The 51,433-nt window shown below is 36.3% G+C and overlaps 4 protein-coding genes across 6 annotated transcripts in view; 2 read left to right on the plus strand and 2 right to left on the minus strand.

Moving 5' to 3' along the window:
• The window catches only part of LOC110797768 (beta-amylase 8), a 14,351-nt gene extending 14,044 nt beyond the window's left edge, over positions 1-307 (minus strand). The window contains exon 1 of the mRNA XM_022002884.2: positions 1-307. This exon is cut by the window's left edge and continues 228 nt beyond it. Within this exon, the coding sequence (XP_021858576.1) occupies positions 1-243 (243 nt within the window). The 5' untranslated portion in view covers positions 244-307.
• Positions 308-11,066: 10,759 nt separating this feature from the next.
• On the plus strand, positions 11,067-19,107 carry LOC110797767 (E3 ubiquitin-protein ligase MBR1). Of its 2 annotated transcripts, XM_056831692.1 has the most exons (7): positions 11,067-11,659; positions 13,283-13,330; positions 13,617-14,612; positions 15,004-15,195; positions 15,303-15,457; positions 16,170-16,280; positions 18,587-19,107. In XM_056831692.1, exons 1-7 carry the CDS (start codon positions 11,444-11,446, stop codon positions 18,657-18,659), a joined length of 1,791 nt encoding a protein of 596 aa, XP_056687670.1. In that variant the 5' UTR covers positions 11,067-11,443; the 3' UTR covers positions 18,660-19,107. The 2 variants fall into 2 exon arrangements, with proteins under 2 accessions (XP_056687670.1, XP_021858575.1); XM_022002883.2 differs by lacking the exon at positions 13,283-13,330 and having other exon boundaries at positions 11,069-11,659.
• Positions 19,108-19,499: 392 nt separating this feature from the next.
• On the plus strand, positions 19,500-23,874 carry LOC110797766 (7-deoxyloganetic acid glucosyl transferase). Of its 2 annotated transcripts, XM_056831693.1 has the most exons (3): positions 19,500-19,587; positions 20,153-20,739; positions 22,772-23,874. In XM_056831693.1, exons 2-3 carry the CDS (start codon positions 20,217-20,219, stop codon positions 23,719-23,721), a joined length of 1,473 nt encoding a protein of 490 aa, XP_056687671.1. In that variant the 5' UTR covers positions 19,500-19,587; positions 20,153-20,216; the 3' UTR covers positions 23,722-23,874. The 2 variants fall into 2 exon arrangements, with proteins under 2 accessions (XP_056687671.1, XP_021858574.1); XM_022002882.2 differs by lacking the exon at positions 19,500-19,587 and having other exon boundaries at positions 20,133-20,739.
• On the minus strand, positions 20,765-26,518 carry LOC130462781 (uncharacterized). Its single transcript, XM_056831694.1, has 2 exons — positions 24,213-26,518; positions 20,765-22,196 (listed from the first exon to the last, which is right to left on the minus strand). Exon 1 carries the CDS (start codon positions 25,711-25,713, stop codon positions 24,541-24,543), a length of 1,173 nt encoding a protein of 390 aa, XP_056687672.1. The 5' UTR covers positions 25,714-26,518; the 3' UTR covers positions 20,765-22,196; positions 24,213-24,540.
• Between the last annotated feature and the right edge of the window lie 24,915 nt (positions 26,519-51,433).

Genomic DNA, 51,433 nt, shown 5'->3' on the forward strand with positions numbered 1-51,433 from the left:
TACATCGCCGCTTCCGGAGGAATTTCCGGCGGTGACGGCGAAACCTCGAGGCCGGCGGTTGGTTTGCGGCTGCGGTTGTGGCGGAGAAATGAGATGGTACTGGTGGGAATTTGAGTGAGAGAAATTGTTAATGTTAGGGTTAGGGCCAGGGATTGGGATTTGGAGGTTGGAATTCAGTGGATTCTGATGGATCTCATGGTGGTCGAAGGTGGCCGGAGTAGTATCTTCACCGGCGCCGTTCATTTTCTTTTAAACGTATGTGAGTCACTGCGTTTGGAATATCATAGTCTCAGAAATATGGGAAGTAGTCGAAGTACAAACAACGTCTTTTTTTTTTTTGTATCGCTATTCGACGTCCTCGTTCGCTAAAAACGCCCGCGTATTTTACATGAAAAGACATTCGTGCCCTTATATAATCTACCACCATCTCTCCACCACCATCTCCACCACCGTCTCCACCACCAGCTCACCGCTACCGTCTCCACCACCATCATCTTCACCACCCGTTCTTTAGAATTAATTTTAAAAAATCATGATATAATCTGAAAAAAATATGTTAAAATCTGTTAAAATAATCTGAAAAAAAAGTTAGAAATATAATTAATGAAAAATTAATTTTTTATTTATTATTAACATGTTTAAATAAAATGTTTCAAATAATTTTTTATTTATTCATCAACATTTAATTAAATAACACTACAAAATAATTTCAATTATTTAAACAAAAAAACAATTTTAAATATATATATTCACAAAATTAGAAAAATCAACACATAATTACCTGTAATACGAAATATATTTTTTTGCTAATTTTTTTTTTTTAAATTAGGAATGGGATGTTAAATCTTTATTTATTTTTTTTAAATACAAACTGCCGCCCAGATTTGGTAGATGGTTCCATGGTCGTGCCGCCATGGAAAAGCAGTGCCGACCATGGTTCAACCACCAAAGATCCGCGGCTCAACCATGGCCGCCTCTGCTTTTCCAAGGCGGCACAACCATGGAACCATCTACCAAATCCGGGCGGCACTGCCATTTCAAAAAATAAAAAAATGCAGAATGCTTACCATTCGAAGCCGCGGCGCAGGCGGAGGTAGGGATGGCGGGAGAATTGCCGACCTCTTTGGCGGCATCTCCGGCTACCTCTTCGTCGTTCCTCTGCGTCGTGTCTTTGTCGTTATTCTTCTTCAACTTCCCTGTTCTTTCCGCGACAGAGGAACCGGTAGGCGGGTGGAGCGGCAGCGGAAGCGGCGCAGCGGTGGCAGAGGAGCAGCGACATGGAAGGTGAAGGTGTTTGGGTGCAGAGGCAGGGGGCGGCTGCGACGGTGAAGGAGTATGGGTTCAGAGGCGGGTGCGCAACGGCGGTTTCTCCTCATCCTCGACGCCTGCAAATTTTTACGGTGGTTTAGGTGTGGTGCAGTGGTGGTTGACGGCAGGTTAAGGGTGGTGGTTTTCTAATCTGAAGGTGTTGACGGCAGGTAAATGTTAGGTTATGATACATATGACAATTCATAAATCATGCGGAAACAACCATTAAGCCAGGAATACATATTATTTACATATAATCATATAGCATAATTTAGATGCATACTCTTTGTTGCGTGCCTTCCCTAGCTGCGCCCGAACCGAACAAGAACAAGTCTTTAGGACTCCAAGTGTTGTCCCTCCGTAGATAGTCCACAGCACGTCCGGATCCGCCTTAAGATTGACCAACTAGAATCGCCCCTAAGGTACTATAAATTTTCGGCACTTTTGAGCAAGATGTGTGACTGAATTTTTCTCTCAAAACTCATTTTGAATACTTGAATAACTCGTTATAAATTGTGAACCCAGGCCACATATTTATAGGGGTATGGAAAGAGAATTGGAATCCTATTAGGATACGAATTAATTAAATTAGAATTATAATAAAACTCTTATTTAATTAATTTATCAAATAGAATTAGGAATTTAATCATTAAACGAATTCTGCACGTTTTAGGTTTCGTATGCGAACACAAACACTTACGCGAGCATGACCCGCAAGCGTGCAGGCCATGCCCGCGCACAGCCCACACGGCCGCACGGCCCACGCGAGCTGCAGCAATGCTCGCAGCCCACTGCTCGCAGCTGCGCGCGCTGCCACGACCTGCTGGGCCTGGCCTTGCGCTGGGCCTGGCGTGGCTTTGGCTGTTCGTGTGGCGCGCTTGGCTTGCTGGGCGATGGCCTGGCTTCGTGCTGGGCCCTCGTCCGGCAGGCCTCGTCCGATGCTTATTCGTACGATACGCTTCCGATTAAATTCCTGATTCCGGAATTTATTTCCGATACGAACAATATTTAATATTTTCGATTCCGGAATTAATTTCCGTTTCGAACAAATATTTAATATTTCCGTTTCCGGAATTATTTTCCGATTCCGATAATATTTCCGATTCAGACAATATTTCCGTTTCCGGCAATATTTCCGATTCCGGCAATATTTCTATTTCCGATAATATTTTCCGATACGTACCATGTTTCCGTTTCCGGCAATATCTACGACTTGGATAATATTTATATTTCCGATACGATCCATATTTCCGTTTCCGGCAATATCATCGTTTCCGGAGTATTCATTTCTTGCCTGTGACGATCTCAGCTCCCACTGAAACCAAGATTCGTCGATTCCGAATATCCATAGTTGGAGTATTTAATGCCATTAAATACTTGATCCGTTTACGTACTATTTGTGTGACCCTACGGGTTCAGTCAAGAGTAAGCTGTGGATTAATATCATTAATTCCACTTGAACTGAAGCGGCCTCTAGCTAGGCATTCAGCTCACTTGATCTCACTGAATTATTAACTTGTTAATTAATACTGAACCGCATTTATTAGACTTATCATTGAATGCATACTTGAACCAAGGGCATTATTTCCTTCAGTAAAGGGTTGAGGTGAGACGGGAAGGGGGAAGGGAAAGGGGGGTTAAATTTTGTAAGGGCAGTGATGTACTTTCACGGTTAAAATGAGGGCGTTTTTAGCGAAATAGGACGTCGAATAAAAACCCCTTTTTTTGTGTGTAACCCTCCTTAAAAAGTTTGTCAACGAATTTTCCAACTAATTACTCCGTTATTAGCTAATACTTCGTAACATTTGGGATTGCTGCAAATTTTGGGGTTTGTAATGCATACAATGCTGAAATATGGGCTTTAGCAATTGGGTTGGATGTGTTTAAGGAACTAGGCTGTAACAAAATGGAAGTTTAAATGGATAAGGTGGCGTGTTGCGTGTATACAAGTTATCAAAAGCAGGGAATTCGCTGGAGGAGAGTGCCACCACTTGATTAATCACTGCCGCAACCTTATTGACTTGGATACCTTTGACGTCCGTATGAGACACTACTATTGGGAAGTTACTCCTTAATAGAGTAGCAGACAAGCTAGCAAACATTGGTGTAGTTCAAGTAGAAAATGTAATGTTTTTTTATAGACCCTTTGGAAAAGTAGCTAGTCTCCTTAGGGAACACTCTATAGGTGTCACGACACCTCGCTTTGTTTCTTAATTTTAATTTAATTGTCGAGGCCACCTGCCTATCTTTTGCACCCAAAAAAAAAAAATCGGCAATTTTCCACATTTATCAGCATGATGCATGTAGTAAAGCGGGTACTTTGTGAAATTCTGAAATTAGGGTTCTTCTTTATGTAAAATTTAGGGTTTTAAACTCAATTGATTGTTGCAGGTTGATGAACTACGTGATTATTGTTATTACTGAGCTCCTGGTAGCCACTAGGGGTGAAAGTTTGGTAGCGGAAAACCGAAAACCGAACCGAATCTAACCAAATAAGAAATTCGGTTTGTTTTTTTTCCCTATTCGGTTCGGTTTTTTTCCCTATTCGGTTCGGTTTGGACTGAGATTTTTAAAAAAAATTGGTTTTATGGTTTGGATTGGACTGAAACCGAATAACCGAACTTGGCTAAAAGGTATAATAAGGGGCGGAAATTTGGCTAAGAACATGTATAATATAGGCCCAAAAATAGACAAAAATGAAAGGCCCATGAAAATTCAGTTTTATGGTTTGGATTGGACTGAAAATTAAAAATTCGGTTTGGATTCGGTTTCAAAAAATTAAAACCGAATTAGTTCGGTTTGGATTCGGTTTTGCTCTTAATCCAAATCGAAAATCGAACTTTCACCCCTAGTAGCCACAATGTAACTTGTTGATGCTACACTGTCTTTCTTCTTGACCTGCATAAGAATGTGCATTCATTCTCCAGTTACTGATATTACACACAATTACGTTTTCATGTGATTCCAATCAATATACTACGAGACATGTAACGGGTTCATCACATTTTCGTACCTCTAGAGAATTCGTTTGAGTAGCTTCCATTAACTATGTTTCTCTTGATCAGGGGACTGGCATTAACATTTTCCAATTTGGAGCAATGAACTTAAGCACAATAAACTACAAGAGCTCGTCAATAACAATAATCACGTGGTCCATCACCCTACAACAATCAAATTCTAATATTCTTGAGAAAATAAGACCAACTTGCTCATATTCATTTTTCCTACTAAAACAAACAAATGAATTTAGAAGGATGCATATAGACACATTATAAAAATTGCTTATATGCTCATCTTCTTCAAAAATAAAACAACCAAGGACGATCCCGCATATCCATACTTTCTTCAAAGCATCAGAAATAAGACCTTTTTTAAAAATATATATAAAAAAAAAGTTCCCTCCCTCTATCACCTCTAGTGCTACAGAACCCCTCTTGGATTTTTTTTGAGTTAGCAAGAAGCACAATCATAAGTTCATCTTCCAACGTTATATTATCCCCTTCCCTGAGGAGCTTATTTAGCTCCTCCCTCAATGTAACACCCCAACAATTCCACCTTTTCTAGAATAACCTTTTTACTCCCTCCGTATTTATTTAAGAGATACACTTGTCTTTTCCGGTCGTATTTATTTAAGAGATACACTTGCTATTTTTAGTAACTTATCAACCCCACCATCTAATTAAATAATCTATCTACTCCCCATCCCCACCCCCTAAAATTACATGGTCTCACTTGTTTACTTATTAAAATATCTACCCAACCCCACTTGTTTTATTACTTTATTTCATTCAATTCTTCTTCTTAATACCCGTACCCGGCTAAGTGTATCCCTTAAATAAATACGGAGGGAGTAATAAATATAAATACTCCCTCTGTTCTTAAATATTAGTCCTGTTTTGACTTTTCAACTCAATATTTAAACGTCAATATCTCCAAATACATATGTTAGAAAAATATAAAAATTTGATATTGTTAAACTACACATTAAGACGAACAAAATAAGATTCACATTAATATGTTTTGAAGTACGTATTGGAAAGAAATTCGAAGATTCTCTTCAATTGTGAATAGTGTCAAGATTCCAAAAGGGACTAATATTCGAGAACGGGAGGAGTATAGAGAATTATCAAAGTATTATCGCTCGTGTGAAAACGTAACGGATTATTCAGAATTTTGCAGCGGAACACATAAAACTAACTCTAAATTTATAAATAGTCAACTACGGAATTAACTCCAAAACCAATCAACGGAAATAAAGTCAACATAGCTAATTCAACAAGTTTAAAGTCCAATTAAACAAACCAAAGTCAACTTAGCAAATCAAAAATAAACTACAAGCTCTCCAATCCCGAACCCAATGATGCATCATTTTCAAACATGTAGATGGACAATGCTTATTGATCCTTAGAGACTGCTCACCAAAATGGGTCATCACAGGATCAATAAGGCATAGCCATGATCAACACACACACAAACAAAACACGTAATCAGCAAGGTTGAGTACTATATACTAAATTAATTAATAGATATTCCTAACATGATACTAATAAAACAGAAGTAAGGACAACCAAAACAAAATAACTTGAAGACCATGTTTGACTAGACTGGACTAGACTTTTATAACATTAATATTATTTTAATTGGAATAGTCAACGGACCGAGTTGTCTAACTAAAATCCTTCACTAAGGAAGACGAGGTACGAGCGCGATTCCGTAACCCCAATGACCTGCGATATAGAGTAACCTTTTAAATAAAATAGAACGCGGTGATCAATCCGATCCCAGAAAAATCCATGGGCTACCACCATGAACCCCACTCCTGATTGTCGGTCACATCAGATGTGCACAGTCTAAACCTATTGCTATTCAGTTTCATTTTACATGATTTACCAATTAATACCTTGTTATGACTCGTCAATCACATAAATCATATATCAACAAGTATTCACAACTGTTTTTATCTTGGAATTAAATAAGTGATCACAAAGTTATCAATCAGGAATTCATTCCAATTAATTCAATATTTCTTTTAACAATGGTTAACCACTAATTACCATGTCTAAGCAGCCAAAATCGCAGGAACCACTTTTAATAATGAAAACCCAAAAAATTATGAACCCGTGTGGCCATTTTTGCTAACTCTCTCTCTTCCAGCACCGCCCATTGATTTTCGAACCGTGCCCAATTTATAAGTCAAAAATCTTGCATGCAAGGATCAAATTGCTGAAAAACCGAAGATAGACTATGGAGTTTAGTGCTTTATTGATCTAAATTAGTCATCAATTTACCACTTTGAGGCATCATTTTTTCCAATTGATTTGGGGAAGCTTTTTATTTCTAACAAGATAAAGAGGAGAAAGAAGTGAGGAAAGAATGTGCATTATGATCGATTGCTGCTCGTTTTAGTGTTAAAAATTGGTCGGAGATGATGGTTGAAGAAGAGAAGGCGGTGAAGGAGGAGGACGCGTTAAGGGAAGAGAGACATTGAAAGTTTTTGTTTTTCTTTCTTAAATTTTGATAAGTAATTTATTTTTTTTGTAAAAAATAAATAAATTATTTGAAGTGACCTCTAATTTTAGCTCCGGTGAGTAAAACATTGGTTAAGTGACCGGATTCATAACCTTAGATCCTAATTGATGACTAAAAAAATAAGTGAAGTTCTGATGGGTGATTTTTGGCAAAAGTGAGACCAATTATAGATTTATAGGGTTAACTCGATAATAGATAGATAATAGATGTCCCTCCACTTACTCCACTTGCCATTAATTTAATTTTCTTCTCTTGTTCTCTATCCCTCCCCATAACTCAGTTCAACAATTCACTCACTTGTACATTAAAATAAACACAATAATTTAAGTGTCCAAAACTCCCTAGGAAATAAGTTTTGCACTTATTCAAATACAAAGGTAGTAGTTAAATGTCAGACACCACACCTGTCACTATCTCCTACCCATTTAACATACTCTCTCCGTCTCTTTTTGTTCTTTACGTTTTTCTTGTTGGGTGTTTTAAAATGTTCTTTACATTTACTTTTATACTATCACATAAATGCCTTAATATTCTATAAAAAGATGTGTCCAATAATTATTTTAACTAATTAAATTCATTTAGTCATTTAATCTCTCATACTTTTCCATTGGGACATTAAATCTTTCTCATATTCCCAATATCAGAATTTTGATAAAAGTGAAAACATTATAAATAAACGTAATTTTTCTTGTTTAAATAAAAAATAGAGGAATCCCAACGCACATTAATTAATCGTTAAAACGCGTGGAAAATAACAAACGTAAAGAACAAAAAGAGACGGAGGGAGTACTATTGAGTATGGTATGAAAGTTAAATAAAATCAGTTATATTCGACTTGTTTTATTTGAATTTACCTTACCTTATCTTATCATATAATATCCTATCTACTTTTTTAATCTAAAAAACTTTACGCGTGTGAAATTGTCTGAAATAAACTTTTTTGTGTATGAAATTATTTGAAAAGAGTTATTTTTATCTTATTTGAATTTACGGTTTTTTCATGAAATGCCCCTGAAGTTTGCAATAATGCACCAAATACCCCCGCGCGTTTCAAAATACATAGTATACCCCTATTTATCCGTACTGTTCATTAAATACACCTGTACTTAACGGACGTTAGCCTGCCGTTAGTTGTGTTTTACCATTTTACCCTTAATTCGTATTTGGGACTATTAAGGATAAAAAACCCTAAAAAAATCAAAAAATAAAATAAAAAATACCCATCTTCTTCTCGTTCTCTCTCATCTCCCCTGTTCTTCTTCCTTGAATTCTACTCAAGCGCTACAAATTCTGGGTGTTCTTTGGGTGAATTCGCGACAAAAAGGGACATTTGACGCGATTTCGATCTCACCCCAATTCATCAATGGCAGATTCACCTCAAATTACTCAGAAACACAAGCAGAGGTATTTTTTCGTATTGTTTGGATATTTGACGCGATTTCGATCTCACCCACAAACTTTCTCTCTCCTCCACTCAACCAACATCACTTCTGATTTCATTCACTAATTTCTCCTTTAGAATCTTCAATCAAATAATTGTTGATTCTTGAATTCCCCAATTTCTAGGGTTCCAAAGCTTTTATTCGCAAAATTGAAGGATTTGCCCCAATTCAATTTTGTTGGGTTTTCGATTGCCTTGGTAATTTCTTTTGCAATTTTGGTGTTCCTCAAATATGGATTTCTTGAAGATTTTTGAGCATTTTCATGTTTGCAAGAATCCGAAAATTGGTGATAGATTCTTGATGTTTTTCTGCGTTCTTTGGTGTTTTTAATCGAAGGATTGGCCAAATTTTTATTGGTGGTTTCGTAGCAATTAGTGGGTTCATTGCTTGGAGCAAGGCAACCTCATTCCTAAGTCGGCAATGGATTTAATTGAAGTCTTGGTGAGGCCAAAATTCAGGGTGTATCAGTATCTGAAGTTTCACTTCAGAAGGCAAAAGCCCAAAAAGATGAGCGTGTGTACTGCAACAATTGCGTGCAAAGCCTCAATTGTTCTGCATTACTAGTATCTCTGCGCCTGGAGTCTCAACATCTTTCTGATATCAGGAACACTAGCTAGTAGCTAAGTAGAATTGCTTATCAGTTGAGGTCTGGTTTTATAACTCAAAGAGTTTCTTGTATGACTACCCCCGACGTTACTGGCTTACTGCTCACAATGACACACATTGTTCAAAGTTCAGTACCACAAAGGCTTATCCCTCTATTTAGCTTATGCCTCTCAATGGAACAGAAATTACACTACTATGAATATGAGTTACTATATGTTTTCAATTAAAAATATACAATTTCAATATTTTCTCAAAAAACGAACTGAATTTAACAAAAATGGAAATGGAGTATGTAATTAAATTTCTTAATAACAGTGGGAGAGTTATTTGGTTTGCATCACTCAACAGTCTCCCAAGTTACTTGGCGTTTTGTGGAGCCTATGGAGAAGAGATGACTACACCACCTTCATTGGCCTGCCTCTGATGAAGAAATGACATAAATGAAGTCAAAGTTTGAGAAAATCCGAGGATTCCCAAACTGTTGTGGGGCAATTGATACTACTCATGGTTTCTTCTACATTGCATTTTAGTTTCTCAAGAATCATATTATACCATTTTCATATTCTATGCCCGTTTGATCTTTGATACAGAGTACTTGTTTAAAAGTTGTTTGGGTATTTGGTGCAATTTTTTTTATAAATAGGTGTATACTATGCAAAAAGTTTATAAATAGGTATATATGGTGAATTATAAACATGACTTAACGGAGGACTAACGGAAAGTCATAATAGGGGTATTTGGTGAACAGTACGGAAAAAATAGGGGTATTCTATGAATTTTGAAACGCGCGGGGGTATTTGGTGCATTATTGCAAACCTCGGGGGCATTTCATGAAAAAACCGTTGAATTTATCTCAACTTATATTATAATTTGTATTTCGTATGAAATAAGTTAAAATAAGTCGAATATAACAGGGTCTAAATATCATGCGGTGAAAATATTATGAGTAAAACAGGGTAATTATGCTTTAATAACAAACTAATAAATAATAAAAATGAAAACAATATATTTTGGGATAGTGGATATTGGAGGCATTAGAGCATCAATATTAAGCCAACTCTTATTTGCACACTCTTAATCTCGCTCCTTATCCACCTCATTACCATCTCTTATTAAGAGTTCTCTACCAACAAACCCAAGAAATAGGATAACTCTTACATCGTGTATACTAACTCCTAAATACTTTTTTACATGTTTTATCTTTTGTTTTTTTAGAAAAATAGCCAAAAAATGTGCATAAATATACACCTCATTCCCCCTCCTATTTTTAAGAATTACCTCTTATTTAGAGGATGTCTTAATCAAATCTAACATATATAGGTGAAGGAGGCATATTTGCTGAAATATTAGAGCGCCACCTAGGATTACTATGGGTTTCGGCCAAAGAAAAATAAGATTTCTAATTTATTTTTGAATTAAAAAAATCGAGTGCCACGTAGATAAATAATTAGGTGCCATGTAGATATTTTTATTAATTAATTATTAATATACAATTTCATCCAAAATCAAACACTCTAATAATTAAAAAATAAATCTAAAATGAAATTCAATTTAAAATCAAAAAATAATCTAATCTACTGCATAAGAGCATCTTCAATGGTAAGCTAATTCATAAATTAGCTTGTCATGCCACATAATATTTTAAGCTACTTTCATTTCTAACTAGTTAGTACCCTAGTGGTTAGCAACTAGCTTAATATTTAATGTAGTCATATTTGTCAATCAATATTTTAATTTAATTTAATTTAATATTATTGGATTGACCAAGTTTTTTCAAGCAAATTAACTTATTAATTTGCTTGGCCAAGCTAATTTATCATTTGAACTCCAATGGTCAAACTAGTAGCTTGAAATTTCTAAAAATTACAAGCAAGTCCCTAGCTACAACAATTGGAGATGCTCTAATTTATAAAATATAGCAGTTGATATAATGGTATATATATAATTTTATTTTAACTTAACAATTTAATAGAAACCGTGCATCACACGAGCTAAAATCTAGTTCTAAATAAAAGCTTACTCCGTACTCCATAAGAGTTACCTCTTATATTTTTCTCACCCAGCTCTAAAAACTCCATACTATAATTGATGCTCTTAGGACAAGAGCGAAGCAAAGAGTCGAAGATACTATAATTGATGCTCTTAGGACAAGAGCGAAGCAAAGAGTCGAAGTTCCAGCAGTGCAAACAGACATGGACCCCATCATATCATGCATACTTCCCGACATAAACCAACCCATGAAAATTCAATCGAAATATCCGCCCTAAAAACAGGCCAAAAAACTCCATGTTCTTTTCTTAAAAGCTTCATTTCTCTCCTTTTCACGCTTTTACTCACACACACCATCACCACCTCCTCACTCTTTCTCTCTCCTCTCTGTTAACTACATTGCCATTTATTAATGCTGGAGTATTAATTAACGCCGTATTCAAGCAAGTACTGATTGAGTTAGTTCTTGATTATTGTTACTAGATCTGGTTTTGATTTCGGGAATTTGGGGTGATGTTTTCCGGCGATTTAGGGTTTCAGTGATGTTGAATTTGTGATTGGGGAGGAAAATGGGATCCGGAAGTAGTAAAACGCGTCGTAGTGGTGGTAGTGTCGCGTCGTCTGCTTCATCTACGTCGTCGTTTAATTCGTCGTTTTCTTCATCGGTGGTTGATAGGAGTAGGAGGAAGAGTAAGAGTCGAGGAGTGTTTAGCTCTCCTTGTCTTGGATCGTCATCGAAAGGGTACGGAAGTGATGAAGATGATGATGGTGATGGTGATGATCAGGTGACTAATTGATTGGTAGTTTTTAATCACTTTTACTGTTTTAGGGTTTTCAAATTTTGAATTTGAGAATTGAAATTTTGTGGATGCTATGATGTACATTTTGGTTCATTATTATAAATGTGGCATTTTTGGATTTTGAAGTGCATTTTGTTGTCATTGACCACTGTTGCTGAAAATGGAGTACATTATTGGATTTTTTTGGGTGTGATGGGTGATTTTCTTGTTCATATCGGTTCTGAGTGTTTGAGGTGAACCGAGGTCTGAGGAAAACCTTTTCGGGTTTGACAAGTAAGATTAATGCTGTATCGGTTCAAATGTTCAATGTCATTAGTTGCAACTCATTAATAATTTTGGGGGAAGGACTAGGAGAAGTGAGCGTGGCAATGTTGTGGATGTAATCATGAAGGGATAATGACTAATGTGACTTCTGAATTTTAAAATAGCTTAAAGGTAAATCCGAATCCGATTATGATTTTCGAGTACCACTTTAGGTCCCCCCCCTCCTTTGAAACATGTCCTAGGAGTTGCTTAAAAAATCATGTTCCAAATTGAAAAATTAATTCTACAGATAGTTAGAAGTAGCTGAACTGTAGAGTTTGCAAGCAATGTGGGTTTCTAACTTTCTATTATCCCTATGATGTTAATGTGTTACGGAGTATTTCCTCGATATCCGCCTTTACGTGGTGGCTATATTGATAACTGGTGTATTGCAGCTAAATGTCCAATAAAAAATTGGAATTTCGATATTAGTGTCTTGCTAATTGGCTGTATACGTGTTGTTACTCAATTATGACAGAAGACTATCTTTTTTCCTTGATCTATATTCATCAGAATTGGTGATGAAGTTTCACAGATTGACATAGTTCCTCCACATCTGTTAGCGTTAATGTGAAGTAAACTTTAACTTGTTATTTCTTTGCCAGCGGGACCCTACATGCCCTGTTAGGCAAAGTGTATCTACTGGGGATGCCGGAATGGTATGCTTCATGGCTACATAGTTATGTCAGTTGTGAATGTTTTAGAAATCAATGAAATTGAAATCGCACCTAGAAAGTGTAATTTCACGGTATGTCGTTAACAAAAGAATTAGGTCACACTAGAAATATTTGATTGAATTCAAGAGGCACCTTACAGTTCATAAGCTTTTTCGAGTATGTGGGAAGGACTGCAGTTAGATGTAAGCTAGGTGATTGTAGGGACTTTAATTTGAAGTGGCAGTGGAAGTGTTGTAAATGTATTATGGCTCTTGAGTATTCTTATGTCCCCATAGTAAGTTCTCAACATGCTAACATATAGGTTTTCACCGATGAAACCAAACATTAAGGTTTTCATCCATTGATTCAGATTTCACAGTGTGTAAGCTGAATTTATGATGACACAATGGTGCCTGATTGTATTATTGATGTAAACGGAGGGGTGGGGTTGGGGTTGTGTGTGGGGGAATATGAGGCTTAAACACCAGTTTTAACTTGTAACTGATAGATCTGCCGACATTTGTTGGGAGCATGCAATTGCTCCTTGTGGGACTTCACCTTTTAATCTTCAATTGTTTGATTTTCTGGTGAACCTGCCTGTCTCAGTTTATTTCCTGGATAGGAAACTGACTACAAATTCATCTTACAGGGGCCTTACTTTTGCCTTTGGAGTGTTGCAAGACGCTCAACAGTAATCGTATGTATTCTAGTTTGATGAAATAAAAGCATTATACATTGTTGTAATGTAACATCACAAACATGTGGTGCTAGAAAATGTGTCATTTTATTTGAGATGACAATATTTTCCATCCTAGTATGGAGGCACTGAGTCATTTGATACTTTTGTCTCTCCAAAATTTATAATAGGATTGACCATTTATTGTAATATTACTTCGTGGACTGTTTATGCTAAGTTTTTAACTATTATGTTCTTAAGGCACTTTTTTTTATGCATTCAACTTATGCAGTTATTGTGCCTATAGGTTTCAGATCATCATATTGAAGCTAGTAGGACAATATTACAGCAACCTGAATCAGAGTCTGACGAAGTTAAAGTTCAGTGTTACCAATCATCCAAAGTTGATGGGCCTGATAACATGCCCTGTATATCTTCTAATATCGATCTTAGTGAATGGGATCATGCAAATGGGACAGAAAGTGAGATTAGGGCAGATGGAAGTTCATCTCAAGCTTTCCCTGGTCAATCTTTGAACAATTCAAGCCGATTTTTATCTCGCTTCAGTTTTGTTCCTGGTAGTGTTAGCTTTAGGCTCAGCAGAGCGGCCAGTGTAGGATCATCAAGGGCTTATCCTTCTTCTCCCACAAGCTTCGCTATTCCAAATGGTGAAGAAGACCTTCATCTGCGGAGAGGGTTTCCCCGTCGCTTGATTAGCAGTAATGAGAGTCAACAAAATAACAATCTGAATTCTTCATTCACCAGTGCATCGGTCAGATCTCTTGGTGATTCTTCTATAAATTTGATTCGGCACTCTGCAAATTCTACTTTGTCCAGTTCTTTGCAAGATAATGAGGTTAGTGCTGCACAAGATCCGGTGGATAATGATAGTGGGGGAACTAGGCTAGATGTGCATTTACCTTCTCTTGGAAATCATATGGACGTGGAGGGTTTGAACAGGAGAATTGGGGATCATCGAAATGGTGCCCGAGAACCAGCAGAACGTAATGTTCGTTTTAGTAGAACTTTAAGCGTGGGAAGGCTCCGTGATAGAGTTCTACGTAGATCATCATTTTCAGACTTGACTCTTTCTCCTTTGCCCCAGGAGAGAGCAACTGCTTCTGATGGAAATCCTGTTAACTCTCTGGTGTCTTCTCCTTATCCGCTGCCCAGCATGCCTAGCTCCTATTATGTTAGTCAAAGTAATGATGTTGAGACATCACACCTCAGTGAAGGCAGGCATCATGATTCACTGGAGCATAGATCAAATTTCTTGGAGCGACGAAGAAGAATAAGGTCCCAGGTCTGTTTATATTCTATCACCCGATGGCAATCAATATTCATGAGGAATAAGTATTTAGCTTTCCACTTAATTCGTAAAATCTCATAGCAAAATGAGCTGTATGTTGTGTTGTTAGGTTCTGGACTTGTAGTTAGATTCCACACTATTGTTCAATTCTAGTTTTTTCGTATGATGTGCATGAACCGACTGGAACATGTGTCAGGGATAGATAGATTATCTTCAAGACTTGTTAAAAGTCAACCAGCATTGTCTTGTCAATGTTAGCTTTCATATGGCCTGTTCCAGATTTATTTGTGTGACGTCTAACAGTATCCAGCAGTCATTACTTTCTAGGTTTATTTTGAAAGTTTAAGATACTTGTTTTCTACCCTTATGATGTTCCTGTTTCCAGGTACGAGCTCTTCAGCGTTTGGGTAGTCGTTTTGAGAATCTATCAGGACATGAAAGGTATTGTATTCTGTCGGGGCATCATCGAACTGGGCGTTGCTCGTGTCGGATCAGTACCAGAGATTCTAATTCAAATAATGATGGTGCTCGAGCTAGTATATCGAGAATCGTTATGCTAGCCGAGGCTCTGTTTGAGGTATCATTAAGATCTTTCACTTCAATCATCTTATTATTCTTTCCCAATCATCACTTTACAGTCAGTCACTCAGTTGATTGTTTAATACATTGTACTTATTTAACTAGGTTCTGGATGAAATTCACCAGCAATCAGTGGTGTTATCCTCCCGACCTTCTGTATCTTCGATTGGATCTGTTCCAGCACCAAACGAAGTTGTAGAATCCTTACCTGTAAAAGCATACACTAAATCAACAAAAAATCAGAGCGAGGAGGTTGCTCAGTAAGTCACAGAGTCACCTTTATACTTGCTTTCGGCATCAAATTTGAAGGAATGTGATTAATTAAATTTTACATGCCTTGATTGGCAAAGGCAATGTTGTAACCCATTTTACCATGTTACTACTTTGGCTTGCAATCATAAAAAATTTCTTGGTAAATGAACACTTGTATAGATGAGTGGGTCATCTCAAATTGATTTTAAAAGTAGTTGTTGGCAATGAAGGGAAAAAGCTTTATACACACTTGCTATGCTCCTATGGGTTATTAATATTTGTTTTATTGTGACAGGTGAAAGCAAGTAGTTGCAACTTAGTTGTTCTGTCCTTATTCATCATGTGGTTATTGTTTTGCATAAATCTTATTTCAGTTTCAGTCCTTTAAGACTATTATGATATGCTGGAAGAACCGTAGGACTACTTACCTCTAGAAGTCTTAACCTTTTTTACTAGTTGGTTGTGGGTTTGATAATTTTGAGTATTGGTATGGGTCTTTTCTCTTATTGTGGTTCTTTCTTCAGCTGTAATGATTTGCAAATGATGGTCTTGAATAGTTCCCTTCAAATTGGTTTTACGAATGATCCTTCACTATGCTACTATGCTTCATCATTTTCTCTCATCAAGTTCAACATATTAGCCTTGTATTTTGAGGAAGTAATTAGATAGATGCTGTGGCAGTAGAACAATCCAATTGTTAACTTTTGATTGTCTCAACAGATGTTACATATGCCTTTTGGAGTACGAGGAAGGTGATGATGTGCGCATATTGCCTTGTCATCATGAGTTTCATAAGAAGTGCATTGACAAGTGGCTTAAGGAAATTCACAGGTATTTTTTTTTTAACCTGCAAATTAGCACCACATAAGACCCAACGTAGCTGCATGTGTAGCCAAAAGCATGAACATGTCATGCTTACAAGAAAATACCAAAGCTTATGAGTATGGTTTGAGATGTGATACTGGTCTTCTGGTCGGTGACTGGTCCTATCCAAGTAATTACATGTGTTACAAAATTTTAATGAGGAGACATATCCGAGGAGTTTAAAAGGAAGATCATGTATGTCTTTGGCCCTATTTTATAAACTGCGTTGGTGAAACTTGGAATTAGAGAAAAATAGCCTTATGTAGCTCCTGATAATCAGATATGCCATTTGCCACAGTGGTTATACCCAATTTCCAGTTATCTATTTTTTTTACTTCTTTTTTATCTAGCTAACTTAGAAGTGATAGAATTCCCTAGAAGTATTCTAAGAAAAAAAATTAGTATTGACAAAACAAATAAATATTTCGTTAACCACTGCCGACTTTTGGATTCTGCCATGATCGTGAATTTGAAATGCTCGGTAAACCTTGCTTAGTCTCCTTTGGTTGTAGTTGAGGCTGGAATGCTGGATTGTTGGTTTGTTAGTGGTGAGGAAAACGGGGCTTCATACTCACTGCTGGGCACTTGTTGTTGCTGATGAAACTTAGGGGCGATTAGCAAGAGTGCAGAAGGGAGAATTGTGTGGGTGATTCGAGAGGTGCAGGAAGAGAGTATTGTAAAGGTCTGCTTCTGTGAGAAGTGGCTATTAGGGTAGATTCTGGAGGAATTAGGATTGCCAAAAAGTGCTCTACCATCGTTTTTGATAGTGACAAATGATTTCTGATGGCCTTCTTGATTCTGATGTCTTTCGTGATGATGCAGTGTGTCGATAGGTGTGGGGGATTGACCCAGGTGCTGGTATGAACTGGCCAAAATCAGGCCTTAGACGGTCATAAACCCATGAAATCACATGGCTGTGCACCCCCCTCCCCCCACCAACCTGGCCCACCAGGTTCTTGAACTGAATGGTAATGCTTGGTTTGGACCCTTTTCTCTAAAGGTGTCTAGAATTAGAATGGGAGTTGATGCAAGTCCCGGGATACCTTAAAGCATATGTGTCATCTTTAGAAGCTGTGTCTTGATCCTGCGAATAAATTTGTATCCATTCATATCCCCCTAACAACCTCTGCCCTTTCTTTTTAACCCTTCTATTTGGCTTGATCTGGCGAATGTCTATGAGACTATGATTCCTGAAAATCTATTCAGTGAATCGTGAGTTAGCGGGGGAAGGCTTGTCCAAAGATTTTTCAAAAAAAATAAATTTAATAAAAGTAGAAAATCCAATTTATGATATTACATTGGTCCTTACGTAAAAGCAATTCTAAAAAAGAGAGAATGAGAGAAGTTTTAATCTTCAAATGCATTAGATCAGTCACACTTCTAACAAGAATTGAAAACGGGTTGGTTTTATAAATTGTTTCTTGTCACTGTCATATATGAGGATTGCTTGTCTTGCATGCTTACATCGTTCTACTAGCTCTCATAAAATATTCCATTATTTGGCACTGAAGTAATTAAGCGGGCCCATAAAGATTTGTAAAAGATTGATCTTGTGTTGTTTAGAGTGCCTTTCCATAAATTTGTGAAGACTGCTGACTTTCGCAGATATGTTCCTGTGCCTCTTTAAAATTGCATTGATATCCCTACTAAATTAAACTACTAATACTTAGCTACTAGACCACATCATTATGCCCATGAACAGAAGCAGCTATAACAGTGGAAAATCTTCAATTGTCATAGTGTGGTAAATTATGGTTCACAAACAAGGTCGAGAGAGACGAGGGGTGAAAATCAGATGATAACTGAAGAGAAACGGATATGTACCAGATAATTTTTTTGATTACAGTCTCAATTGTCCCTTGTCAAACCTTTTTGATATGGTTCATATACTAGTATACTACCTTTTACTTACACCACGCTGGTAAATATGCTTAAGTATTTCTAGAATCATTCATAATAGTTATCATTGATCCTTAATAAATAATCTCAAAGATGCAATTTTGACTTTTCTAAAGGATAAAATTTAAAATGTGAGCAATTTTGTAGTTTTGGTCTTACCAGTTTTACCTAGTTATGGAGAACTCTTGAGAGATAATTACAAGACGAGAAGAGAGGAAAAAGAGGAAGAGATGGAAGGAGTAATTTTTTTCAGTTGCTATTTTCTCACTTTTCTATGCCAAATCCTGCTTTTAGATATAAGATCATTGTGATTCTTGCCCCAAGTTGCTCGATCACTTAGTTTAAATACATCTAACAGTTATCTTGTTGCTCAGGGTATGTCCACTTTGCCGTGGAGACATTTGCAGACCCGACGCATTAGCTGTTGGGAACGGAGGCGGCTGTTAGCATTTTGTTTACTAGAAGAGTGTACAAAATACAGATTGTTTTGTTTGTTGAAGCTTTCAGGTTGCGCCTGTGATGTTCTTGGGAGATTTCCGAGTCTGGTTACTCGAATGAAGAACAACAGAAACATCAAAGTTGTAACATGACGAAGTGTTTGATGTCTAATTTCTGTTAATACATGATTAGCACAAGACATACAACAGAGAAAAAACAATTTGGCATGAGATTGCAACAGGAGATTAAAATGCCACCATTTCATAGACTTTGTCAACTGGTCATGAACATATGTGAGCGCTGTATTTTCTGTGTCGGTTCCGTTTTAATTTCTTTTTTTTTTTTTGGTTGGACAGCCTTGTGAATATTGTGCAATCAGGAGCTGATTCATCCTTCAACTGTTAAATGTAATGTAATATCCAATTCAAGTGGTTAAGTGATTCTTTTCACAATGCAATCGTCTTTCTTGCAGTAGTAGCACTTCTGAATTAGTCAACATTTTCGAATGGTTGACTTTTGTTTTTTGGGATTAGTCAAATTTTGACCTCATCTCCTTTCTCCCAAAAGTGCCCCCAGTAAATTTTCTGCAGACGAGGATTAGAGAGGAGTTAATTGCATTGAATGAACAAAGTGTGATGTAAAAAATCAAAACCATACAGTAAAAGAATTATCCCCCAAAAAACCCCACTATCATGTTTATTTAGTTTTACTTGTTTCGGTGTAAGATTTTTCACATGGACATCCCTGTAGGAATTATTTTAACTAAATAGAGCAAATGGTAATGTTTGGTGAAAAGTTTTCCATCTCTATAAATACAGTAGTTGAAATCAATTTAGTTTATCTTTCTGAAGGTAAGGACTTTTACCACCTGATATGGAGTAAATTTTTCGTTTTGGTCTACGGACAGAGACTCAAAGGCGTCGATTGTTTATTTCAGGTATTATCCCAAAACTTTACCAACTAAACTCGTTTATATTTAACATAAGTACATTTTTTTGTGTGAAATATTAAGTACTCCCTCCGACCCTCCGTCTCTTTTTGTTCTTTACGTTTTCCTTTTTAGGTGTGCCAAAATGTTCTTTACATTTCCTTTTATATTACTCGTATCACATAAATAATTTAATATTCTATCTAAATTTGTGTTCAATTATTATATTAACCAATTAAATCCATTGGGTCATTTAATCTCTCACACTTTTTCATAGGGACATTAATTTTTTCTCATTTTTCCAATATCAGAATTTTGATAAGAGTGAAAACATTATAAAATAAACGTAATTTTCCTCGTTTACATGAAAAACTAAGAATTTTCTATGCACATTAATTAGTCGTTAAAATGCATGCAAAATACCAAACGTAAAAAACAAAAAAAGACGGAGGGAGTACATCTTAGAATTAGTTCCAATGAAGTTTTTATTTTTTATTTTAAGGTTATAATGTGATATGCTTAAATATTGTCGTATTGCTATTTTAACAAACTTCAAAGTTCACATTATACATAGTACAAACACACTTCACACCAAGTACAAAAGTAAAGGGAGAAACAGAAAAAAGTGACAGCTCCAAATGGGTAGTCAACGAGAGGCTGCGCAACCGCAACAGCAACAGCCACCAGTTCAACCACCACCATCGGTGTTACTCCTCCCCTTACCACTACAAGGCCCAATAAACTGCTTCCTAAAGCTAGCTCACCTCCTCACTCTCTCCTCCGACCACCTTAACATCACCTTCCTCAACGCCGAGTTCGTCCACCAACGACTCCCCGACCTCCCCACACGGCTTCCTCGTGTCAATTTCTCCCTTTTCTCCGACGGAGTACCCGGCGACGACCCCCGTCCTCCGGAGAAGTTCGCCTCTATGGTCAGTTTCTTTGAGAATGAGGTCATCCGATGTTTGCCGGAGTTCCTGAAATCACCGGCGCCGGCGACGTGCTTGGTTGTCGATGGGGTGTTTCCTGCGGTGGTAGAGAGAGCTAAAGAGTTGGGGATTCCGGTGGTTTATTTTTCGACGCTGAGTCCTTGTTGTATTTGGGCTAACAGCTTTCTGGTTCCTAAGCTCTTTGATTCTGGGGAAGTTCCATTCAAGAAAGGTACAAAGTACAATTCAAATTATGATTATTTTTATTTTTTTTTTTATTTTTTTTTTTTCTGTTTAATTATTTTGCATTTCTTTGTTAGTTAATTTGTTGGAGTATTATCTAATTTGCTTAAATGCATGTTTTTGTCCGGGTAATTGTAATGAATGTCTCAGTTGTGAGATACCGATGAGTGAAGTCTTAGCCTAGTGGTTAAAACCGAGAGTCTAGGTACATAGATCAAAATATCAAATCCATGGTGTTTTGGGTAACACTTTTGTATTTATATACATTAAGAATAATTTTCAAGAATTTGCACTATTTCTACGCCTCAGATGAGAGGAATGAATGAATTAGGGAGTATTTGGAACCAATTAGTGAGTTTTTTTTTTGTTTTGTTTTGTTTTTTGTAACGATTAATATATGTTGTCCTCTGATCATTAGAATAGGAGGACTGGAGGAGTTTTGCTCCATTTTTTATGAATTACTCATAGTGGAAACATTATCAATTATAATCCAACCTCCCACCACATGATAAGCAAGAGTAAATATAGAAGTTGAAACAACATAATTGAATTTGTATCCGGTGAAGATTAGCGTTCATAGAAAAGAGAAACCAACACTTAATCTTTTTGCGAAAGGCTTAAGGCTCCGTTTTTTTTAAAAAAGGAAATGATTTTCCGTGGAAAACAATTTTCAAAGGAATACATGGAAAATAGTTTTCGTTTGTTTGTTTCCTTACCATAAAAGTTGTAAAGAAAAAGAATATAGAAGTGGAAAATAAGGAAAGAAAAGGAAATGTAAGGAATTAGAGTGGAAAATGTGGCATTCCTTCTTTTCACAAGGCAAGTTGATTTTTCCACCCTTAATAAAACAAACAAAGGAAATTGGGAAATCATTTTCTGAAAAGGTGATTTCCGTTAAAACAAACAGAGCCTAAGGCTCAAACAACAATCATGAGAAAAGATGGAGCAAGGATAAGGACGTATATACACCCTCCAATTTTGGTGTGTTATTATTACTCTTGCATGCATTAGGAAGGGCTAGGGAAACCCATCAATCTTTCTCCTCCCCCTCAATTTAGGTATATAATTATGGTTATAGTAGGGGGGATTGTGTTAGGGGAACCTCCCTTCCAAATTTGGGTGTGTGATTAAAATTCTATTATGGAGGCCGGTTGGGCTAGGGGAACCTAATATTGTTTTTTAGGAAGTTAGAAGTTGCAAAAAGAAACAGTTCTTCACATATATCCTGAAGGGTTTTACACAAGTTATTCAGGTCATGCGTATTAGAAATGGCAAAAAAAGTTTGGTTGTACACAAGTTTGTAACTGAATTTGTCCCTATAATTTTTGGATCCACTGCCATTCGATTAACGACTGAACCTCCGTAAGTTTGGTTGTCCTTATAACTTCTGTTGATTCTAGAATTAATACGAAGTACATCACAGATTCACATGCCACGCGCCCACGCCTGTTGATAACACCAAAGAAATAGTCACAGCAGTTAAGAGCGTTGAATGAGACATATATTGAACAAGTGCTCCTCTACTTTTCCACCATGCCAATGTTTTTTTTTACCTAAACGTTAATTATCAATGACACCTTAATGACAGCAATGATGCAGTTCAATAGCTATCATTAGTAGAGGTTTTCCTACTGATTACTAGTGATTACCATGTAAAACTATGCATTTTGTACTGAATGATGAAATCATGGAACTTTAAAGAGTTTCATTTAAAAGTTCCAATTGGTTGAGATATGACAGTCACTTCATGGGAGGCAGGGCATCAACTTCATTTTATCCTTCATCCATCACAACTAAGTGGGACTGTAATTAAAAGTTGATCATTATGTTTTTTTATTTTTTTTGTGTTAGCACCCGGTGGATAGGTTCTAGTTCCCTCCCTATTGTTGTTGCGGGGGATCGAACACGGGTCCTCCCTACCAAGTTCAGCCTCAATCACCACGGAACCAACAGACAATCGGTAGTTGATCATATGTGTTAAATTACTAATTATGACCGACTTCTGCTTCAACATTATGTAGGGATGGATCTGAATGAGCCAGTAAGTGACATTCCAGGAGAAGAAGAGATCTCCTTAAGGTGGTGTGACCTTCCCGGTATTTGCCGAACTCATGACACAACAGATCCTTACATCCAACTAGTACTTAAAGAGTGCCGAGAATTGCCAAAGGCTCAAGGACATATACTAAACACTTTTGATGACCTAGAAGAACACCTACTTGCTGAACTCCGTTCTCTTTGTCCTAACCTCTACACAATCGGTCCAATCCACCTGCATTCTAGGACCAGACTAGAACCAGTAACCGAGCAAAGAGTAACATCCAACAGTTTATGGCAAGAAGATAGAAACTGCATAACATGGCTTGATTCTCAACCTTCAGAATCAGTTATTTTTGTAAGTTTTGGAAGTGTGGTTCCCATGACAATAGACCAGCTAATTGAGTTTCAGTACGGTCTGGTGAATAGTGGGGTGCGGTTCCTTTGGGTTAGGCGGCCCGGCTCACTAGTTGGAATCGAAGACAGTTCCTTACAAGTCCCAACAGAGATTCTGGAAGAAAGGGGGTTTATTGTAGAGTGGGCCCCACAGGAAGAGGTCCTGGCACACCGGGCCATTGGTGGGTTTTTGACTCATAGTGGGTGGAATTCGACACTGGAGAGCATCGTAGAAGGAGTGCCTATGCTGTGTTGGCCTAATGGTATCGATCAACTGGTGATTAGTAGGTTTGTGGGAGACGTGTGGAAGATTGGAATCGACATGAAAGATAAATGTGATAGGGTTGTAATTGAGGATATGGTGAGGGATCTTATGGTGAGGAGGAGGGATGAGTTTTCAAAGAGGGCGGATCGTTTGTCCAAGTCGGCAGCTCAAGCCGTGAGGGAAGGTGGGTCGTCGTGGCAAGGTTTACATCGTCTGATTCAAGACATAAAATTCATGAGACTGCAGGTACATTCTGAAACTGTACCAAAATGAACACATGATATACTAATATCAGAGCCAAAGTTTGCTGGTGCAGTGTCTGACTAATCTGGTATAGAATTGAAGAAGGGTGCATAGTATTGAACGATATGGAATTAGACTAGTTGAAAACTTGGAAAGTTCACATAATATAAGGTTTTTCCCATATTTACCAGCTTTTTAAGTTCCAGTTTTTTGTATTTTCCATTTTATGAAAAGTTTCGTGTTCACCACTTTTAAATGGGTTTCATCTGGGTTTTTCATCCGTGTGAGGTCTAGTTAACCGACTTCTTTAATTTTCCTCCTCTTTCATTAGGTTTCCAATTAAAGAAGTTAGTTAATTAGTGTTCACATGGACCAAAAATTCGATGAATGAATTTATATTTTATAGGGTGGTAAATACAAAACCTGAAACTTAAAAGATGACTGCCATCAGCTGCATTACCAGTATACATTACCAGTGTATGCCAAAATATCAAAATATCCAAAATACAAGGATACATTACCAGTGTATGCCATCATGCCATGACTGCCATCAGCTGCACTTAGGGAATACCCGCCGAACCCGCGCCTTCAGTGGTGATTAGCAGGTTAACTAATTATTCAGTACAAGTAACTTTTGATTAATAATTTGGTGTTCAAATGTAATGGAATATTTGGTACTATTATCTTAATTAGAGGTTCCACAGCAATGCGCCGGTACATCAACCTCTTCTGAATTAAAGTTTCTACTTTCTAGCATGATGAATTAGCTGCATGCCAGAATGAATAATAAACAGCAGGATTTCTTGCAAAACTGCATACCATATCAGTTTCACCAGCCTAATTATAAAACTAGGATTCATAGTTTTCCCAGAAATGCGCATCTTCAAACTCACGTTTGTTCTGATCCGCCAGTATACTCATCACAGCTTCCTTTAACTCCATTCTTGAATCATCAACTTCTTCAAAATTATTGACACAACCCCTTACTGAATCATCAACACTACTACCCCCTTCATCATCAACTAGATCCTCACCAGACATGAACAAAAGCCACACATTTTTCATTAGCATACTTGAACCACCATTGTTACTTGGTACTTTCAAGCTCGTAGGAACGTAACAAACCGTTGATTGATGAGAAATACCTCTATTACTATTATTACTAGAGCGATTCCGGCCCTTGGAATCCGGCGCCGGCTGCATCCGTAATCTCCCATTTTTTCCGGCATCCATGCTAACAAGATCCCCGACACTGTCCATCAAGCAACGCTGCCTATTCCGGAGAATGTTAAAGAAGAGTTCATTCTCGGAAACTGATAGATACATACGGGTAAACACATGAAACGTCAAATGCCGTACTACTACCTCCGCCTTCTTGAAGAACTCTTCCTTTGGATTTATTTCTCTAGGATAAAGAACATCTTTGTTGTTTCCAATGATGTCACCGATAACAAAGATAAGATGATAATTTCCGTTTTCCATAAATTTAGCATCCCACCGAAACCACGTTTTGTCAGGATTCGTGAGGTAATCCGCCGTGGGAGGTGGCGGAAGCACGAGTTCCACGAACTCGAGCCGTTTTAGCCGTCGGAAAAACCGCCGCCCCGAGGGTGACACTCTCGGCGTGTGGATCAAAATGAAGAGAAAGAAAAACGACGGTACACAAACGACGGTAATGAAGAAGCTACGAATCCAACCTGAACCACCTGTGTTTATCGTCAAGATATAGTGTTTTAATTTTTGAATTATGTAAAGAATGAATTTACCGTACCAATAGGTTGTTTTTTCCGGGAGGAGGAAGGAGGGGGGTAATGGGGTGGACATGGAACGGACATGGCCGGGTAAGAGGTGAGAAAACTCCTTCTTTGAGGCGGCGGTGCACCGGCAAAGGCTTACCATGTCGAGTTTGTTGATGATTAGGGCTAATACATCGTTTGGAAGTTGCGGCGGCGGTGGTTGCTGCGGCGGTTTCGAACTTGGTTTAAACCAATAATCGATAAAACTTGCTATTTTGTTTCCCATGGATAGATGATCATCTGATCAAACATATACGAAAAGGTTTCTACAATTAAACCTTTCTTACTTTTGAAGGCTTAATTAATTGCAGGATGATTTGCTCTGATTAGGTTAAATGTTCTTGTTCTTGTTCTTGTTGTATTTGGGCTAACAGATTTCTTGTTTCCCAAGCCTTTTAACAGAAATTAATCTAATAAAATGCATTATTCAAATTTGTTTATTCTCTTCTTTTCTTCTTTTTTTTTTTTTTTTTTTTTTTTCTCTCTAGTTAATTATTTTGCCCATTGTAAATGTGAAGTGGTACAACACATCACAACCGTTATATGAGAAAATTTTTGTTTGTTAGATTGTTGGAGTGTTATCTAATTTACATAAGTTATGTTTCATTTTTTTGTTTTCCTTTTTTTCCGGTTAATTATATCGTTCTAATCATGTTATACAGAGGTCGGTTGGTTCAATATAACAAACTAGCACTTGGTGCACGAGAAAAAGAGATATTTGTTTCCTTTTCTTTTTTTATCTTTATAGATATGATTTTTTTTTTGGTGTTAGCATCCGGTTCACCCTTAGGGCTAATCCGGATTCGGAGCGAGTTCTGGGTGGTTAGGTTCCATTTCCCTCCCAATTGTTGTTGCGGGGGATCGAACACGGGTTCTCCCTACCAAGTTCAGCCCCAATCACCACTGAACCAACAAACAATTGATATCTTTATAGATATGATTTAATATATAAGAAATGTTCCAACACTTTAAATGCTTTTTTTAATATGTACTTTGTATGTTTTTAACGTTCTTACGTAAGGGTGTTATCGATATTTCACGTGAACGCCAAAGTGTCAAAAATTAGCTTATTGGCATTCGGTGCACGCGATGCGTGGTACAATTTGTTAACTTACATCTCTGCGTCCAGTGGCGGATCTAGGGGGTACAAGACTACAAGGGGTACAGTTGTACCCCCATTCCCTAGATCCGCGAGAAAATATGTAACATCAGTGTTTACAGGTGTTTTATATATGTTTGAAATTCGCTATTACATCACATTAATGAGTTTGTCTTTGTTGGTTGAGTTGAGTGTTTAGCGCCATTATGAGGAGCAGGCTAGAGATGCAGTTCGATTCTTGATTCTTGATAACTTACATCTCTGCATCCAGTGGCGGATCTAGGGGGGTACAAGACTACAAGGGGTACAGTTGCACCCCCATTCCCTAGATCCGCGAGAAAATATGTAACATCAGTGTTTACAGGTGTTCTGTATATGTTTGAAATTCGCTATTATACATCACATTAATGAGTTTGTCTTTGTTGGTTGAGTTGAGTGTTTAGCCCCATTATGAGGAGCAAGCTAGAGATGCAGTTCGATTCTTGATAACTCTTATTTTTCACCACAATTTCCCCATTTATTTAGCTCTTTAATATTTTACTTTCCCATTGTTAGCACTTAAATGATTTTACTTTTCCCACAGTTTAAGTTTTTAACTATTTATTGATTTTAGTTTTCCCGTTTTTAATTCTTTAATGATTTTAAACACCCGGTAGATAAATACTCTGTAGCTATATTATTTGTGAATTTTTTTTCACTCATTTAATTTCAATCACATAGATATATCATTTTTTTGTGAATTTCACTTTTATACCTAGCTAAAATTAGTTGCATGGGTTATATAATTTTTAGGATTTTTTCAAAATTACCACCTAATAAAGTCCATTTTTTTAAACTTACCACCTTATACAATTTTGATTTAAAATTACCACCTTATAAAATCACAAAACCTTCAAAGTTACCACCTGCTAACGGATTCTGTCAATTATTCCGTGAAGCTCAGGCTTAAAATCTAGCACTACAAACTAATCCTACGTCATTCTCCCTTTCATTTTTGTTCCTAAAATAGAATAAGAGGCTAAATTGCTATCAAGCCTTCTTATCATTTACTTTTATCCAAGATCAATACAATTTCTCTTTAAAGTACATCCTTGATTGTCTTACCATAACAGTTTTAAAAGCAATGAACAAACAAAAAGTCAAATTATTCGATGCACGAAAGAAATGGAAAAAACTTATTCTGCACTTTACATAAAAGAGTTTGCAATTAGTTATTCACCTGGCCCAACATAGCCCATTAACTTCAAAAGAAAAGATCCATATATCTCAGGACCAACAGCCAGGGGATTACTCAGTCCACCTTAACGATTTCTGAAAGATATAATTCACCAACACAAGAGGCTACTTGAAACCTTTAAAATGTCATTTTCCTTGTCCAAGAAACAATGAACCCCTTTATTGTTAGCCATGTTGAACCTCGTATAAATGAGCCTTTTTATTCAACCCATACTAATCCAAACCTAAGGATGGGGATGGGAATGCACCATGACGATAAAATGGAAAAGAAAAGGAACTAATCAAGTAAAAGGACTACACATCAAGACCCATTTGTGAAAGAATCGGTCTAGTAAAAAAAACTAAAATGTGAAGAATAAACAAAGATGAAGTTCTACCAAGACCAAACAAGGTTAAACACTAAGTCCAATTGTCAATTTAACAATGGGTATAATGGGGAGTTTTGATCCTTATCCATTTTTTTCCCACCCGAAACTTAACCACGTTACAACCCCGAAAAATCCCTCATTGAGGTGAAGTAATAAACATATACCTTTCTTAAATCGCAAAAGAAGAGAAATCCCCACTCGGGAATACCTGAAAACCGAGCACCAATTACTCGGTAGTAAGAAGTTAATCAACTTTGCAAATTAACTAGAAAACTAAACGTTAAAATAAATCGAATCTTGTGGAACCGCGCATACCAACCCCCTGGAGAAATCAATTAAGCGCGTGCAAGATGTGCGCTGGTTCCAACGCATGTGCTTAAGTGTTCGGAATTTTTCCCGCACTTTTACAGAAAAATCCGAACACTTGGGGGGTACATCCGTGCACAAACCTATTATTCTTATGATATTTTGCGCAAATCAAGGTGAATTTAAAATAAAAGAATGACTCATAATAAAAAAAAACCAGAACTACGTAAGGCCTGATTTTAACCTAGATACGTGTGCAACCCCTAAAGGCGCGGCCACTTTAGTCCAAATTCATTATGGACATCTATTCTGAACAAAACAAACTCAACCCACTCCGGCTAAAAGTGACCAAAACATGGATCTATAACATTAAGCTCAAGTCATTATATGCAAAAGTGTTAAAAGTCATGTTATCAACCTAATTACTTTGCAGAAAGTAGAAGCAACTCGCCTCTTTAGGCACAACTTCCAAAAGGAAGCATAACTTCCTTAAATAACTTGTTTCCTACTATTCAAATACATAAATAATTTCCTTAAATAAAAGACGCATCTACGTTTTCTTAAACATTGCCAAAAAACTAAGTAAGACAATCAAGCATTCTTTGTGAGCAGCAAAGGTAACACTTACTATCCTTACAATCCCTTGACATCTCTTCATGCAAGAATGTCTTTCACATTCTTGAACTTTGAGCATCTAATACTTCCTCCTAAATCGAGCAACCGATAAGTAATCTGCAAGTACTACAGCCAACAACCCAAGTGAAAGCTTCCGAATCCGATACAATAAAAAGAGACGGTTGACATCAGATTTATACCGAACAATGCGACCGCACTGTCATGCGACCTCATTGTCAAAATGACTTCCTTAAAAATTAATATTCTCAGTACGCATTTAAATATGGACTCTTCATCTTTTCTGTTTTCAAAAACACAAAGTTGGATGTAAACTCTATCTTAGCTAGTTCGTCCATTTCCTCGTTAAGCAATCAAGTCTGGACACACCTTCCCATAAATCAAAAGAAGCAAAACCTTTTCTCTACTTTATATTGGGGGCGATCTGACCAACACTGTAACACCCTAATAATTCCTTACCCTTATAAAACTATTTTCCAACTTAAAATAAAGGAATTATCAAAGTATTACCGCCATCGTGATAACGGCTAAGGCTAGTACCAAAATTACGCAGCGGAATGAACTAACTTTCAAAACAATAAATAATAGTTAATGGTCTTACTACAAGTTGAAACCATAACGACCCACCAAAATACTTTAAATCAAAATCCATTAACTAACTTGAAATCATTATAGTCTAGACATAATAAAATAAATAGAGTTTTAAATATGGAAAGTAAATAAACCCTCTCATTCAACCCTTTGAAAGATTACTTGGCCTGCAAGTCACCTCTAGAAACATGTTTATTAATATTCTACTCCCCAATAATGCAAGTGCAAATGATGGATCATAGGATCATTACGACAAAGGTCATGACCAAAACACAAAGCGTGTAATCAGCGAAAGCTGAGAACAAACAAGCTAGAATGAAATCTTATATCTTTCATGCTTCATTCAAACATAAATTAGATCACATGTGAAAGCCAACTAAGTAAACAATTAATCATGAAGACAAGACTCGACTCTCAACACGACTCTAGACACGGCTCTTGACTCATAGATTAATTAGAATAAGCTTCGAACGGGCCTAAAAAGAAAATATCCATTAAAGGAAGGGTGTTGGGAGCCAACCAAACACCAAAATAAATAATAATAAAGACAAACAACTTGTCGGACCATACCGACGGAATCCAGCGCATAAAAAGAAATAAAATAACGTCTTGTATCATTAGTAGGAGTACAAACCCTCTAGAAACATGGAAAGTAAATAAACCCTCTCATTCAACCCCTTGAAAGATTACTTGGCCTGCAAGTCACCTCTAGAAACATGTTTATTAATATTCTACTCCCCAATAATGCAAGTGCAAATGATGGATCATAGAGTCATTACGACAAAGGTCATGACCAAAACACAAAGCATGTAATCAGCGAAAACTGAGAACAAACAAGCTAGAATGAAATCTTATATCTTTCATGCTTCATTCCAACATAAATTAGATCACATGTGAAAGCCAACTAAATAAACAATTAATCATGAAGACAAGACTCGACTCTCAACACGACTCTAGACACGGCTCTTGACTCATAGATTAATTAGAATAAGCTTCGAACGGGCCTAAAAAGAAAATATCCATTAAAGGAAGGGTGTTGGGAGCCAACCAAACACCAAAATAAATAATAATAAAGACAAACAACTTGTCGGACCATACCGACGAAATCCAGCGCATAAAAAGAAATGAAATAACGTCTTGTATCATTAGTAGGAGTACAAACCCCTTGGTAAGGTACCCCCCCCCCCCCCATTGTTCATACTCAAGGTATATATGTTCCAAGAGTTTTGAAGCTTGTTTAGGTTACACTTTGCGTTTATTAATATTTTATTAACAAGGTGGACTCGAGACACAAAAATAAGGCATATATTTAATAAACGAACAACCAAACAACGCTTCTTTTAGGTTCATTAGGACTTATGATCAAACAATCACGACTCAAGTGAAATTACTACCAATGTTCCTTCTCAATATACCATTGAGGTTCCACAACATGCTTGTTAACATGTGTAATACCTCGTATTTTTCTATTATTATAAATATATTTTATTATATTTATAAAGCATTTCGTTGTATTTTTACAAATTAATTTCATTTAATGAGAATTAAATGCGCTTTTATTTTTAATTAATTTAAATATTAATCATTTCAAAAACCGTATTTTTATTAAATAAATTCAACGAATTTATTTAATCGAGAATTGTTGGGTTGTATTTCGAAAACGAATTTAATAAACTTGAAGCCCGGTCGTTTTGTTTTAATTAAACCCAATAAAGCTTGCAAGGATATTAATGAACTAAGCCCGAAAGCAAGCCCAACTCAAAATTATCCTAACCTAGCCCACAAGGGAGAGAAAATCTATAAATAGACCTCATATCAAACCTCCAAGATCAAAAATTCATAAATCTCTCTCTCTCTCTCTCTCTCCTCTTTTTCTCTCCTTGCGGCACACTCCACACACGCCCCTCTCTTCTTTGTGCGCCCTTGCTTGCAGCGCAAGCCAGCCCCTCGCCCGTCTCTCTCGCCCGTCCCGCACCGCAGCGTAGCACTACGTGCCTGCGAGGTTGCGTGGTCGTGCTCGCCAGCGCCCACTCGTCCCGTCTCGCGTCGCGTCGCAGCACAACACCCCTACTTTGTGTGCGCGTCTCGCCTGTGCCCAGCACCCACTCGTCGCCTGTCCCTCGCGCGCGCACGCGCCCTGCTGTGGTGCGTTGCGCTGCTGCGTGTTGTTGTTGCTTGTTGTGTTGCGTTGGTCGGCGCACACGCACACGAGCAATTAATCGTTGTGTGTGTGTGTGTTGATCAATTGTTTAAATCAAATTTTGTTTTCAAAATTATTAATTTTCAGTTTTAAATTGATTTAATTATTGTGATTAGTTTAAATATTTGGGTTGTTTAAATTAATTAAAACGGTTATGAACACCGTATTGGGTTAGTATTGTGTTTTAATTAAAGAGATTGGTTTTGATGATTTAAATTATGATTTTCAGATTATATATGTTCTAAAGTGTGGATTTTGAAGTCAAAACATGTTTTCGGATTAAACTATTGCTAGGATTTTGATTTCAAATTGTTTAAGCAATTAATTTACATAATTTAATGTCAATTTAAATTATGGGAATCAATCAAAATTTTCAGATTGGTTATAAGCTTTAAAAAGTTGGTTTTTAAGGGTTTTAAAGTGAAAAAGTCAATGTTTTATACTAGGACTTGAGTTGACTATTTGAGACCATTAAATTACCAATTAATGAATGATTTTTAATTAAACTAAGGGTTTTAGTTTCTTAAATAGTTGCTGGAAATTTAGTAAACATGGATAATAATTTAGTTCTCTTATTTTGTTTTATATGAGTTGATTTCTATTGAGTCGTGATTCGCACAGTGGCCCCCGTACTTAGGTATTCCAGGTACGTACAAGACTAGGGTGACCACCCATCCCTTGAGGACTTTGTGAAGTGTATTGAATGCGAATCATGTGAACTTATATGTTATTATGAATTCATGTTTGATGATTGGGAATGAATATGTTATTATGAATTCATGTTTAATGTTGAGAACAAGCATGTTATTATTATTGTTGAATCTATGTGAACGAGCATGTTATGAATTGAATTATGCTTTATAGATTCTATTGAACTATCATGTTATGGACTTTTATAATCGTTGAATTATGTCAAGCATGTTGTTCAAGTTGGTTTGCATGTATGAGTATTGCGCATGCAAGTTGTTATTATTATTATGCTATAGTACAGGATGTCTAGCATAATTATTGAGCCAGTCGAATATTGCCAGTGAGAAATATATTGGTAGAATATGTTAGAGAGTCTATGTGAATTGAATTAATGACAATTCGTGCTAAGGGCACACCCCGCTTGTTAATAGGCAATGTCGGGTTATCTCAAACAGTGTTTTGAGAAGGAACAATGGGAGTAATTTCACTTGAGTCTTGTTTGATAACAAGTCCTAAAGAAGTAAAATATTAAAGAGTCATTGTTGAATTGTTTAATCGTTCAATTGTTTGTATGTTGTGTCTTGAGTCGCCTTGATCATAATATACTAATTAACGTAAAGTGTAACCCAAAGAGCTTCAAAACTCTTGGAACGTATATACCTTGAGTATGAACAATGGGGGGAGTCTTGCCGGAAAACTTGTACTCCTAGAATGATACAAGACGTTGTTTCATTCTCTTTTATGCCGTTGTGCATTGGAATTCCTGTCGGTATGGCTCGACTGTCGGTAGTAGCCCGACTTATTTTGGTGTATGGTTGGCTCCCATCACCCCTTTCTTTCCTTTTGAGTATACTTTACTTTACCCGTTCGAAGCTACTTTTTATTAATTTGTGAGTCAAGAGTCGTGTTTCGTGTCGAGTCTTGTCTCCATGTTCATCTGTTTATTTAATGGCTTTTGCATGTTGATTATTTAATTGTCGAGTGAAGCATGTTAGGATAGAATGTTATTCTAGCTTGTTCGTACTCAGCCTTTGCTGACTTCGTGCTTCATGTCTTCTGGTCATGGCCTTTGCCTTAATGACCCTATGATGATCCATCAATTGCATTTGCGTTGTTGGGGAGTAGATTTTCAATAAAGCAGGTTTGTAGAGATAACTTGCGGGAGAAGTTATCATGGGATTCGAGTTGACAGTTTTATTCTTCCGTAATTTATAAACTCTATTTTATTTATAGTCATGACTAATACTACTATTTTCAGTTAATGGATTTCAAACGGTTTGTTTTAGTTTGGGCCTCAACGGTTCCAGCTTGTTTTAATGACCATTAACTATTTATTTAATATGTTTTGAAAGTTAGTTAATTTCGCTGCGTAATTCTGGTAAATAGCCTTAGCCGTTATCACGGTGGCGGTAATATCTTGGTAATTCCTGTGTGTTTAAGTCGGAAAATGTTTTATAAAAAGCAAAGAATTATTAGGGTGTTACAACATGTGGGTTGTGCACTAGGCACGAATAAAACCTAATTCAATTCTCATAGACTTCCCAATCATACCCTACAAACAGGGTAGAATAAATAGTGCAACGAGGCACGAATATTTGGCTCAAAATATGCTAGACGTCACGTACAATAACATCAAAATAATCCCTTGCATGTGAAAAAACCCATACATGCATATAATACTTGAACAACATGCTTGATATAATTCAACGATCATAGATAATCACAACATGCTTGTTCAATAAAACCATAGTTCCACAATAATCCAAACATGTTCGGTCACAACATCAAACATGAATTCATAATAATACAAAATGTTCGTTCACAACATCAAACATGAATTCATAATAATACAAAATGTTCGTTCACAACATCAAACATGAATCCATAACACTTTGATTCACGTGAATCACAATAATAACATATCACATGAATCTCATGAAAACGGTGGTCACCCTATACATGTACGTACCTTGTATATCTAAGTACAGGGGTCACTTTGTGATTCAAGCCTCTATTAGAAAACTCCTCCTATCATTAACATAATGAAATTCAATTATTATCCATGTTCATTAAATTTTCAGCAACTTTGTTTAGTTCTAAAACACTTGAATTATTTAGAAATTAATCGTTCATTAATAACATAATAGTTCTAATTAATCGTTTAAAACCCTAGCATTAAATTTAATTAATTTCATGCTTAAAACCATTAAAAATTGACACTTTAAGTTTTAAAATGAATCTGAAAATTATAGTTAATTATCATAATTAAAATTGCCATCTAATTATGTTAATCAATTAGTCATAAGGCTAAGATCAAAACCCTAATCATAGTTTGTAATTAAAACCATTAAAACTAATAAAAATTGAATCTTTAATATATATTTCAAATCTGAAAATTACAACTACCATAATTAAAATCATCCTCAATAATCTAATCACATAAATCCTCAACTTTGGTGTTCATAACCAATCCAAGCATAATAATTAAACAAAAAAATCCATAATTTAAAACATAATTTGAAATAGAATAGATTAGGAAGAAGATAATTATACCAAACCGGCCTATAGCACGGTACGATCACGAATTAGTGTGACCGGGTGCAAAAGGAATAAAGTATACGGAGTATGGTGCGTGCAGCACAACAGCAACACAACACGAGTGTTGTTGCTTGTTACGTATGGTGCGGGTGTGCGACGAGGGCAGCAGGGGCGCGTGGCCACAAGGAAGCTGCGCGCGACAGGAGGGCGAGAGAGAGAGAACACGAGTGCTCAGGTGCTGGGCGCGAGTGCGCGCCAGGGAAGCAGCAGCGAGCGATGGCTCGCGTGGGCGCTGAGCGTCGTGAGTGCACAACGAAGAGAGGAGAGAGTGAAGGGAGTGCGAGTGTGCAAGGCACACGAGCAGGGAAAGCAAGGGTGTCAAGGCAAGGCAACACACGAGCAGAGGGAGTGTGTGCTTGGGGCTGGGCAGCGACGCAAGGGAAGCAAGAGAGGAGAGAAAAAATGAAATACTGTTGCAGGATTTTAAAATAGCCATAACTCCTAATCTATATAACTCGAAATCAATCGATTCTTGAGGAAAATCTCAAGAACTTTTTGAGATATACAACTTTGAAGAATAATTTTTTGTCTGAAAACAAACGGAAGTAGGACAAAAAAGGTCAAACATAAGTTCGACAGAAGAAAAAGAGATTTAGGGTTATGGTTTTTCTTTTGGGTTTAATGAATAATAGTGAGGGATTTTGAGGGTGATCACCTTTATTTATAGGCTTAGGAAACCCAAAGATGGACTAGGCTTTAGGGTTCTCTTTCGGGCTTCATTAAACATAAGATGGGCTTGTTTAATTTGTTTGGACTTGAACTTGGAATTGGATTGGGCTAGATTAATTTAAAATCGTTTTACTCTTGAAACCCAATTAAATTCCCAACTTGAAATTTAAATTCATTTCGTAATTAATTAAAATAATAAATATTCTTTTTTTTTGAGGGAAAATAATAAATATTCTTAATTAATAAAATACATTTAAATAACTATTTAAATGCGATTTAAATTCTCAAAATAATAAAAATGCTTTATAAATATAATAAAATATATTTATAATTACTTAAAAAATACGAGGCATTACAAACACGTCCATTCTTCTCCTTAACAATTGATCGAACATACAAGACTTTCCCATTGAGATTAATTTGGAATTAAATCCGCAAATTTTAACTGATATCTTTCTACGGACTTAAAACCGCTAAAGCTGCAAAAAAGACGTTGTTGACCCTAAACCTAAATTATGCATGCTATCATTTTATGCCAGTTTCTTCAAGTACGTGTTGGAGCCTCACTCTGGCTAAAAAGAGTCACCTAAGCCTTGGTCAGGGCATACTTCAAGTTATTGACCACCTTGACCATGACTCTGTCGCCTAATACGACATGTAAAAAAAAAAAACGACAAATAGAAATTATTATTCGTTTCTGTGACATACCTTGCATTAAACAAGTGTGTTTCAAGCTATTCATGAATTTGGTAGCCATATGATTTCTGTTCATCCTGGACATCACGAACATGCAAAACATATGCCAAGCATCATAGCACAAAGTCAATCCCGTAGCTATGCTTGGAGGCTTGAAGAGACCTCAAAATTGCTCCGAATGTCGATTTTATCACAAAATTCTCGAGGCTAATGTTACACTTATGTCATAGAGAGCGAATCCTATTGTTCAATTGCATAGAATGAACCTTAATTTGTTGATCCCTCATCGCAGCTCTATGCAAGCTAGGTTAACTAAGTAAAACTTGAAAGTCGCTCCAAACTAATAAGGCAATAAAACATCGCAGGTTTATGAGAAATTCGATCATCCAGCTGCAGCAAACGCGAATCCGTTTGTACACTTTAACCATTGCTTCAGAGGACTCCGAAAAGCCATAAGAAAAATTCTACCGCAAGAAAAGAAAGCAAATGTGAATAATTCGTTAGCAGGTGGTAACTTTGAAGGTTTGTGATAGAAATGATATAATATTAGTAAAATATGTCATTAATAGAAACAGAGCGAGTATTAAGGGACGGATGGAATATAATTTATTACTCTGCAAAAAAAAAAACATTAATTAATTTATTTTTTATTTCGTAAATGTTTACATTTCAAGTTTTTATTTTATTTTTATTTACGAGATTTAATCTATTGCTTATAAAATGGTACTCCCTCAATCCCAAAATTATAGTCACGTATTCCAAATCAGGCATCCCATAATTTAGTCATGTTTCTTTATTTGATAATAAAATACTTTTCATATACCATCATTTGATACCACAAAAAAAGATGAATTGAAAACCTTCTCATGTACTATATTACCCTCCTCCATGTAGTTTATTCCTTTTTACATGTACTATATTCTACTTTCTCATACAAATCAATCATCAATTTATCATATTTTAATTTTCCACACACTATATTTACTTTTCTTAAAATCCGTGTTTTTAGTCGATAAAAACTATAATTTTGAAACGGAGGGAGTACTAAAATACCTAAAGTCAACTTCAAATCATTCAAAATTTCAAACTCAATTACCTTAACAGCCGGTATGCAAGCTATAATATCAAGTTAAGTCATGTATGCTCGTAAACTAATACATAAACCTAACAAACATTACCATAATTTTTTTTTCAAGTGATAATGCTTAACCTTCATTAAAAAACCATATAGATATTCATTTAAAAGATCTGAAAAATTACTAACTAGTTCATTGTATCCGACAAGTTCACAAGTCATGACAATTAAGGTATATATTGAATACATTTTTATCTTCAACAAGAGATCAATTTTCTTGTGTTCGATTCTTCAGTGCATTCTTAAACTCATAAAAATCCTAACTTAAGTTAAACATCTCAACACTATATCCACATCGAACTGAGAGCAAACATGGTTCTTGGACTCGACAAACCTATGCAAAGTCGTACCATTAAAACACTTGCAATAGAACCGTTTCAATCTTTTTTGGTGTGCCACTAAATAAAAAGATGGTTTAAAGAAAAAAAAAGTTCAGTTTAATACTTTGGCCTAATTTAACATCTAATAATAAAAATTCATATCATGATTAATTATAGAAATCACATTAATTTATTTACGGAGTAAATTGATGATTAATTACACAAAGTTATTTTTTGTTTATTATTTAAGGTTTATTGTTTATTTACTCATTATTTATTATTTAAAGGATTTTTTCAAAATTACCACCTTATAAAGTCCACTTTTTTAAACTTAGAGAAACTTCAATGGTTGGAAAATGGACCTGCTCACGAAAAAAAAGAATATATGAGCAGGTTGCCCACCATTGTTGCAATAATGACATCAACAGCTACTAAAACATTGTAGCTATTTTGGGCAGGTAGCTCAAAAAATAAAAGGGAAAAAATATGAATTAAATATTATAGGGGGTTATAAGGGATTGTAGCCCACCAATGTGAAAGTTTGTAGCTTAAAAAAATTGTGGCTAGAAATATGATGTGGCAAACTTAGCTACATCACCTTGTAGCCCACCATTGGAGTTGCTCTTACCGCCTTATAAAAATTTAATTCAAAATTACCACCTTATAAAATCACAAACCTTCAAAGTTGGCACCTGCTAACGGATTCTGTCAATTATTTCGTGAACAGGTGATAACTTTGAAGGTTTATTTATGTTTTTCCTCCAAAATTTTCACTTTTGGGTTTAAAATTCCCACCTTATAAAATCACAAACTTTCAACGTTACCAACTGTTAACGGAAAAATTGATAAAATCCGTTAAACTTTGAAGGTTTATGATTTTATAAGGTGGTAATTTTAAATTAAAATTTTATAAAGTGGTAAGTTTGAAAATGTGGACTTTATAAGGTGGTAATTTTTACTCCTCTAATCATTACTTTGACTCTTAATATCTTAAATCGTGAGCAAGTAAAAATTATAAAAAATTAATATTTAGAAAATATATATCGATACGAATCTAAAATGACCTCACATGACTACAATTTCCTCACATACGAATCACAAAAAATGGCCAAAATCGTATTGTGAATAGTGTAAAAAACAAATGGTGCGATATTTCCCGAACGGAGGAAGTATGGTTTTTACATATTCACAGTTCACTACTCCCTTTGTTTCTCTAAGTATTATATTGTTTATCAAAGATGCTGAAAGGCTAGTAAATCGTGGATAACATAAATAAAGTGAACCATAGGTTTAAATTTTAATTATTTGGATTGAAATATTACAAGGAATGTACTTTTTACCCCTTTCTATACCGAAATTAGACCCTTTTTTTGGATCCTTTTTATAGCGGAATTGAAGTCGGATATTTTTCGTTGGTAGACTATAGGAATTTTTATTTGTACCCCCTTTCTCAAATCCTGGACCCGTCACGTACCGTTTGCATCACCACACTTCTTCATCTTTACTTTCTTTTGATTAGCACCATCACCTTGAACCTGAACTCCTGAAGTAAGTCTCCACCTCGCTTGCGCGTATCAACAAAAATTAAGAAAAAGGGCAGTTGATCATGCACATTCTTCTCTGTTGCCTTTTGTTAGAGGCTTCAAAACCTTAATTTGCCACCATTTCGAATTCTTTGGCATCTTCTTCACGGGTGGATTGAATACAGTAGCTTCTTTATTCAATGTTTTGTTCCTCCTACAACATAATCTTCATTTCTTGTTTTTTATTTTCTTCTTTTGAAATTCTTTCTTAGGCTGCACACCCCAACTGTGGATCCACCTGCGTTTATCAAAATTTTCTTCTGTTGATCCATTATTATTACCATCATTAGGATGTACATCATCATTCTTCTGATCTTTTCCATTAGTTGTATCCCCAATAATATTATTAAAATCTACGCAACACATGAATAGTGTAAACACAAATTTCAGTGTCTGCAAAATAATAAACTCAAAATAATGTGAACAAAATATGTTTTATTGATTTTTGAAGTTTCTGGGTACAATCTCTAATATTTGCTCCTCTGATTCGATCTCCACTTTGTATTTGACTTGGTTCACGGACTGGATTGATTTGTACTTGAATGAGGGCCTTTGGGCTTGATCTCGTTCAAGAACGTTGATGTAGAAATAGAACGGCACGTCAGTTTTGTATGCTTGTTGTTCTTCTTCCGCCGGGATTATTTGATGTTGATTTGATGTTGCTCACGAACTGGCTTGATCTTCTTGAATAAGGGCCTCCGGGCTTGATCTCGTCCAAGGTTGATCTTCTAGAATGGAACGACACGTTGATTTGAATGCTTAATGTTCTTCTTCTAGGGAGAGAGTTGTGACTTGACTGGCAGGGAGAGATTTGAGAGTTTTAGGTTTTGCCGTCTGTTTCTCCTCCCCCCAATAATGATGCAGGAAACTCCTATTTATAGGAATGAGTTGAACTTTTAGGGTTTTATGTGTCTTTGGGCCTTTTTGTTTGGACTTGGTAGTCATGACCCGTTTATAACGGTTTAACCTATTTTGTTAGGTTTAACCATTAAAAATGTTCGGGTTTGATTAAAATAACTAAAAATGGCCTAAATTAATATGAGAACCCAAATCAATTAATTTAATAGACTGTAAAATGATTTTCGAGTCAATACTTTGACTTTTGACCCAAACAATATCCAACGTGGCATGTTAACAAATTTTCCGTGCCTACAAATTGCCCCTCGAGACTGTACCACGTACACAATTTAAAGTGTTTGCTCGTGACTGGGTCTCGATAACTTTATTTTTTCAATTGAATCTTATTGTTTTAAAACAATAATAGCCCAAAACTTTACGGCCATACCCTACCCATTAAATGCTCAAACCAACTCAATTCTTCACGGATAGAATTTATCAAACAGAGATTTGATTTGTTGTGGTTGACTTAATGAGTTGAATCACCCATCTTCCTCTTTTCTTTTTTTTCTTTAATAGCCATGCTGACATTAAACTCCAAGGCTCATGATAGATTTTGCCTTGATCTTACTAGCACGAAACACTCAACCACTTTTTAAAATAGAGTTTGTAGCAAACTCTTATCTTTTCTCTTTTGTCAGAGTTGTAAACCCCATCAAACTACTGGTCTTTTTCAGGTGTTATAAATACTGAAGGAAATAGTGCCCTTGGTCCAAGTATGCATATAATATTAAGTCTAATAAATGCGGTTCAGTATTAATTAACAAGTTAATAATTCAGTGAGATCAAGTGAGCTGAATGCCTAGCTAGAGGCCGCTTCAGTTCAAGTGGAATTAATGATATTAATCCACAGCTTACTCTTGACTGAACCCGTAGGGTCACACAAATAGTACGTAAACGAATCAAGTATTTAATGGCATTAAATACTCCATCTATGGATATTCGGAATCGACGGATCTTGGTTTCAATGGGAGCTGAGATCGTCACAGGCAAGAAATGAATACTCCGGAAACGATGATATTGCCGGAAACGGAAATATGGATCGTATCGGAAATATAAATATTATCCAAGTCGTAGATGTTGCCGGAAACGGAAACATGGTACGTATCGGAAAATATTATCGGAAATGGAAATATTGCCGGAATCGAAAATATTGCCGGAAACGGAAATATTGTCAGAAACGGAAATATTATCGGAATCGGAAAATAATTCCGGAAACGGAAATATTAAATATTTGTTCGAAACGGAAATTAATTCCGGAATCGGAAATATTAAATATTGTTCGTATCGGAAATAAATTCCGGAATCGGGAATTTAATGGAAAGCGTATCGTACGAATTAGCATCGGACGAGGCTCGCTAGACGAAGGCCCAGCACGAAGCTAGGCCATCGTCCAGCAAGCCACACGCATCACCAACACACGCCTCGACCAGGCCCAGCGCAAGCCAGGCCCAGCCGAAGCCATGGGCGCTCGCAGACAGTAGCATGGGCCGAGCGCTGTGCGCTCAGCGTGGGCCGCAAGGCCTGCGCGGGTGTACGATGCTCATGCGATGCTCGTGTGCGAATCCTAAAGCTATCGGGATTCGATAAAAGATTAAATCCTAAACCTGTTAGATAAAGTTTATTTAAATAGAGTCCTAGCAGGATTCTAATTAAATAAATTAGTATCCTAATAGGATTCCAATTCCTTTTCCATACCTCTATAAATAAGGGCCTAGGGTCATTATTTATACACAAGTTTTCAAGTATTCAAAGCTAGGATTTTTAAGCAGAAAAATCAGCCATAACTCTTGCCCATTTAGCCGAAAATAAGTAGTACCTTAAGGGCGATTCTAGTTGGTCAATCTTAAGGCGGATCCGGACGTGCTGTGGACTATCTACGGAGGGACGACACTTGGAGTCCTAAAGACTTGTTCTTGTTCGGTTTTCGGGCGCAGCTAGGGAAGGCACGCAACAAAGTGTATGCATCTAAACTATGCTAAATGATTATGTGTAAATAATATGTTTTTCTGGCTTTATGGTTTTTCCGCATGATTTATGAATTGTCATATGTATCATAACCTGACAGTGGTATCACGAGCCTCTTATTATTTTCATAATCTAAATTGCATGAACATGGTTAAATATTACAAATTTGCAAGAATTAAAAGGGGTGATTAATTTTCGTAATTGTTAATTAATTGCAAATTGCGTTTATTTAATTATACGTACGCAGTTTTTCGGCAGTTTCTTCGTTACTCATCCAAATCGAGTGATTTTTGTGTCAATTCCGCATGTAAAAGGCATTCTAAAATTTTGACAAAAGTAGTATTTTTCGGCCGAACCCAGAATTCTCAAATTCGAAGCCTAACTATGACTTTTCGGAGGTTTTAGTTTTTCGAATGCAAAATTTCGTAAATTTAAGATGTTAAATTAAATATTTGCGATTCTTGTTGATAAATCTTGAATTTTTGATTGACCTACTGTATATGTTTAACAAGTTTGAATGCCTAGCCTTGTTAATTATGCAATCTAATTTGTAATTATGATTAATTTGTTGAAAATTAGAATAGAATTAATTTGATTTTCATAATTAATTATAATTTAATTAGATACCTATGATTAAAAACCACCATAAAAATTGTAAATTTATGTTAAATTTTAAATTTTTATGACCTAGACATGAATCCATGTTAATCGGAAATCAATTGAATAATAAATTTTCGATTTTTCGCCCTAAAATTATGAAATTAATATTATTTATTAATTTGTCATTAATTTTGAATATAAATTTTAAATTTTTATGCGATTCGCTCATATAACTTGCACGCACAAAGCAATGGACGCTACGTGTTACCCTTAAGGGGTGTTGTATAGTGCGGGCATGTGATGACGAGCAAGGGAGCTCGTCGCCCATGCGGTACGAATGCAATGAGCAAGGCCATGGTGCACGAGCACAAGGCAGCAGCCCTGCCTTGTGTCGTGGGCTGTGTGCAATGGGCGAATGGGCGAGGGCGAGAGCAAGGCACGAGCAGTCGCGTGTGGGCAGCAAGCGAGCTGCGCCACAGCGCGCACTGCCTCGCGCAAGCGTGCGGAGCCTCGCGCGCAGCGAGCGTAAGCTCGCGTGCCACGAGTGATGCGCCAAGCATCGATCGCTCGCGTGCAGCGAGCGCTATTGTGCGTGCGACGAGCGCTGCGCCCAGCGATGGCGGGCGAGTGCTTGTTGTGCGTGCGACGAGCGCTGCGCCCAGCGATGGCGTGCGGGTGCGTGTTGCGACGTGCGACGAGCGCTGCGCCCAGCGATGGGCTGCGGCAGCATGCTCATGCGTCGAGCGCTGGCGCGCGCAGCGAGCACCATGCGTGATGCCTTGCGATGGTGAGCAGCAGCGATGCGAGGCAGCGCATGGGCTGCGCGCACATGGCCAGCGATGGCTGTGTGCGTGTGGCCCATGGGCGTGCGTTGCATGGGGTTGTTGCGTTGCGATTAGATCGTTTTGAAATTTTAATTTGAAATTTTCAGTTTACGTAATTTTAATTAATTTTAAAATTAATAATTTAAATTATTTTCTTGGATTTTAATTTTGAATATTGTAATTATAATAAATTTTATTTATTCTAATTATTTTACTAAAATTAAAATCATGAATACGACTGAAATTAAATTAAACTTTGTGGATTCAATTATAAATTTATATGAGCTTTAAATTTTAATTAAATTTGTATGTTTCCGGTTAGACTATAAATACATTTTTATGTTTAAAATTAGTAAAGCATATGAATTTATTGGTTTAAGTGGGAGCCCTTTTTAGTCATATACTCTTGATTAGGTCTACAAATCCTTAAGGTTAAAACAACTTGATTAGAATTAATAAGGACTGAATAATTTGTAGATTATTGGTGCCCTTGATTAATTGCTGCAAATGTTTATGTGATGCATAATGTGTTTTACTAACCAGCTATGTGGGCCATTCATGATAATGAATGGATGAATGGTATATATTGTATATGTACTGTTTTGCAGGTTATGAAGTGACTAGTATGGCCCAAATAGAATAGAAAATATGGTTTGCGTACCATTAATTTGAATGTAATTGGTCTAAAGTACCAAAGTTGTTTTTCAATTCAAATATGGTCTGCGTACCATCAAATAGTTGTAATTAGTTTTAATTATAGCTTATTCTATTTGAAGAAAATGGTGCCTCCCATGGAGATTTTCAAGACGGACTTTGAAGTTAAAGCTTCAAGATGAAGTCGGGTCATACTAGATCACATTTATCTTATGCATGTTTTAAGTTATTTATTGCTTTTAAATATGTCTTAAAATGCATGAGATCAAAAGCTTGATTATGTTGCATGATTAAGGATTTTAGTTCACTTAAAATCTAACCAACATAGTAAGAGCCTTAAGTTCCAAACTTAAAAATTGAGTTAAAAGGTGCCATGCCAAAATATACACTTGCTTGGATATCCTTTACATCAATCTAGTAATAGTTTTCGCTCAGCGAGGTGTTACTTATTGGTCCTAAAGGGGCAAGGTACACAAATAATTGTGAGTACATGTTAGTTTTGGTGAAACTCAACGATATAAGTAAGGAGTCCTTTTATGTCGTGGCAAAATCGATAGGTTTACCTAATAAGTTCTTAGGCGTACCTATCAACCAAGAATAGTTTCTAGACTATTAGCAAAAGGCTTTTGCTTACCTAAGATGTTTTAGGATTAAGTCGACATACTGTGCTTAATTCTTCAATGATTTTAGGATCTTGGAATAATTTTATTCACACCTGCCGGAACAATAAATTCGAATAAAATGCTAATAACTTGTTGAAATTGCATGATTGCTTTAATTTTCAAGTTATTACTCATGATAAATGTTTAGACTTTGCATGCTTCAATGTATGTTTTAATTATTGTTTATAATTAAATATCTTGCACTGCAGTAAATCCTTTTAGAAAGGTAACAGTAAATTTCCTCGATTGGTAGTGAATCCAAGAACGATTCACGGAAATGAGAGAAAATGAGCAATTTAAAATGTATGTTTCTTTTAGCGACTTTTATGGTTGTTTTCGAACATCAAAGTCGAATGGCAAACCAATTGGTGCTTGTGAATTCAAAATACACTGTAGTTTTGAGATCATAAAGCATTGAGTTTAATACGCTCAGCTTTACCAATGGTTAACAACCTAATATCTTTTTCCATTTAATTCTCGAATGAGTCTAGTCCCTAGACATTCGAATAGATCGATACTTAGAGAACTTTAGAAGCTTCTGGTAAGATCATCTAGTTGAAACAAAATATTCAACATAAATTAAAATGGTAAAGAACCTTGTTGGTGACATTGGACATGTCTAACAATGCGTAAAAGTCAACACTAAAGAATTCAATTCTTAAGACTATAAGAAAGGGTACAAGAAATAGGAAAACAAGGAACAAATGAAAGGAGTTTACGATTCCGTTTCTACCTATAAGTTTATGTTTAAAGAAAAGTGACCTAGCAATCAAACTTCCTTGGTATCATATACCGCTTGAGGTTCTTACTTCGGTAATAACTCAAACAATGGAAGCTAGGCTACACTAATGACCTACAAGTGGGAAATGAAGCATGGCAATGCTACATTAGTTGTAGGGTCATCTAGTTTGTTTTAAGTCCTTTCAAGGCTGGAGCTTAATGGCTATTTTGTTCCATAATCAGCATACCTAAATTTCTGTTTCAAACACAGAAAGACTCACATTCAAGAAAACAAAAACAATGTTTGTTTGTTTATTTGAATGAAATGGTCAATTACGGATTGAATCAATATGCTTGATTAAAACAAACAACTCTTTAACAATAAAACTTTACTAGGTTCAAATCAACCCCTTGATTTGAGTTCCACTAATCTTTGGCATTGTTGCTTAGACCATATCAACAAGTTAACATTCAAAAGCTCTATTTTGATGGACTTTTGAAAGTTGATTGATTTCTAGATCATTCAAGACAAGCTAGTCTTACTTGTTGAAAGTAACAAAAGATATGAACTATTGTTAGAACGCCTAGACAATAGAGTTCAAAGCTAAAGAAAGATTTTATGACTTTATTATTTCACATGGATTTGAGTGAATATAGGTTTATTTACTCAAATGTGATATAAGTTGAATCTGCTTGGCTAGTTCAAAGATTCAGAAGTATAAAATCCACTTGGCAAGAAATCATAAAGATCTAGGTTAGATCATGTTGATGATTACTTGAGACCAATTATGATCATCCATGATTGTGTGTTGTAATTTCACAATCTAGGTCCATAAGATATGGCATATCTTAGTTGGAATAATCGAAGTCAATTAGTACTTGATTCGATTAATGATGAATCATAAAGATTTTTCCTATAATTTCTAAAACAAAATGCTCAACTACCACCAAACTAAACCAAATTCGTCAAAGCTATTGAAAAGTAATTTCAGAATAACTTTTCATAAAATATATCTAGAGAGTTGCAAAACTCAGTGGGAGCTTAGTGTTTGTCATTCGACAAACTAAGGCCCAAGTATAGATATATGTTTCATTGTGATTTATTCAAATGAGACACAAGGGTATTGTTTCTACCACGAATTTTTGAGAACATAATGTTTGTTTGCTCGAAATAATGTCCTTTTGGAGATTCGTTTCCAAAATGACAAGTGGGAGAAAATAGACCTCGAAAGTCTTCGAGGCGAACAACAAACATAAACGGACATTCCGGAGGCTTTTCGAAGTGCTTCAGAAAATCCGAACTTATTCTGTAAGGACTTTACAAGTGGCTTTAAAGAATAGACATCTCTTAGAAGACTTTACAAGTGCTTCAAGGAGAACAGAATATTCAAAGGACTTTCAAGTGGCTATTTGATATTCTATTGTTTGATGTTCTATACCCAAGTAGGCATAGAGTTCAAGTCACTAAAACTATGAGATTCTTCTATTAGATAGTGAAGAAACATGGAGTTTAGGTCACTGAAGCTATGCAATTCTTCTATTAGATAGTAAAGAAACCTACAACTTGCAGTCAAACTATTAATGAGTTTGTGACCTGTAAGAAAGCTGTGACGAAACCCAGATTCCCTAAAATGGTTAGAGGCCATATATAGACTCAAATGTTTTAGATGGTTAAAGGCCATAAAACATAACCAATGTTTTGATGACAAAATTGAAATTTTGTTGATTTGCAAGAATAGTTTCACACCTATTGGTTGCAAGTTTGTTTTAAGGATAAAAACCATCAAACATGGAATTGTGTTCACACAAAAAGCTAGATTAGTTGCTAAAGGTTACAAGCAAATTCATGGCATGGATTGTGTTGAAACCTCATGCATAATCGTAATGCTCAAGTCTATAATTCAAGCAATGATTGCATATTGGTACATATGGCAATTGGATGACAAAACATCTTCCTCAGTCAAATGTTGGAAGAAACTATGTACATGGTATGTCATAGGATTTGTGGATCCAAATAAATGCTTGAAAAGAAAAGCTAGTTTATAAAATCTAAGTACAGATTTAAGCAAGCAATTGGGAATTGGAACTGTATTTTAGTGAAGCTAATAAGCATTTTAGTTTCATAAAATATACATGATTCTTATAGATATATAAGAAGTTTAGTGGGAGTACGTAAAACTTATTTGGTCCTATGTGTATCACACATATCTCTCCATTGTGAAATAACATTCAAATGCTAATGACTTAGGTTTGAAATTATTCATCAATGATGGACCAAGGCGAAACTTAGTACATACTGGGTATTAAGATCTATTTACAAAGATCTTATGATATTGTTTACTAATGGCATTTACTAAATCAAACACGAAAGACTCCATTGGAGATATTCGATCCATATGAATAAATCTAAGTAATGAATGTTTGAACTATGTATAAGCATTTACTAAGTTAAAACATCAAATGATCTAAGTGAGATTCTTAACCTATATTATATGTCAAAGAATTTAGCTGGATTCAGTATCTACTGAAATTGAATGAGCTAAAGTTACATGAATACAATTCAATTGAGAATTATTCTGCAAAAGAATTTATCATGTATGATATAATATGAGGATCGCCAAAAATGTATCGTATGACTTTAGGCATGACGAACATATACCAATCTCTATTGATCTAAGTAAAGATCAACTAGATTGAGATCAAGAATACTTATGGTACTTAAAAGGGTACATAGGAATAGTTCTTGATTCAAGGAAATAAAGATGTGCTAAATATTGATGCTACACGCATAAACACTGGCAAAGGATCAAGCAAGACCCTTTGGAGTTAACCATTGACAAGGACGAGCTAAAGAGCATCGTGTTTTGAAATGGCAACATGGATTGAAGACCATGCGTTGTTGCGTGGGAAATTAAAATAATAATTTCTATGTTCTAAGATATAGTTGGAGAGTCTTCCACATATCTGTGAACTGCTTGGATAAGTAGATCCAAACAAAGCATCACTAGCAACCTATACAGTTGAAGTAAAAGTAATTATTACCTAAGAAGCAATAAAATAGAGTTGTTTATATGAGTTCTTCATTGAACTTGGGAAGATCACATGTCTGTTGACTTAATGGTTCTTCATTGCAAAATGCGTAGAACCACTAATGTAGCAAGAAAGACTAGATCACAAAATAAACATACTCAAAAGTTCTTATCATCATATCTCGAAGAACATTCGATGAAAAGGATGTTAAGATTGGCAAAGCGTGATAACTAAACCTATGCAACAAGTGAGAAGCAACACTCACGTTGTAGCACTGGAAATCAAGCATAGCTTTGAATTCCATGAACTTTTTTAAAGATGGGTTTGAGGCCCATGGTTGTAAAATAATGGGGTTGAACATTTATCATATATGAAATGTATTTTCATATTCCATTTAATCTTGGTTTAGTATTAAATGATGAGTCCCTTCAATTTGACGATATATTCAAGATAGACTGTCAAGACCAGTCCTGTGACTAAGAAATGTCTATCAAGTGAACTTGAATGTCAAAGGTTGAAAATGGTCCCTAGTCGGAGTTTTCTATAAAATTGGACGCATAGAAAACGTTAGACGATTAGAATGCAAGATGACTAGTAGTTCTGTTTCTTGAACTATGTGGACATGGCAATGTCATAATCATTTGCATAGATACTTACTTTGGGAAGACTAGTATCGGACAAGACCTATGAAACTTTACTGTAAGAGATGAAAATCTGTCATAAGTAAATTTCATTAAAATTATTAGACACTAAATCCTCAATACCTGAGTGATTTGAGATTACTTGTTTGAGAACTGGTTACTTTGACGTTGACCAACCGTCGCACCGTAAAAGGAGGCTATAAAGGCAACGCTCAGGTAATCACCTATCAAACGAAGTCTAATCTCAAGATCGCAAGATTGGGATTGTCCTCCCATAAATCAGGATGAGATGCTTAAAAGTTGTACAAGGCCACTCGGAGAGCTAGAAACTGTGAAATGCATGGCCGTGCTCGGATGAATCATAGGCTATGATTATCTGTTTATTTGATCAGTTGAACTCTGAAACCGAGGAACACCTCTGGACATAATAAGGATAACAACTCTTACCTTATGTTCAAGAGCAAGCATCGAGCGACAAAGGAATTAGGAAATGCACACTTGTCCCTAAGGACAAGTGGGAGACTGAAGGAAATAGTGCCCTTGGTCCAAGTATGCATATAATATTAAGTCTAATAAATGCGGTTCAGTATTAATTAACAAGTTAATAATTCAGTGAGATCAAGTGAGCTGAATGCCTAGCTAGAGGCCGCTTCAGTTCAAGTGGAATTAATGATATTAATCCACAGCTTACTCTTGACTGAACCCGTAGGGTCACACAAATAGTACGTAAACGGATCAAGTATTTAATGGCATTAAATACTCCATCTATGGATATTCGGAATCGACGGATCTTGGTTTCAGTGGGAGCTGAGATCGTCACAGGCAAGAAATGAATACTCCGGAAACGATGATATTGCCGGAAACGGAAATATGGATCGTATCGGAAATATAAATATTATCCAAGTCGTAGATGTTGCCGGAAACGGAAACATGGTACGTATCAGAAAATATTATCGGAAATGGAAATATTGCCGGAATCGGAAATATTGCCGGAAACGGAAATATTGTCAGAAACGGAAATATTATCGGAATCGGAAAATAATTCCGGAAACGGAAATATTAAATATTTGTTCGAAACGGAAATTAATTCCGGAATCGGAAATATTAAATATTGTTCGTATCGGAAATAAATTCCGGAATCGGGAATTTAATCGAAAGCGTAGCGTACGAATTAGCATCGGACGAGGCTCGCTAGACGAAGGCCCAGCACGAAGCCAGGCCATCGCCCAGCAAGCCACACGCATCACCAACACACGCCTCGACCAGGCCCAGCGCAAGCCAGGCCCAGCCGAAGCCATGGGCGGGCGCAGACAGTAGCATGGGCTGAGCGCTGTGCGCTCAGCGTGGGCCGCAAGGCCTGCGCGGGTGTACGATGCTCGTGCGATGCTCGTGTGCGAATCCTAAAGCTATCGGGATTCGATAAAAGATTAAATCCTAAACCTGTTAGATAAAGTTTATTTAAATAGAGTCCTAGCAGGATTCTAATTAAATAAATTAGTATCCTAATAGGATTCCAATTCCTTTTCCATACCTCTACAAATAAGGGCCTAGGGTCATTATTTATACACAAGTTTTCAAGTATTCAAAGCTAGGATTTTTAAGCAGAAAAATCAGCCATAACTCTTGCCCATTTAGCCGAAAATAAGTAGTACCTTAAGGGCGATTCTAGTTGGTCAATCTTAAGGCGGATCCGGACGTGCTGTGGACTATCTACGGAGGGACGACACTTGGAGTCCTAAAGACTTGTTCTTGTTCGGTTCGGGCGCAGCTAGGGAAGGCACGCAACAAAGTGTATGCATCTAAACTATGCTAAATGATTATGTGTA

Source organism: Spinacia oleracea, chromosome 6 (genome assembly GCF_020520425.1).
Source record: "Spinacia oleracea cultivar Varoflay chromosome 6, BTI_SOV_V1, whole genome shotgun sequence".
NCBI classification, from domain to species: Eukaryota; Viridiplantae; Streptophyta; class Magnoliopsida; order Caryophyllales; family Amaranthaceae; genus Spinacia; species Spinacia oleracea.

Coding starts and splice junctions, on each gene's coding strand:
- LOC110797767 (XM_056831692.1), top strand. CDS start 11,444: ATGGGATCCGGAAGTAGTAAAACGCGTCGTAGTGGTGGTAGTGTCGCG. Junction 15,196..15,302: donor TAGCCGAGGCTCTGTTTGAG/GTATCATTAAGA, acceptor TTATTTAACTAG/GTTCTGGATGAAATTCACCA. Junction 16,281..18,586: donor TGGCTTAAGGAAATTCACAG/GTATTTTTTTTT, acceptor CTTGTTGCTCAG/GGTATGTCCACTTTGCCGTG.
- LOC110797766 (XM_056831693.1), top strand. CDS start 20,217: ATGGGTAGTCAACGAGAGGCTGCGCAACCGCAACAGCAACAGCCACCA. Junction 20,740..22,771: donor GGAAGTTCCATTCAAGAAAG/GTACAAAGTACA, acceptor AACATTATGTAG/GGATGGATCTGAATGAGCCA.
- LOC130462781 (XM_056831694.1), bottom strand. CDS start 25,713: ATGGGAAACAAAATAGCAAGTTTTATCGATTATTGGTTTAAACCAAGT.